Source organism: Arachis duranensis, chromosome 4 (genome assembly GCF_000817695.3).
Source record: "Arachis duranensis cultivar V14167 chromosome 4, aradu.V14167.gnm2.J7QH, whole genome shotgun sequence".
In the NCBI taxonomy this organism is placed as follows: Eukaryota; Viridiplantae; Streptophyta; class Magnoliopsida; order Fabales; family Fabaceae; genus Arachis; species Arachis duranensis.
In genome coordinates this window covers 112,053,374-112,107,503 of record NC_029775.3, presented here as the reverse complement: position 1 = coordinate 112,107,503, position 54,130 = coordinate 112,053,374, and the positions used below count along the sequence as shown (strand labels likewise).

The window sequence follows — 54,130 nt, the reverse complement described above, 5'->3', positions numbered from 1 at the left end:
CGGAGAAAAAATTCCCCCCAAACCTGCTCCCCGGCGGGTAAATCCCCGCGGATACCTGCCTCGCTGGGGATTTTTGCCATCCCTATTCATGAAGTTAGGCGCCAAACCCAGCCAATTAACAAGGGAAGAAATGGTTTTGCGTCCAAATTTATGATGGCAGCGAAGATATTATTTATTTTCTGATCAAAACTTTATTTTATAAATACAAAAAGATATTATTTAGTTTTAAAAAATATATTTTACATTAATTAAGATTAGATATAAAAGGGAAAAGAATCAGCCCTTCGGGCTAGACTCTCTCTCTCTTTTCTTATGCCATTCTGCACTTTACAGTTTTTACCTGAATCCTAATTTTCTCTCTGAACTATGAGCAACTAAACCTCTACTATTAAGGTTAGGAGCTCTGTCTATTGTATGGATTGATACTATTATTTTTCTATTTTAATTCATGTACTGATTTATAATTCAAGAATTGTTTTCATTCTTTATATTATGAATTTGGGTGGAATGGAAGTATGACCCGTGTTCTAATTGAGTTCTTGTATAACTTGGAAAAGCTCTTTACTTGAACAATAGCTTGAAAATAATTTCTCCTAAATTTCTAATTATCTGGACTTAACGGGATACGTGACATATAATCCTCTTATATTTGGGTAATTAGGATTTCTGTGGCATATAAACTAGAATTGAACTTCACCATCTAATTGGAATTAAGTGACCAAGGAATTGGCGGTTGATGAATTTTAGAGGAGACTAAAATGGTCTAAGGAATTAGGGTTTAGTCACATATAGTTTTCCATGAATTAAATCCTGCATGATTAAAATAGTTAGTAAGAAAAGTCAATCCAGAAGATAGATATCTCTGAAGTCTTAACTGTTTCTCCATATATCATTCACCACTTGTTTACTGTTTGCTTTCTAAATTACTGAATTTACTGATTAATGCAATTGAATTCTCAAACACCATTTTCTGTTTGCCTAACTAAGTAAATCACTTGACCATTGTTGCTTAGTCCATCAATCCTCGTGGGATCGACCCTCATTCACTTGAGGTACTACTTGGTACGACTCGGTGCACTTGTCGGTTAATTTGTGGTTGTAAATTCCGCACCACCTGGTCACCGAAAACAACGTTGACATCGCCAGAAGTCACTACGGGAGCCGCTGTTATTCTGTTCTTTGGAATCTTTTTGGTACAGTGAGTTTTCTTGCCCCAAAACTCTTACCGTTGATATTCTGTTATAAGTTACTGAGAATTTTGCGATGTTAATGTCTTAGGGTTGAGCTACGGTACTTGCATGTCGTGTTTAATGGCTTTTGCTGTTGCGGGGAATGGTTGGAACTGATGCTGCTGCTATGAACCAAAAGAAAATAGGGTTTGCTGCGTTTAGTCTTACAAGTTTCGACAATCGAGGTAGGGGTTTTTTCTTAAAACCACTTTATTATCAAGAGTTATTACAAGTCAATATTGATATGGAAAAATATATTTTTATGATTACGTGAGTCTTATGGAATGAACTGAGTTGTTTTGGATGAATGTAATTGTTTGCCTGATTGATTTATTAAAGGCTGGGAATTTTGGTTTGTTGGTTAACTTTGTTGAATTGGTTTTCTTTATTTATTGAAAATAATTTGATATCGAAATTGATTTGATATTGAAAATAATTTGATATTGAAAATGATTTGATATTGAAAATGGTTTGAGATTGGAAGTTATTTGATATTTGAAAATGGTTTGATATTAGAAATGGTTGAGAAAGTTTTGAGAGATGTTTGGAGGGAACCTTGAAGGGTGGTAAAGTCCTAGTTTTAGGGAAGGTCTTGCCAAAATTTTCATAAGTTTATACTAAATTGAATAGTAAGGAAAATGATATTGGTTGTCTCCCTCCTAAAGTCTAGAGACTTTGCCGTGTGGTTTAATTTAAAGAGAAATGGTTTGATTATGATTATGAGTATGATTGATTAAAGTAAATGATTATGTCTGATTGTGGCCTGAATGATCGATTTAGCAAGGACGGTGATTTTACCCCATTTGCGTGTTTGAAATCGATAATGATTATTGATTGGTAAGTTGAAGATGAAGGATTCCCTCTCTTATTGTGGTGTGGATGTGGGGAAGGTGGACAAATACTCTCCTTTGTATTGATTCCCCCACAGCTCTCTCTGGTTGCAAGGTGAAAAGACACACTCCTTCGTAATACCTCCAGGAGAAAGTAGAAAGGCACTATCCTTCTTTTATATTCCTCCTGGAGATGCGCAACCAAGACAATATCCGAATTAACTACCAGATGTGTCGGGTTGTAGCACTTTAATCAATAAGTGAGCTCACGGCCAGTAGGATAGGCATGCATCATATTACATTTGGTTGCTAGTGTTTGGGTGTGCTTAAGTGTTTTGGTTTGCCTATCTGATGAATTTTGTCTAATTGTTAATTATTGTGTTTGCTGTAACTACTCTCTAATTGTGTTTTCCTTGCATTGTTTGTTGCATGTGATTGATTCTGTTTTGAGATTGAGTTTTGGTGATGGATTGATGATTCTAAAACCAAGTGTTGATTGATTATATGTTGGGTCAGAGGCCGTAATTTGATTTTGTATTAGGCCAGAGGCAGTACTTGATTATGTTATGGGATATTAATTGAGCTTTGAAAGTGTTGCAATCAAAAAGGGAATTTGAATTTTGGATAATTAATTATTGTGGTTTAAAAAGATTCATAGGATCTGATTTACATTTGAAATCTCTTCATTTCTTTATATGTATCCTCTTATAACAATTTTAGAAATTCTCTGGTGAGACCGTGTGGTTAGGTTCTCACTCCCTACAGATTTCTCTTTTTAAGATGAACGAAGAGTTTAAGGAGTTTCTTCTGTGCATCTGATTGTGTTGTATATATCTTAGTTATAGTTTTTCCCTCGCGTTGTTATATATTTTTGTAAGAGATAGAGATCGTGATTTGTAATGATATGTATGTTTAGTATATTTGTATGTTACTTGTATAAGAAGTCTTGTGTGTGTGTGTGTGTGTGTGTGAAGATTGTGATTGAATTTGTTTATATATGCATATCTCTCTCTCTCTCTCTCTCTCTCTCTCTCTCTCTCTCTGTGTGTGTGTGTTTAGTATATTTGTATGTTACTTGTATAAGAAGTCTTGTGTGTGTGTTTAGTATATTTGTATGTTTAGTATATTTTTCAAAGAAAACAATGATACGGTTTCGAGTTAAAGGCTTCTATTTTTCTATATTATTATTAAGTATATAGAAGTCGTTGTAATATCTTTGCTATCAGAGTGATACAGCTGGAAGCGTGACATTCTGATAGAAAGGGTGTTACACTCATAAAGTCTAATTTTGACATCATCAAGATGTATATTGTATATTCTTCATTCAAACCCTCAATAATGGCTTCAAAGTGCTCATCAAGTGTTAAATAATGACCCATAGCAACCAAAGAATCATTTTTTTAATTTTCTTGAGATACTCACCAATTGAACTTCCTTCTTTCTTGATGCTTTCCAATTCTTTTCTCAATTGCTTGATTTGATCTTCGAAAATTTTGCAAAATGCTCTTGAATTCTTTCCCACATCTGATAAGCAAATTTATAATCAATCATTTTTGTTTTAAAAGATTCATCCATGAATTGAAGGAGCCATATAGTTAGGGGTGCCAACGGGTAGGGTAGGTTAGTGTTTGAACCCAACCCTAACCCTATCCGCACTCAACCCGCGGGTATCCGACGCTATCCGCGAGTTGATAAAAAGAATTATTATAATGACACAGGTATCTCATACATAACATAACCATCAAATAACACAAGTTATCCCATGAGCATTCAAATAACACAAGTATTCAAACAACACAAATTATTCCACAAATAACACAAGTATCTCATACACAACATAACCATCAAATATTAAATTACACATAGAAGTCTTTGTCTAAGTAAATAACATAAACATAAATAAAATTATTTAATTTCATGTCTCCATGAGCATTCCATTTGTTGCAACAACACCATCACTAGTTTATGACTTCAGATTCAGCATCATCATCATCATCATCATTTGCAGGTTGATAATCAGGTTTTTCACCTAAAAATCAAAGATGATAAATTTATTTATTAATCAATCTATATATAAATTTAACATTACCATAAACAAATTGAAAAGTTAAATCATAAATAACCTCTTTGACGATATGCTGCCCACAACCAGTTTTGATTACACATAAGAGCTTCCACAGTATCTTCATGAAGACTACCACGATGAGGAGCAATTTCTCGACCACTTGTACTAAAAGAAGACTCAGAAGCAACTGTAGATACAGGGATGGCAAATATATCTCTCGCAATTCTTTGAAGTGTTGGAAATCTAGCTCCATTCACTTTCCACCAAGATAAAATATCAAAGTCGGCACTCAAAGGATGAACATCTTCCTCTATGTAATGATCAAATTCAGTCTTCACAAATGAACCCTTTTTTCTCTTCTTTTGTCTAATATACAACTGGTAAGCAGCATTATCATCTTGCTCTGCATTCATCTGTAGCTCTTGTGTAGAATCCTCAAATGCGTTACTTGAATTAGACGGATTTTGTTGGTACTCATAAAGCAAGTCATAGCATATCTGTTTGATCCTCTCAATCTTACTTAAGCACTCATCTTGATTTTGACATAACATTGAGAATTTATACTCAAGCCTAGCAAGCTTATACCTAGGATCTAAAATGACAGCAACACCCATCATGCCATGAGTTTCTTCCAATACTTATCAAATTTTACCCTCATACTACATGCCATATTACTAATCAATGGATTTGGAGATGCAGACCATTTTTTGAAGGCAACATTTATATCATATACTTTGTTAAAATAAATGTTGGCTGTTGGAACTTGAGTACTAGAAAATAATTGTGTCACATCATAAAACAACTTTAATTTACCACAAATTTCTTTAGCAAGGTCCCACTCTTCATTGCTTGGCAAACTTTTGTAATTAGGATCCTTTTGTCTTAATCGAGGAAACACATTTCGATACAACCATGCAGTCTCTAACATCACATAAGTAGAGTTCCATCTAGTTGGACAATCAAGAGCTAATTTTTTTGTAAATTGAACATTTGACTTACTACACCAACTCACAAAGATTTTATGTCTTTTAGGGGTTGAAGTCCAATATACCACACTACCACGAATTTTTTCCACACTCTCCTTAACCAAATTTAGACCATCTTTCACAATTAGGTTCAAAATATGAGCACAACAATGCATATGCAACATGGAACCCCCCAACAACAAATATTTTGAGTCTAAGCGCCCCAACAACTCATCAACCATAGCATCATTAGTAGAGCAATTATCCAAGGTAATAGTTGACAATTTTCTATCTATGTTCCACTCTAACAAAACTTTCATTAATGCATTCGAGAGCACTTCACTTGTATGAGGAGCGGGAACGTAAGTAAAATTGAAAATTGTTCAAAAATATATTTCAATTATTATCTAAAAGATAAATTAATTTCAAGTAAAAAAAAATATTAAAAGTCATATCAATTACTAGAAGTATAATTTAGAAGATTACCTTAATACACGCATTTGCAAAATCCATGAACTATCAATGTAGTGTGCCGTGACAACCATGTATCCTTTTTCTTGGTTGGAAGTCCACATGTCGATTGTAACTGCTACTCGACTATCATTTCCATCCATTAGCTTAGTCATGTTAAGCTTCTCCAACTCATACATTTCAAAAATGTCCTTTTTGATTGTGTTTTGACTAAGCACCTTAAAAGTTGGTTGCATTGATGCATATACTTCCTTCATTCCAACATGTTCCACAAAAGATAAAGGGTACTCATGCATGCATATGGCCTTGGCAATACACCTTCTTGTATAACATGGATCAAATACAAAAGTATCTGCAACACTCCTTGCATGTTTAGACAATGAATCAGCAATTGTTGATTGCCTAGAGTTTGCTAATTTGATCCTTTTACAATAGTAGAGCACGTGATTCTTCAAATTTGCAGTTCTATTTCTTTGATTGGCTCCAAGAACAGATTTGCAATGATTGCAGTTTGCCTTCCAATCTTTTTTCTCTTGAAATCGAGTAAAGTATTGCCAATAAACACTCTTCACACTCGATTTGTTGCTATTTTCAATCGAAACGGACTCATCTGGAACAAAATTAGTAGTTGCTTCCACCGGAGGTTCTTGTTGTTGTTCTTCTGCAGCCACATCTTGTGCCACTACATCCATATTGGTACTTAACATTTCGAAGTGAATTCCCTACAAATATATATGTCTGACATGTTTAAATACACTTTGTACAGATAGTCAGATATACAATTTACACACACATACATATAAAATAAAATAAAAAAAGTTCCTTTCTATATCAACTTAACTTCCATGAGAAAAATAGTTAAGTCTACAACATAAAAATTACAACTACAAAGTATCCTAGTTTCCTTCATACTTTGGATCAAAATTAATCCTCCATAATTCAATTACAGTCAACATTTTCCCATTTAATCCACAAGAAAAATGTAAAAAATATTAAGTTTTATTTTTTTTTACGAAAAGAATTTGAATGGGATTGAATTATTTGATACACTTTTTCACTTATTTAGAAGTTAGTTATAATTTTATTAATACCCTTATAAACTTTTATGGGGCAGGTAGAAGATCGAATTAGATTTTTTCTCTTTAGTTAATAAATTTATCTATTAAAACTTAAAAGATAATAATAATAAAAAGGACTAGTACAACTCAGATCCACTGAAGAAGATGCAGATACATAAACAGCGATAACATACAGGGAAAAACAAGCACGATGCAGCACATAACAACATGGTAAGCTACACAAAGCAGCACATCACTACACAAAGCAGTTTAAGCATCTTTCACTAATTCAACCACTCAATTATGATGTAAGTCCATGCGCCTTGATTTTGAATTGTGAAAGGTCAATTCAATTGGTAAATGGTAGTAAATTATCCATAATTCAATGATTTAATTTGTGCATGATTTCTAGCTAGGGGCTAAGAAAAACAATTAGATAGTTCCAAATTGACAGAAATATCCAAAAGTTTATTTAAAAAATTAAGTGGCAGTTAAAAATTCAACATTTCTTTAATACCCATATTTAACATATATAATATATTTGGAAAACTAAAAAATTTGAAAGAAGGAAACGTGCATTCATGTCATATCGTTTCAAAATTTATTAATTATTTCTTAATGGAATAATCTCTTTAATTTTCAGATTTCTGCTGCCATTTTCAAACTAATAAGCCTACAAAAGTGTTTATTCAACGTCATTCTATTTTTTAATGCCACATTTAAATATATGACAGTATAAATTAAAGCTGGACCATCATTCATATTGCAACGTTTATATTAATCTCAGTAAAACTTTCAATCTGAATGAAGAACCCAAAATAATCACAACCCACCCACAAAACAGCAGCATAGCAGAATATTAAGCAAAGCATTAAGAAAATTAAAAAAATGAAGAACGAGTGAGCAAGCACTGACCTTCGATCTGAGGTGGCGAGCAGAATCACCAGATGAATCTGCACAAACACAAATACAAAATCACAACACAGTTCAATAACAAGTAGCACAAACACAACAAAATGAAGAACAGAGCAGTGAGCAGTTAAAAAAAGAGAGAATAGAGCAGTGAGCAGAAAGCCAGAAACAAAGCGCATGAAAAAATAAAAAAAATGAAGAATAGAGAGCAGTGAGCAGGCAATGCTGACCTTCGGCGACCAAACTAAGATGACGGCACGAGCAGAGGGCAGACAAGGACGACGGCGAGCAGAAAACTGGCGAAGACGACGAACACCCAGAGTGCAGACAAAGACGGTGAGTGAGACGAAGACGAAGCTGTTCGGCGAAGGGGCTAGAGCTTAGTGTGCGAAGGCTTCCATGGTTTGAAGAGGAGAAAGTGAAGGACTGAAGGCTGCTTTTTTCTTTATTTCAACCCTAAACATACAACGACACCATTTATTTGTTTGACTGAAGGTTTCTCTTGCTTTTGAATTGATCTCTCATTTTTTTTGTAAATTTTTTATAAATTTAATAAGTAAAGTTTACAAATTTATAAATTTGGTTTAGTGGCCAGGAGTTTTTTGCACATGCTTAAAGTCTTGGTTCAACTCCCATATGTAACATTTTTTAAACATATATAATACATATTATGGAGGGTGCGGGTAGGGCGGGTAGGGTTGAGGCTCAATCCACACCCTACCCGCTCCGCGCCTAACCCTACCCGCAGCGGATCGGGTTGGCAACCCTACCCGATCGGGTCGGGTTGGGTTGGGTACCCGCGGATAGGGTCCATGCTGCCAGGCCTACATATAGTGAGAAGATTATCACGTTATTTTCACTGTTTGTAGTTCTTTAAAGCTGTGTTGGATGCACGATTTGCTTTAGAATCATACATTGATGGGACCAACTCTTTCTTGAGGTGATCCTCAATATCATTGGTTAAGTTCCTATTGTGAATAAAGCAAGTTATTCTCAAGTGAAAAAGCTTGCTTCATCAAACTTGTCACCAATTGACATGAACTTCTAAGTATTATTTGTGAGAAGGGAAAGATTGTTGGTCATGGTGGAGGTTCTTAGAAGATGTGATTTTTGGTGAATCTGTTTCTGGATCGAAGCTTTACTCTGATACTATGTTAGGTATCAGATATCAAGGGTAATAATGAAAATAATGAAAAGAAGAAGAAGAAAAAGAAGAATGCAATAGAGATCACAAATGAGGATAAATTAGGATTATAAAAGGGTGGGACTAATTTGGGTCGTAGAACGAATCTAACTTAGAGATAGTCCAGCACTTCATTGGTCAATTCAGCGTAAAAAAAAGTCTAGATGCTCGAAGCTAGATCTAAGAGATAAGTATAATAAATTTTGAATTTGATGAACTAAAATAGTAAATGTCGTAAATCTGACAGAATAATTTTAGGAATTTAGTCAAATGATTGAAAGCTATAGATATAACACCCACATAAAGAGATCTTTTTTGAAGAAAAATTAATGATACTATATTAACTAAAACGACTATGTTACGTGTATACTAAAATTAGCCACTAATATAAAATACATATTAGAATATAAATACACGTTAAAAATAAATTAAATAATATATGTATTTATATACAAGTACATTAGTAGCTTATTTTAGTGTAAGAATAATATTTTTTAAAACTAAAAATATGATAAACAGAAAATAATTAGTGCTAGGTGTTGTAAAATAAATAAATAAGGATGAATATAAAATAAAGAAGTAGAAGTAAAAGACTCTAGTATTAATATTTACCATAATTGATATCTCAATATATATATATATATTACTAGTATATATAGTAGCGTATATAATAAGCATAGAGAATAGTGTTTTAGTATAAAAGAGAGAGAGAATTTTATTGATTGTGTGTAATTCATAGGCCACACCTTATCTATTTATACATGTAGAAATATTCTCTTTTCATAGCTTCGTAAATGTGCAGTCCAACCTTAGAATTTTTTGTACCGTCTACTATTAAGTTTTTGAACCGCCCAAAATGGTTTGAATGGAGGAATGGACATTCATATTTATCATTATCCACTCCCTCTTGAATGTCCATTTAGAATTATGCCTCGTTAAAACCTTCTAAAGAAAAACCAAATGGGAAAAAAAATTTTAGTGAAGGAAAAAGAGTACAATATCCTTTGTGATGGGAACTATCTCATTAAAAACCTTGTCAAGAAAAATCTATTAGGGACAAAAACCTGACCAAGGGAAAAAGAGTACAATATCCTTTGTGATGGGGAGTGCCTCATTAAAAACCTTGTCAAGAAAAATCCATTAGGGACAAAAACCTGACCAAGGAAAAAAGAGTACAGTCTCCCCCTCTTGTCGGCATTATTAAATTTCTCAGAATCGGCGCATCCCAATCTGATATACCAATCTTTCAAATGAGGATTTTGAGAGTGACTTTGTAAATAAATCTGTCAAATTATCACTTGAACGGATCTGTTAGACATCAAAGGTTTCTTGATTTTGAAGATCATAAGTGAAGAAGAATTTGGGAGAAATATGTTTCGTTCTATCTCCTTTGATGTATCTACCCTTAAATTAAGCAATGCATGATGTATTATCTTCAAACAGAACAGCTGGAGCTATCATATAATCAATCAGTCCACATGATGACAGAATATATTATATCAAATTCCTGAGCCAAAAATACTCGCGACTAGCTTCATGCATCGCTAGTATTTCAGCATGATTAGAGGATATTGCTGCTATCGCCTGTTTCGTGGACCTCCATGATATAGCTGTACCACCATATGTGAACAAGTATCCTATTTGAGATATCTCTTTAGATGGATCAGACAAGTATCATGCATCTGTATAGCCAACTAGTTGTGACTTGGATCCATATGGATAATATAATCCCATACCAACTGTTCCATGAAGATATAAAAAAATTTGTTTGATTCCATTCTAATGTCTTCTGGTTGGAAAGAAACTATACCTTGCTAGTAAATTTATCGCAAATGATATGTTAGGTCGTGTATTATTAGCAAGATACATTAGCGCTCCAATGGCACTAAGATATGGTATTTCAAGACCAAGAATATCTTTATTTTCTTCTTTAAGATGGAATTGATCATTTTTCACATCCAAAGATCTTACGATAATTGGGATACTTAATGGATACGACTTGTCCATATAAAATCTCTTCAACATCTTTCCCGTGTATGTTGTTTGATGAATAAAGATCTCATTTTTTGTATGCTCAATCTGCAGGTCGAGACAAAATTTAGTCTTTTCAAGATCTTTCATCTCAAACTCTTCTTTTAGAGTTTTTATAATTATTGGAATCTCTTCAGGAGTTCCAATGATATTTAAAACATCAACATACACAGCAATTATAATGAATCCAAATGCAAATTTCTTTATGAAAACACATGGGTAGATATCATCATTCTTAAATCCTTTTTTGGTCAGATACTTAGTAAGACGATTATACCACATTCGTTCATATTGCTTCAGACCATATAATGATCTTTGCAATTTGATTGAGTATAACCCTTGCGAATATTCATTAGATGGTTTAGATATCTTTAGTTCTTCAGAGACTTTCATATAGATATCACGATCTAATGATCCGTATAAATAGGTTGTTACTACATCCAATAAATGTATATGTAGTTTATGATATGCGGATAAACTAACCAAATAACACAATGTTATTGCATCCACTATAGGAGAATATATTTTTTCATAATCTATACTGGGCCTTTGTGAAAAACCTTGTGCCACAAGTCGAGCTTTGTCGCGTACAACTTCATTTTTTTCATTTCATTTTCTCACAAATACCCACCTGTATCCAATAGGTTTACATCTTCTGGTGTATGGACTACAGGTCCAGAGACTTCACGTTTTGCATGTGAATCTAGCTTAGCTTTCATAGCTTCTTTCCATTTTGGCTAATCATTCCTTTGTCAACATTCTTCAACTGTTATTGACTCAAGATCCTTACTATCATTCATGATATTTAATGCCACATTATATGCAAATATTTCATTGACAATTATCTTATTTTGGTCCCATTTTTCTCCTGTAAAGACATAATTTATCGACATCTCATCATTTTCAAAATTTTCAGGTACCTGAACGTCTTCTGGTATTAAAACTATATTAGAATTTTAGAAAACTGCAGGTGTCTTTACTATGTCTTTTTCAACAGGAATAGTATTTACCTCTTTTCTTTTTCAAAAATTTTTATCCTTGGAAGCGATAGGTCTACCACGCTTATGGCGTGAATTTGTTTCAGTGGCCACTTGTTTAACTGGGACATCTATTCGAATTTGAGAATTTTCAGCTGGTATATGGATTTGGTTATCCTCTTTGTATCAGAAAATGCATCAGGTAAGTCATTAGCTATTCTTTGCAAATGTATGATCTTTTGAACTTCTAGTTCACATTGCCCTTATCGAGGATCTAAATGCATCAAGGATGATGCATTCCAACTAAGTTCCTTCTTAGGAAGCTTATTCTCTCCCCCTAATGTTGGAAATTTTGATTCATCAAAATGACAATCTGGAAATCGGGCTTTAAATATATCTCCAGTTTGTATCTCAAGATACCTCACTATAGAGGGAGAATTATATCCAACATATATCCCCAATTTTCTTTGGAGTCCTATTTTGGTGCGAGAAGATGGTGCAATGGGAACATATGTCGCACACCCGAATATTCTTAAATGGGAAATATTTGGCTACTGGCCAAAAGCTAATTGCATAGGAGAGAACTGATGGTAACTTGTTGGCCTCAAGCGAATAAGTGTTGCGGCATGTAAAATAACATGTCCCCAAGACGAGGTTGGGATATTTGTTCTCATAAGTAAGGGTCTAGCAATTAATTGGAGGCATTTAATAAGTGATTCTGCTAACCCATTTTGTGTGTGAACATGAGCTACTGGATGTTCAACACTTATTTCACTAGCCATACAATAAGCATCAAAGGCTTGGAAAGTAAATTCACCAGCATTATCAAGACGAATTGCTTTGATAGAATTTTCTGGAAACTGTGCTTTTAATCGAATAATTTGAGCAAGTAATTTCGCAAACGCTAGGTTGCGAAAAGACAATAAGCACACATGTGACCATCTCGAATATGCGTCTATTAGGACCATAAAATATCTAAAAAATCCACATGGTGGATGAATAGGTCCACATATATCGCCTTGAATCCTTTCTAAGAATTAAGGGGACCCAAATCCAATCTTTACTTGTGATGGCCTTAAAATTAACTTTTTCCGAGAACATGCAACACAACAAAATTCACTAGATTTATAAATTTTATGATTCTTTAGTCAATGTCCATGAGAGTTTTTAATAACTCTCCGCATCATGGTTGTTCTCAGATGACCCAATCGATCATGCCAAGTTATCAATTCATTTGAGTTAGTAAACTTCTGGTTTACAATGGCATGTGATTGAATTGCACTAATTTTGGTATAATATAACCCAGATGAAAGTGGGGGTCACTTTTCAAATATAATATTTTTATTTAAATCATGAGTTGTGATATATAAGTACTCATGATTCTCTCATTCATTGTTTCAATATGACATCCATTTCGGCAAATATACTAAAACTCAATAAGTTTCTTAAAGACTTAGTAGACAATAATGCATTATTTATTATGAATTTTGTTCCTCTAGAAAATAAAATTATAGCTCTTCCGGAGCCTTTTATCACATTGCCTGAGCCAATTATAGTATTAACATATTATTCTTTTGGCACAAGATGGATAAAATATATATTACTTTTGAGAATAATATGCGAACTTGCATTATCCGCAGGGCAAACATCTTCACTATATATCCTTGCCATTTGTTTTCAAAGACAAATAATAATAATAATAATAAAATGAGTAAAAGTATATGTGCATAAAATTATTTTCCTAATTATTTTTCTAAAAAATACTATACATAGTATCATATATTAAAAATTTTATTATTATTTTAGAACTTGGCACATTTAGTAATTTTGAAATTCATAAACATAAATATTTTATCAAATATCTTTTATATACATAACACTTGAAATTCAAATGCATAGAAAATAAAACTTAACAATAAGTTTTTTGCATTATTTATTTATATGAATACTTAATATTCCCACATATCAAACTATTCCATCATTCCTCAAATGACCAATATTTCTTTCAAGATCTTCAAAGAAATCAGATACAGTGGTGGAATTTTCAGCCTTATTTGAAACAAAATTCGTCTCTTTTTTTTTGTCGTCCTTTTTCAAAGATGCTTGATAAAAATTGACTAGGTGCCTTGGGGTACGACAGGTACGCGACCAATGGCCCTTTCCACCATAACGGAAATATTTATCCTTTGTTGATTTATTTTGCCTAGTGTTTCTTTCTTTATCCCACTTCTGGTGAGATCTTTTCTTGTGAACATAATTCTTCTTCCTTCCATAATTTTTCTTGTTACTAAAACCTTGCCATTTACCTCTTCTGGCGTAATGATTTGCCGCATTCGTTTCAGGAAATGGGGCGGCGCTAGCTGGGCGTGCTTCATGATTTTTTAAAAGCAACTCATTGTTGCGTTCAGCAACAAGAAGGCAATAAATTAACTCAAAAAAAATTTTAAATCATTTTTCTCGATACTGCTGCTGCAGGAGCACATTCGATGCATGGAAGGTCGAGAAAGTTTTCTCTAACATGTCATTATCAGTTATCTTTTTCCCACATAATTTCATTCGTGAGGTGATTCAAAACATTGCTGAATTATATTCATTTATGGATTTAAAATCTTATAGATGCAAGTGCGTCCATTCATATCGGGTTTGAGGAAGTATCACTGTCTTTTGAAGATTGTACTTTTCTTCAAGGTCTTTCCATAGGTCTGCAGGATCTTTTAATGTAAGATATTCATTTTTCAATGCTTAGTCAAGATGACGACGAAGGAAGATCATTGCTTTGGCTTTATCCTTTTGAGATGCATTATTTTCAGTTTTAATGGCATCTCCAAGATCCATTGAATAAAGATCGATTTCAGCATCTAGTATCTATGATAAATAGTTATTTTCAGATATATCCCAAGATGAGAGTTTCGACATAATAAAAATTTGTTACGTGAGTCTTCCTAAAATTTTATCTGAGTATCGTACTGATAACGTGTTGTAAAATAAATAAATTTTAGTATAAAAGAGAAATAGAGAATTTTATTGATTATGTAATTCATATACTACACCTTCTCTATTTATACGTGTAAAAATATTTTCTTTTCATAACTTTATAAATGTGCAGTTTAATCTTAAAAACTTTTTATATCATCTATTATTAAATTTTTGAACCACCCAAAATAATTTGACGGAAAAAATCGACATTCATATTTATCATAACACTAGGTAAATTTTAAACAACTAACTATTTATTAACAAAAATTCGTTATCAGACTACCCTTACAATTTACATATTGCTATGGATTAAGGTCGTGCGAGAATCTATGTATCTAATACCCTGCGTTAATCATAAGGCATGTGAATGATATATGGCCTAAAGGCATTGGTAGAAGCAATCAGTTTATCCAATGAAAATTTAACACGTGTCAAGTGTCTTCTTTAAAAGAAAGAAACATAAATTTAAAAAAAAAAAAAACCCAGTGAAAACGAAATGGCTCACAGATAAGCCTCCATTCCTATCCGTTTTCCCTATTAATAACCCAACTCACTCATCCAAAACGCCCACGCACCCAAAATTAGGGTTTCTCATCCTTAGGGTTTACCTTCCCCTCCAAAAACGCCCCCAAAAATCTAACTCAAAATCGAAACTTTCGATTAATTTCTAACAAATCCGATCACCAATCAAGAACCCACAACGATAGAATTTTTTCTGCATAGAACGATTCCCCTAAAAAAAGAACAAAGGAACCCTAGTTTTACGCCATGACAGGGAAAGCGAAGCCAAAGAAGCACACGGCGAAAGAGATCGCCGCGAAGGTCGACGCCGCCACCACCAACCGCGGCGGAGGAAAGGCGGGTTTGGCGGACCGGTCGGGGATAGAAAAGGGAGGTCACGCGAAGTTTGAGTGCCCGCTCTGCAAAGCGACGGCACCGGACATGAAATCGATGCAGATCCACCACGATGCGAAGCACCCTAAGCTTCCGTTCGAGGAGGGGAAGATCGTTAATCTCCACGCCACCCACGTCGGCGATTCCTCTAAGCCTAAACCCGGCGTTCGCGGAAGCCTAAAGAAATAAAATAATATGAAATCTCTCCAATTTGGGAACCCCCTCGCTCTTTTGATCGAAACTTTTTTGTTTTTCCATTTTTTTTCTTTTAAAGTTGGTGTCTTTTGGGGGATATCGAGTGATTTGATATTATGGGTATGCTTAAGCTTAATTGTGTTTCCTGATCTTGGTCTTAGTTACTTTGATGATGATGATGATAATGGTCTATGTACTATGTGAAGAGAAGGGGTTCTTTTGATTTGAAGGGATTTAAACTTTGGTGGTGGTTGATTTTGAGGCCCTTCTTTTCTAAGCCTGGAATGTATATTAGTTAACTCATAATGGCTGTTAAGATGTTTTTGAGCTTAACTTCTTGTCCTCCTCATAATATATTTCTCTTAATTTTAGTGGATGATCTTAATAAATCCAATGATATGCTTAAAAAGTATCAACTTTTTTTTTTCTTTTGACATCTCCTTTTGAACATAAATTCTTCCATGAACGTTGAGCACATTGTGCTTAAATCTTCAGTGTGAAGTAAACAAGAGTTTTGGGAGAATTTGCTTGTACAATCTCCTTTCACTCTTGATATAACCTATTTATATTAGTAATGGAAATCAACTTCAAATTTAAATTGTTTTTCTCGGGTGTTGTTAATGTTAAGACTGTTTTTAGATGATATAGTGTGTGTTTGAAGGGGTCTCTGATTCATCTGTTTTATAATTAAATGCTAAATGGCTAATATTTTGCTTGTATGATAACTAACTCCTTTTTTTATTCTTATTATATCAAAATATCTCGAGTCAAAGAATGGAATCATGGTGGGTGCTTCCTCTCCTCCTCTAGTGCCATTGATAATTTGATATGTATATCTGTTTTTGACAAATATTTGGTTGGGAATTTATATTTGTGTAGGGTCTTGTGCTATTAAATGCTTGTATCACACCTGGTTTTTATCATTCCAATGATTTTAGCATAGACTTTCATTTCTTGGTGGGGACTTGTTTCCTACAATTTAGATTAGGGCAAGGTATTGGAATTTCCAGACCAAATACCTATCTCCTATGGCATGTATTAACCTAATCATGCCCTTCACCTGCAGTCTCACGCCTGGTATGTTAGGAATATTAGATTTTGTTTGACCTTTTATTCCCAATTAAGCAGTGTTCTTGCACATTTCATTAAGTCAACTTCCACTCTTTCATAATTGGATAGGCTCGCATTAAGTTCTTCTAAAGTAAGAAAGTTGGTAAAAAAAAAAACACTCAAATTAATATAATAGGGTTCACTCATGATAGAAGTTACAAATGAAATAATAATTAAGCTCTCATTTTATCATTTTACCAATCACCTCAATTTAAATTCTCTTTTTCTGTGCAACACATCTCAGAAATTTCACCCTGTAAAATCTAAATATCTATTCTTACAAATGAAGCAAAAATTAAAAAGAGAAAATTGTGTGGATTGCAATCAAAATTAAGAATTTAACCCCAATTCAAGTCAAGTTAGGAAGTAGATGAAACATGCTAAGTTGCTAGCAGTGTAGGCCGAAAGAAAAAGATCTCTTACATCATTTCTGCTCTAGCATTATGTATTCTTCCCAAATCAGAAAAGATTAAAAGAAAGAAGTGGTTTATGAAAATGTTAATAGTTTCTAAGGCCCCTGTACTAAATGTATGATCCCATTCATACATTGATTCTTATCATTCATGTACTCATGTGAATCTATATTTTTGTTTGTATACACTAAATAGCTCAAGCATTCAAAGCGAAAATCCAAATATAAAAATTAGAAAAAAGAAGCTAAAATTATACACCAACAGTTTGATACAAATATTGGTATGCAATTTTGTATTAAGAAGACTAAACTCTGTTCCATAAATATTCAGAGAAAAATGTAAACTATAATGATAGGACAACAAAACAATTAACCTACCAAGAACTAGTTACAAAATACAGGTGTTCGATTTGTGCAAAAGAGCACACCACAGTTTGTTTCCTCAAATATCAAGGGGAAAAAAACTAAATAATTTATGACCTTTCTTTTGAAAAAAACACTAAATAAAAAACCAATTGAATTTGCTGTTGCTAACAGAAGTTAAGACCAAAATTTATGAAGGGAAATTTTGCATGACTTGCTGGTAAATGGATGATGGTGCTGCTGATGAAGAATTTCCATGATCAACTGGAGGTAAGCATGTTCCATATATTGCATCATCCTTCTGTTCCTGTTTAGGCCTCAAGAACCCAGTATCAATATCCTTCACTTGTTGCCCTGAAAGGAAAGGCTGCACTGGATTCATTGGCTTTGCACAGTTGAAGTTTAGTCCAGCAAGAGAGAAGTTTCCGGATGAGGGAAGATTCAAGGGAAGCGGCATTGGAAAGTCGGGATACACTGAGGGAATAGATCCAGCTTGTGGGGCAGTGCAGCGATCGGGATTCAGTCCAAACGAACTGTAAGGCATGGTGCTACTCAAGGAAGGATACTTCATCTGGCACATGGGGGAAGAACCGAACTTCAAATTGTTGCTGAATGCTCCGACCAAACTCGGCCGAAGAAAGTCGCTGCCGAATTCAGGTTTTCGATCAAAATGAGACGTAAGAGTTTGATGATTTTCAGACTTCGGGATAACAGCACTGCCAGGTAATGCAAGAGCTGATTGGCCATTAGGACCACTGGGAGGTAAACCACCATCATTCGAGCTTACGTGATTGTTGGTTCTGGCCGTCGGAACTTCATGATTATGTTTGCCCTCATATGTAGTGATTACATATTTCGTATTGTGCGAAGCCCTTTCGACGTGTTTCCTCACGGGACATCCGGCACTTGTGCATTTATAGTAGCTCCTGGAGGAAATTCATGAGAAAATGCAAATCAGCAAATGCGCAATCGGTATACCATGACTGCTCAATTCGGCTACAAGTGTAGATCTAATGTGAAAAGCATGATGCGAGTGAAATGTATAGAGAATGAATTGATACCTGAAGAACAAACCATTGATCTACTTAGAACATGCACCAGTTCAGATAATGAAATGAAGACTTAACAGAACTACCAACATAAGTGAATATCTACAAACAATATCAAACAATAGCAACTCGCGTCAACAAAGAATGGAAACTTTCTACCTGTAAAGAGGAAAACACAATGGCAAAGAATGAAAAAATTACAGCTTTCAGAAATAACAATAACTCACTCCGCTCCCATTAATCTACCTGCCACTATCACTTTCGGTGCATCACCAGATCAAGCTATAAATTGCAAGCAAATTCATTGATCCAACAATGTTAGACTGTACGAAAAAGTGACGGTGACAAATAAAAAGGAACAAGTTGTAATAAATTAGAACTTTCAGGTTAAAAAGCCAACGAAATAACTGAAATTACCAACCATCCAATATTAAGACACATTACAAACAAAACCATATCCAATGTGTAAAAATAAACAAAGGAAGAATTGATACCTTGGGTTTGGGTTTCCTTTGACAACCTTTTGTCCATACTTGCGCCATCGATAACCATCATCGAGTATGTCAATCTCAGTCTCAATTTGGACCACCACTCTTGGCTCACGAACAGCCCTAGATGGCAAAGTTGATTCAACCAAGTAGTTCTCTTTTTTCCTGCAATAGAAAAATAATGCAGAATCATAAAGGTTGTGTTTCTAATTGTTATAGCTAACATGAAAAGTTGCAAACAATATCAGATTGAGTTTAAAACCTTCTTTTGGAATCTGATTCATCATCTTCAGCATCATCCTCAGCTGGTGCTAGTGCTTGAGTGGTTCCATCTTCATCACCATCATTACTGGCAAGTGTGGAAGAATGTTCGGGAGTGTCTTCCGCTTCAAAGGCACACAAAGGTTTACCTTTGTTAGTCGACATAGGATCCGAAAGTTCAGTCACGACAGAAGTTGAGGATGTTCTTTCCAGACCGTCAGCCTTCCAATCCAAACCGTGCTTTGTGTCTTTTGCTCCCGGTTGAACATTTTTCCAACCTGAACCTTCAAGTTTAGCATAGTTTTCACCAGCTTCACCCATGTCTGACATCTCATCAGTGGAAAGCCCTGACGCTCGACGACCAAGGTGTGGTTTCGAATGGTTATGAGTACCCTTATAAATAATTTCTGTTATTTGGCCATCATGGGATCTTTCCACCTTCTTCTTGACCTGACAATTAGGTTGAGTACATTTATAATAACTCCTAGGATACTCGCTACCTTTTACTTGTTTCTGACCATACTTTCTCCAATTATAACCATCCTCCGAGGTCCTTACCACTCCGGTTGCAAGCAAGGTCTCTTTCTGGTCTTTCTCCATAACAGGTTGCCGTCCGATATCCCCACCAAGAGTAACATTTTTCGGCAGAGTGCTTTCATCACCAGCTTCATCGGAACGTGATATTTGCATCATCTCAACTTTATTAACATTAACAAGTGAACAATTTACCATTTTCACATCATTGAATGAACGGGACTCAATAATTTTTGCGTTTTGTCCTTTTGAAAAGTCTTCCGGGAACGAAAAATCTATCGGCGGCAGAACTGGAACAATTGATTGACAGTCTGTATTTCCTCCCTTTACCATGTGCCAATTACTAGAAACCTAAAGAATTCAAGGTTACCATATGAATATATGATAAATGTATTGTTATTACAATTTAGAAAAATACCAGTTAGAAATCTTTCACATATCACAAATGAGAGAATGATGATCAATTGATCATATCCTGATTTAGCTAAAAGAACTGGACACATGCCCAACTGGATTTTTTTTATCAAAATTGTCAAAATTTTCAAGTTGTAAACTATAATGCTTTATCATTAAGGACGTAAACCAAACACAAACGCTGCTCTTCACATCAACCACATCCAACTGAAGAAAAGTGATTTTCATTCTTCTTATCAAATCAAACTATTAAAAAAAGAAAAAAGAAATGAACAGAAATAAATCATTAGCAACAAAAATGAAAATTCAACACAGAATTGAATCACATGATAAGAAATCAACACACCACCGTTTCTTTTCATAATATACTAGTGTTATTTTATTTTATTTTGTAAGAAAATTACCTGATTCAGAGACGCAGAGTAAGGAGGCAAAGGATTAGGATCGGCAAGGGTGGCATTGTTCTTAAACTTGAGGGAAGAATCAGGAGCATCATTGAGATTCCCTTGATCAAGTGGTAAAGAACTTAGCCAATGAAATGAGCCAGTAGTTGGAGAAGGCATAGCCTAAAAAAAAAAAGAAAAATAAATAAATAAATAAACACAACAGACCCAACAAGAAAGGATCTTTTGATCAAATTGAAACAGAATAATCAAAAGGATCACTGAAAAAATTAAATAAAAATATAAAAAGAAGGAGAAAACCGAATAACCTGAGAATTGGGGAGCATGATGGGAGAATCAAGCAATGCAGTGGGACTAATGCCAGGGGGTATAGTGATGCATGGTGATGCAGAACAAGAAGACGGAGATGGAGAAGCTAAAGGGCTTGTTGTGATTGTGTTTGTTCTGAACCTAGCTGTGTTGATCCTTGCTGCATTGGAATTGAAACCCCTTCTCTCCGCTATGCTTCTCTTAACTGGAAAAGCCGGAAAGATTCCACCTTTTGAATCAGAATCCATGTTTTTTGAATCACTACAATTGTTACTACTAACGTTGTTGTTGTTGTTGTTGTTGGTGGTGGTGCTGTTCATGTTCTTATTATCTATGTTGTTACGGTGGTTGTCATCTTCCATGTTTTTTTTTTTGTCTATTCACAGAAGAAAGTTAATCAAGATATGTTTTTGATGTTGTTTATGTGTCAGAAATGACTTAAAACTAGGTGGGTATGAATCAAAATTAAGAATTAGAAATGAAAATGAGAAAAGTATGAATCTTTTTTGAAAGGTGGTGGTGGGGTGGGTTCGGGTTCGGTTCAGCTCCAGAGAGAAGAGAAGAGAGTGGAGCTGAAACCAATGAAGGTGAAGAAGCGTGTTCTGCAATGCAATCTTTGTTTTCTTCCACACACACAAACATACACAAAACACACTTCACTTGTTTGTAATTGACAAATTTGGGTCCTCACCTTATGCCACTATATATATACTTATATATACACTTACTCACATAGGGACTTGTGCTTTTTCTATGGAATAAATGAATAATAAAAACGAATTAAAACTAAAAATGAAATTCATTTGTATTTGGACTTTATTTTTATTGGTGGAATCAAAGAATAAAATGAAGTTAAAAAAATAAATTCTCCATTTTGGTTTTAAGAAATTACTCATCTTTTTTCTAAATAAATTTTTCATTTTGGTTTTAATCATAAGATTAAAATAGACAACTTTTAAATTTCACGACCAAATTTATAAAATATCTATGACAAAAAAATATCTTATAAGAATAAAAAATTTATTTAAACCAATAAATTAGCACAATTTTTTTTCTTTCATTGATTATTGATATTGCAAATGTAAAAGGTAATTATTTTAGCATTTAAGTAATAATATATGATCGAATTCATATTTTTATTTTATAGTAAAAAATTTATGAAAATACCTACTTATACATTATCACATTAACAAATTTATCTTTTAAATTTTGTTTGTTATGTTAACTTCTTATTAATACACATATATATCTTATAGATAACAATAAAACATTAAAACTCTTGTACCATATAGGTTCCCATCATTTCTTAATTGATGGTTATTTTAGTCTTCTAGAACAGTAAAGAATCAATATCAATGTTATATATAATGATTGTTAGTTAGTGGTCCATGCACAAATCTAGTTTATTTGTTTGCTAATATAATTTGATGTGGGTTGGTGCATAATTTAAAGAAGGAAAGTGAAAGTAATAGTTGTATGAGAGGGAGAGAAAAGTGTTAGTAGTTAGCACACGTAATGGTTGTAACAAAAATAAGTGACATTAGTATCGGAAGGAATGACACATGTGAATAAACCCTACCCATTTTAGCATTTGCTTTGCGGGATTTAGTTGCTTTTCATCAAATCTATCAGCAGCCATTTCCGGATCTTCATTCCTTATATTAGATATCTCATAACGTTAATTAATATTATTTTATCTTAATCTTCTTTTTAAGAATAACCAATGAGATACTAGTAATTAATTTGTTAATTATCATCTTTGTCGTTGTTTATTGTATTTTATTGTGTATCTATCTATATTCACATCACTAGTGGCAAATCTTATCACCTTAGTCTCAATGGCTTTTAATTGCAAGTTTGTTTTGCATGAAATTAATTAGCATACAGAAATGGCAGGATTATTACGTAATTATTATTACTATTATTTAATTGATTGACTTTGACCGTTATATTATAATACAATGTACCAAAAACTTACCTGAATGAGAAAAGCCTATACTAATTTCATCAATAAAAAGAAGGGAATGACCTATGCTAAGCAATTTTAATTAGTGTAAATCCAATAGTAGATTCTTTACCATAATATCTCTCTAATAAATTATCATTGACTAGTAATTGATGATAAAAAAATATATACCATTAAATACTATGTATTATTTGCCCAAAAAAATATGAAGATATTATATATATTATATTGTATTAGGTATATGATTAATGAAAAATCTATAAATATTAGTAATATATAATAGAATGTTATTTATAGTTAATTATAATAAGAAATATTTCTTTTTTATGTCTAAGTATCAAATTGTGTGAGAGTTTGTGTGTGTGCTTTTCTTGTCTGCTATGCACGCTTATTAAAGATATAATCTTATATCAAAAATCAAAATGTTACAATATCCTTATTTTTTATAGGGTAAAAAAACCCAAATAAACCAGGCTGAGAAGTTTTTTACCAAAATTAGCCAAAATCAAAATTATTTCGTCAATCAACCAATGACCATTTTAATGTAATTTGAATCAACATGATTCGAACTAAAAATGCAAGTAATTCGAAACAACTTGCTTCGAACTACGTTTAAATGGAGTTGCATGTAATTCGAATCAAGTAGTATCGAATTAGAGAAGTGTAAATCGAATTGACTCAATTCGAATTACTAGGGTTGCGTGAGTTTAGGGAGTTCGAATCATCATGTTGATTCGAATTATTCATTTTTGGTGACATTATGTAATTCGAATTAAATTGATTCGAATTACTAGTGAGTTGCCTATATAAGGAGTTCGAACCAAACTCATTCAAATCAGTTTCTCTTCCTCATACACCACCAAATCCCAGAGAAAACGACCCAGAATCTGTTCGGCAAAGACTCGAGAGGCATATTGACGCGATGGGGGACGATCCGGGAAGGCTGTATCGTTTGGATGGAGTCGCTCATATCGCCGGGGTGATCAACGACGAGGTTAGTGGTTTTTGTAAGTGGTATATGTTTAGTGGTTTTTGTTGTTACTATATGTTAATGGTTTATTGAAGTGGTATTGCTGGTGGTTTATATAAGTGGTTTTGCATGCGGTTTTGTATAGTGGTTTTCTATGCGGTTTTGCTGATGGTTTTGTTTAGTGGTTTTTGTTGTTACTATATGTTAATGGTTTATTGAAGTGGTATTGCTAGTGGTTTATTAAAGTGGTATTGCTAGTGGTTTATATAAGAGGTTTTGCATGCGGTTTTGTGTAGTGGTTTTTTATGTGGTTTTATTGATGGTTTATGTTAGCGGTTTACGTAGGTGGTATTGGTAGTTGTTAATTTGAGCAGTTTTGGCCGATGGTTTTTGTAAGTGGAGTTGCCCCTGGTTTATGCTAGTTGTTTTTTGTATGCGGTTTTAGGCTGCTGTGTTTCTAGTGGTTATTTGGATGCGGTTTGACAACGGGTTTTTGCTAGTGGTTTGATACATCTCGTTTTGCAAGTGGTATTTATTAGATGTTTATGTCCTGATTTGTATTTGTAACCGGTTTTTGAATCTGTTCTAATCATGTGGTCCATGTGTTACGCAGCCTCGGCGTTGCATATCGAGTATGCAGCGCCAGCAGGGAATGCGGCTCGATGAGCGGTACGTTCTGTACTTACAGATGGCCGGATTATACCATCTTGCGAGACTGAATGACAGATGGTTCCGACTAGACAAGCCGCTTGTGAGTGCATTCGTCAAGAGGTGGCGTCCGGAGACGCACACTTTCCACATGCCTTTCGGGGAGTGCACCATCACACTTCAGAACGTGGCGTATCAGTTGGGTTTGCTAGTGGACGGACATTATGTCAGCGGTTGCCTTAAGGATTTCCACATATACATACAGGGTGGCTGGCCAGCTTGGCAGTGGTTCCAGGAGTTGCTCGGTGTGTTACCTCCCCCGAGCCAAATTCAAAAGTTCGCTGTGAACTGCAGCTGGTTCTAGGAGACCTTTGGAGAGTGCCCCGAGGGGGCCGATGAGGCGACAGTTAGGCGCTTTGCCCGTGCCTATATCATGATGTTGTTGGGCACCCAGCTGCTTGCAGACAAGTCCGGCAATCGTATTCACATCAGATGGTTACCGTACGTGGCTAGGCTTGAAGAGATGGGTGGCTACAGTTGGGGGTCGGCGGCGCTTGCATGGTTGTACCGGTGTATGTGCCGAGTGGCCAACAGACATGTCATGAAGTTAGCTGGGCCATTACAGTTACTTAAGTCTTAGATCTTTTGGCAGTTTCCTAGATTTCGGCCCGATGGGTATGATTCGTTTAGCTGGCCCCTGGCATCCAGGTACGAATATGTCATTATATTATGTTTACTTAATCTATGAATTTAAGTTCTCGCCTGTAATGTTATACTAGTTCGTCACATTAATGACTGACTTCGTATCTTAACGACCTTTGTAGGTGGTCAGGTTACAATCCTGGCGTTAGCGAGAAGGGACCTCAGGTGCAGATGACTCGGCTGAGGATCGACATGTTACAGCCTAGGGATGTGAGTATGCAAAAAACCTTTGCCTAGTCAATGTAAGTTTAGTTATAGCTAAATTTCTCTTCTAATGTATTCGTGATGCCTTTTTCAATTTATATGGATGCCATATAGCACACCCGACGTCATCCAGGTTGTCCATCCGGAGGTGTTGGAGCCTCGTCATATGGCCTTATGGCGTTCTGTGACGTTGCTGATATATTTTGCGGTGGTTGAGTGGCACCAGGTTGATAGGGTGTTACCTCAGTTTGGAGGCGTACAGGCTTGTCCCCGTCCCGCCCTGAACATCGACTTCTTGATGTCGAAGGATAGTAGAGGGGGTGATCGTTGGTTCCCGCACCATCTGCAGCACTGGCATCTTCATTGGGAGACACGTGTGGACCACGTGCTTCGGTTTGACGTTGTTGCCGACCCAGGTCCTTTACATGACTTCTTAGAGTGGTGGCGTCAGCACGGAAAGAGGTTCTTGTCACCAGAAATGTACTTGAGGGATCCTAGAGATATTCCTATTCCAGTGGAGGCAACACAGAGGGGTGTCGGTAGAGTTCTCGACAAGGACCGAGTCGATGACGTACCTGATAGGCCCCGGGTTGACAGGAGAGCTCGTGTTGGGACACGACGTAGCGACCGGGAGTGGAGGTGGCTGGACCAGGCTATGGAGGATGGTGACCAGGCAGGTAAGGTCGTGGTTGACGAAGAGGTCGTGGGGGTAGACGGAGATGGCCTGCAGACCACCACGTTGGAGGTGATCCTCGTGACAATGCCGTTCCAGGAGGGGCTGCTCAGGGGGTTGTTATACCCGATGCTGGCGGAGTTGGTGGAGAGTGGTATGGGTCTGGTTTGGGAGATCCTTCGGCACCTGTTGACGCTGGACTAGGAGCGGGGCCATTCGGAGATTACTTTGTCGTTGTCCCCGGTCACGACCAGATGCTTCAGAAGAGTATACCATGGATGAGTCCGAGTACCATGTTTTCAGACTTTCTTGCCGGTGATAGTCTTGATGCGGAGTACGGTGGGGAGCACTTCCTAGATGGGATCACTGCCATCATGCAGGAGGATGAGGCTGGTCGTCGAAGGGGTCAGACGATGGGGTCACAGGCACATTTAGATGTAGATCTGAATGAGCCTCCATCCGTACCTCCAGCTGACTATTTTGCCCTGGGCGGTACACCCCCTTCCGCAGCTACTGCTGGGTCACATTCAGTTGCAGGGCTTTCGTCATCCCGGCCTTTACATGTCCACCCTACGAGGCTTGCACAGCCACCCCAGATGATGAGGAGGATGAGATAGAGGATGAGGAGCCGCTGATCCGGAGAGGTCATAGGACACGGGTCCCACGATGTTGCTTCACGGGATCGCACCTGTTTAGATGATTTTTGTATTGTGATGTTTGTTACTTCATTGTATGCTACATACTTATGTTTATCTATTTCGGTTATCAGTGTTGTATCGTGGGGTCATTTAGTTTATCAGTTGATGTGTGTGTCTGTTTCTAAGAGATTAAATTGTATCAACCACTATGAAAACTAGTTTACTTTACTTATTTATATTAGTTCAGTTACGTACTTTTAATGTGTTTACTATGTACTTTTTCATTTAATATTATATTATGAAAATATTCATAGTCGTTAAAAATAACAGACATATAATGCATTTCTAACTAGAACATTTTTCCCTTAAAAACTAAAACTCCGAACAATGGACACTAGTAGATCAAACAACATAGAACCAATCCTACCCAGCTACGACTGTATCCCTTGGCTACCTCCAACCTGTGGGCAGCTCCGACGAGTGTGTCCGGGTTGTCGACATAAACCGCATCTCTTAGGCCGGTTTGGATCTGTCTCGTTCATATTTGTCCGTATCCGAGTAGACTTGGGACGACCCTCCCTTGCACGCCTCTTGTTCAGGTCCGGTATCACTGTCGGCCCATCATATGGTGGCCAAAAATCCTCTGGGATTGGAGGTCTGAATCCCATATGATAAACACTAAAAACGTTGCTGAGGCGATAGACATGGTGGACGTAGGAGTGCCAAGTAACTCGTGAGTACGCACAGCATGCCAGTGCGTGCGGACAAGGGAAATAAAGTGACTGGAAGTATCCGCAATCACATGTCTGAGATCCGAGTGAGACCCTGTAGCTGTCCAGGGAGAAAGAACCAGTAGGAATGGTCTCTACGACCGTGTACTCGGAGTTATCCCTGTCGTACAAAGTAACTGTGAAGCACCTTACCATCTTCAAATTGGCCTCGATACATTTAACTAGGTGTTGACTGAATTGTTGTTCAATACCCAGCTGGGCCTCGGCTTCTCTCCCCTTGCGTATAAAAAGTTCGGCCAACCGACCATACATTGCTTTCACCAACAAGCATATAGGAAGGTTCCTCACACCCTTGAGGATTGAATTCACACACTCAGAAATCGAAGAATATCAAACCAGTAATCGAACTCAACCTCGGTATTAGCATAGGCAGCGTTCACGAGAAGCCTCCTTGCGTCTTTACCCTTGAAGGTTAGGGCAAAATTTGTTGCTACGTGTCTAATGCAGAAAGCCCGGTACGCAGCCGGAGGTAGCCAGCCCCCGTCGGGAGCCTCAAGCTCGGCCTTGATGCCATTATGCCTGTTAGAAATAACGAGCAGACTCGGCTGTGGTGTAACGTGCTGGCGGAGGTGGGAGAGAAAGAATGACCACGACTCAGCATTCTCACCCTCGACTAGTGCGAATGCAACAGGGAGTATGTTGGAGTTCCCGTCCTGTGCAATCACAACAAGTAAAGTACCCCCATACTTGCCATATAGATGGATCCCATCAATACTCACCAACGGCTTGCAATGACGAAATACCTCGATACACGGTGGGAAAGTTCAAAATAGTCTGTGAAAATAAGCCTGAGATTCGTCCAGCTGTCCCCCAACTCGAACAGTGCTAGTCCGAAGAACTGCAATAGAACCAGACATGGTCACCTGCACTCCTAACACCCACCTTGGGAGCTCGTTGTAAGACTCATCCCAGTCACCATAAATGAGGGCAACAGCCTTCTGCTTCGCCATCCAGACCCTCCTGTAGGTAGGCCTAAACCCATAGTGTGAGGCAGTTGCATTTAGGAGCACCTTGATGCTGGCGGATGCATCGACTCTAACCATTGGCATAATGAATGTCGATATCATATGATAATCCAAACTCCTGTGATCGCTGGAGATAGAGCTGGCCAGACAAGTATGCGATCCATTGTACCGTTTGACCTCCCAAATGCCCTTACGCTGCCGGAGACTCAGCCGAATCAACCATGTGCACACATTCCCGAACTCAGAACACTTGCCAACATAACGGCGATAATCAGACTCCACTACCTTGTACTGTACACCTCGGCGGATGCTATAAGTCTTCACACTTAACAGGGCATCCTTCTTATCCTGAAATTGCTGACCAACCTAGAACTCTGTCATACCAGCTGACCCTTCTGCATCTCTAGCGCCAAATCCAACAGGCTCCCCAAGTACCTCCGCCTGCCTCATGGCATCCAGGTCCAAAGATGAAAAATGTGGAAGGTACTGTTGTGTGCCAGAGCTAGAACCACCACCCGCACCGGCAAGCTCACTCGCTCCAATGTCATCGCCACTGTCATCAGCAATCATATCCGGCTCGACATCATCATCCTCTAGATCATCAAACAATCCATCTACAGTCCCAGCCGGTGCAGCACATTGTACAAAGGTAGGTAGAAGTTTCGCTGTTCCAACCTCGTCGCCAACACTACCGTTGAGATCAACAGCGAACGAAGGGGAGGCGACATGCGGGGCGGGTGGCTCGTATGCAAGGACTGAGGAAGATGCAACGGTAGGTCTTGAGCTAGAACCAGCAGCCGTCGCTAAAGTGTTGGTATTCCGGTTCGAACCCCCCGAGCTGGACACCACATCAACCAGCTTTGCCAACAGCTCCGGTGTCCTCACTTCGGGAAACTGTCGGCGACAAAGAAACATGACCTGCAAGTCCTTGTCACTCCCAATCATGAAACAATCATACTTCACGCTATCTTGGAGTACCGTGATTGGAATGCGATATAAAAACTTCTTAACCCTTTTCACACTATTCAGACCAAGTTTCAGCAGTACAGACCTAGCAAGGTCATCATAGCTCGTCGTAGAACTCACGATAATATAGAGAGGATCCTTATCGGTGAACTTGACACCGAAACGAGTTTTCCTCTTAATCGATCCTCTGTGGTGAACCAACACTATAAAACTGTCCTCACCAGCCATATGACCCCTCAATAATGAGAGCAACTCACGTTCATCACATATATATACAGGTCTGGAACATAATAATTCGAAACAACCTAATTCACACTATATATACATAATTCGAATCAAGTAAACTCGAATTAACCTTTGCTTCTTGTTTCTTAGTAATTCGAATCGATCTAATTCGAATTCTGTTTAGGTCGTTCTTCCTAGTAGTTCGAATCGACTAGATTCGATTTAACAATGCATAATTTGAACCATGTTGATTCGAATTACATGAAATTCATTTTATATGTATTTCAAAGCAAGTTGTTTCGAATTACTTGCATTCTTGGATCGAATCATGTTGATTCGAATTACATTATTATGTTCATTGGTTGATTGCTGAAAAAATTTTGGTTTTGGCTGATTTGGGTAAAAAATTTCTCAGCCTGGTTTATTTAGGTTTTTTGCCCTATAAAATATATTTTATGAAATTGTGATAGTTTGAATTAATTTTTTTAACAATTAATTTTTTAATTTAATTTTGATATACTAATAGAATAAAATAATTTTACATGTGCATTTAATTATATAATGTCACATTAACAAAAATAATTATCTATAACATTGACTGCTTGAATAGTCATCCAATAAAATAAATACAAAATGTGTAAAATATTTTATAATGTCAATGTATTAAAATTGTCTTAAATTAGAAAAATTTTAAATATATAATAAATAAATTTAGAATTACTTTATGTAGGACAAATTAATTACATCTATTAAAAATATATACTACATTTTCGAAGGTTATTTAAAACTAGTGATTTGGCCCTAAACGTGAGGTCCATGTTCCTTTTTATGATGATGCTAACATCTCTTCTGAAGTGGTGAAACCGTCTGAGGTCTTTAAGTGAGAATTGGGGGTGGTACATGCAAGGGACTCCGACATTTAAGTTAGCAAATATTTTAGATAAATTTTTTTAATAGATTAGAGTTGAGAAATACTTGAACTTGATGGGGTATTTATATAGTAAAAAAGATAAGTTTGTTATCTTGTTATAACTTATCCACCTATAATAGTGGGTGGTTATTTCTTATTTTATCTAGAGATTGTTAAGATCTCATATTTGAATATATGAGCATGTTTGTAAGTGCAGTTAAGATTCTGCATGATAAGTCAAACAAATAAGATCAGACACGTAAGGAGAGTGACTTTGGACTCTGAAGTGAATTTTAGTCATTTTGAACCTGACTTTGAATTGTGGTCTAAGATATGAATGGTGCCCCTACTCGAGGCTGAGTTCTTGTAAGTTGGGTTCGATCATTCAATCAAGTCATTCTTTGGATCTTACTATTGTCGCTTGAGCAAGTCGATCATGTCGGATTTCCAATGCGATTTAAGAGAACAAGTTGGGAAACTCGACGTGATTTTGAAATTGATGTGGCGTTACGTTTTTGTATTCTGAAACTGTACGCACGTCTTTTCAATTACCTTGGTAACCACGCACGTTATTTAAAGTGAGATGATTTTACTTTTTTGGCCCATATTCACATTTATCTATTCTTGGCCCTTCTTCTTCTTCTTTTTGACATTCTTTACTCCCTCTTCTTCATTGTTATTGCTTATTCATGTTTCATCAAGCGTGTTTTCACTTCATCTACTATCTTCTAAGTTTTGATGTTAATATGATGCTAATACTTTAAAAATGAATGGATGTTGAAAAAAAATAATTCCTTATGAAAAAAATGATTTTTTCTATTTATTTGTCTTTTTTTTGGTTGTGGCTAGTTATGTTGTGGGATTTTTACTCTTGTCAGAAATGATGGTGTTGCTTTTGGTGCGGCGGCGCTGTCGCTGTCTTCACTATGAGTGTTGTTATGTTGAGTGTTTTGTATGGTGCCATTATTGAATGGGAGAAGATGATTAGTTTTTATCCTTTTATCTTGAATTATTTGGTGAGACCAACCTTTAATGCCATTGAACAAGGTGCCCCTGAGTTTGAAGATAAAACTCTCGAGGTCTCCTCTACCGACCTCCCATCTAAGGTCGTTCCCTTTGATGCTGTTGTTGTTTATCTTTTTCTTTGTTTTTTTTGTTTGTATATTGTTTGAGTTGTGGACTTTTTGAACAAATATTATAATATTTTGGATATTTGTCCCCTTTTGTTAGGAGATTTTGACTTCAATTGCACTAAGTAATGTTGCTTTGTTTGCATGCTTCTAATCTACATCTATTATTGAATAGCATTGTTAGCTTTAATTTCGCTAAGTGTTGTGCATGCTTTTAAAACTCGCATGCTTTCGATTTGTAATGTAGCTTGTGGATTACCTTGTAACTTGTATCTTTTTACCGTATGGTTTTCACCTCCACACTTTTAATTCGTCATCTCTAATTTTGTTATCTCGTTTAGTATGAGTTGTTTTAATTGGAGCATTGTTTTATGTTTTGATTTTGTTTGAAATATTTTCACAATCCTTTCTTTTCTTTCCAACTCATTTTTGTATGAGTTGTTTGGTTGGAAGATTATTTTCTTGTTGTTTTCGCTCCTACCCTTTTTGATTTGTCATTTTGACTTTCTCCTAACTCATTTTTTGTACGAGTTGTGGGATTTAGAATTATTTTTACGATTTTGAATTCACTTCAATTCGTTTATATAATATGTCATTGAACTCAGACCTCGTCGCTTCATAGCCTTGACTCTCAAAGTTAGTGAAGCTATTTTTGCACTTTTTCAAGCATGAGTTTAAGTCTTGTAGGTCGAATTCAATGAGGTCTCGTATAAATGTAGATAACTTGCTTTATCAATCTTTTGAAAGAAATTACAATAGATAGCCAGTTGTACTAAGAGCTTTTTACAAGTGAAACTCTTAATCCTTACTTTGATGCGCGTTAAAAATGCCTTCAATAAAATCTTGAAGTCAGAAAAAAATGTGCATTAGGGAGTAAGGTTCACTTTCTATCTGTAGTATTTCTTTAGTTGTATACATGGTATGATCTAGGTAGATCATTTTCAAGCAAGTCGAATATTTTGTAGTAGTTCTTTTCAAATTCTTGAATGACTTTGTTGAGATTTTTCTATTTTGTTTCTAGCTTTCTTTCACTCGATTTTGGCCCAATGTCATTTCGAATCAGAACAAAGTCGCCAGTTGATAAGCTTCTTCTTATGATATTCTCAATGCATTTCATACTTCATAGCCATTTTTTTGTTTGGAAGCTTCTTCTTGAGGTTGTACTTTGGGGAAGAGGTCAGATTTTTCTCTATATACTTGGAGGTTTTCAAGCTCATTATAGAGTCTAATTTTTAGGCTTTCTTCATTTGACCCCATTGGAATCATTGCTTTAATATCGTGGCAAGTAGAAAGATAAATCCCCATTTGTGGGATGGGGAGTTGTCTAATGTGCTTATGGCCTCTATTCGAGCTCTAAATTGTTGAATTTTTTGCTTGTGGGGCTAGTTCTTAGGTTAAAACTTTTGTTGTAGCATCTATGTCCCTCTTTTGACCCCCGTAAATATCAGTTATCCCCTCCTTTGTTGAAAATTTCATGCATCGATGAAGGGTGGTTACTACAGTAACTAGTCGATTTAGCATTATTCGACCTATTAATTCATTGTTGGTAAATGGGGTGTTTACCACGATGCTGTTAACACTGACGGTATAGGCTTTAGGACTTTTGCTGAAGGCAGTATAAAGGCTTATGTACCCAATAGGTCAATTTGGTGTTTCTCCTAATCCGAATAGAGTGTCTAGGTATGTCTTTAAGTCATTTTCTTCTAATTTAAACTCGTCAAAGGAAAATTTGAAAAGGATGTCTATAAATTTTTTTGGATCCACCAATGTTTTGTGGAGGCTGACATTGGATAGGACTATTGTTATCACTAAGGGATCATTATGACCGGGCTACCCACCTTTAATATGTTCTAGTGCAAAGGTTATAGTGGAGGTTGTGTTTTGTATAGTCTTTCTTAACTTGATAGGCTTTTTCGAGATATCTTTTTTGAAACAACTTAATTGTCTACCTATAGAAAATTCTCTCATGATGGGGTGGACACATCGATCTGGGGTGCTTATGGGATCTGACAATCTTTCTCAATCTTTGCACTCCTATTTTATTTTGTGGTCTTTTTCTATGTACCTGAGTTTATAGTTATTTTTCCAACTTTATTGAGGCTTCATGATCTGGGAGATTTCTTACAGATTTATGTAATTTTCATCTTTTTGTTGCACTTCAAACAATAAAGTCAATTATCTTTTTTATATGAACGGTGAGAATGGAGCTATGAGGCTATTAACGAGCCCCGTAATAACTGCTTCAGTAGGCAAGTTTTAAATCTTCAAATATGCTTTGTTGAATATTTTCATGTAGGATCTAGGGGATTCTCTGACCTCTTATTTGACATCCAAGAGGCTTGGAGCATATTCAGCTTTATCTTTCTGAATGGAGAATTGAGTGAGGAAGCTCTTGGCCAAATCATCAAAAAGAGTGACCAACCAAGGTTGTCAAATCATTTCTTCGCTACCTTGGTCAATATAGTCGGGAAGGCTTTGCACCGAGTTGCATCAAAGGCGTCAGCTAGATACTTGCGACTCTTGAAGTTGCTTAGGTAGTGTCTCAAGTCGTTTGTTCCATCATAGAGGTCTATATCTGGGTTTTTAAAATTTTTAAGGATCTTCACTCCCCAAAGACGTGGATTCTCGATCAACTTGGGATCTCCTACCCCTAAGGTTGGATTCTAATCTCTTTAATTTTTCTTCCAACTCCCTTCATTGTCGTATTTTCTGTCGTAGGGCTCTTTCGGACCCACGTTATCATTCTAGTTCGATCTCGAGTTGTTCTAACTGATCTTGATATCCATGAACAAACCCATAAGTTCTGTGGTGTTTCGATCTCCAAATCCGCTAAATCTATAAATTTTAGAGCCTATTCCTTTTTTTTCTATGTTTCTTTGATCTATCTTTTCGTCAGTGCCTTTCCTTCTCTCTGGGTATGCGTTGGGTTGGTCTTCTTTATGGGGTTCCGAATCAAACGTAATGTGTCCTATCTTTTGGGTGGTTGTTTGCGATGGTTGCGTCTAATGTTTCGAGACTTACCTTAAACTAGTATGATTTGGGACTGAATGTGAGGTCCAAGTCCTTTTCGGTGGAATGCTCCGACGTCTCCTCCGACGATATGATACCATCCGAGTTTTTCAGAGAGGTTGGGAATGGTACCTATAAAAAAACTCCAATGCTTAAGTTAGCAAAGATTTTAAGTAGGTTTTTTTAGTAGATTAGAGTTGAGAAATACATTACTTTGATAGAGTATTTATATAGTAAAAAAAATAAGTTTGTTATCTTTTTTGTAATTTATCCACCTATAATAGTAGGTGGTTATTTTCCTCTTATTTAAGAATTGTTGAGATTTTATATTTAAACATATTAACATATTTGTAGGTGCAGTTAAAATCTTTCATGTTAAATTAAACAAATAAGATCGAGCACATAAGAAAAATGACTTTAAACTTTGACGTGGACTTTAGTTATTTTAGACATGCCTTTGAATTGTGAACCATGATATGAACCATAATATCTAATTTGATAAAATAAATGTATGTGCTAAATCACATATTATAAATCAAATCAAAGTACTACCATGAGGCCATAACAAATCCTATAATATTTTCTAAAGTATTTAGAGTGGACAAGTTTATTTTTCAAATGATATATAATAAATGTATTTAAATTTAATAAGTAATTCAATAATCTCATCACGGAGCCTGCGAAAAATATAACGAGCATGAAAGCTTATGTTCATATCTTTACCCTTTATTTTTAGTTTTTTATTTTTTATTTTTATTTTTTTGAAAGAGGAACTCAACACAAGCAGTGGAGCAAGAAACAATAAACAAAGAAACAAATAACAAAAAATTAAAATATCCGAAGCACCCGTTATGGCCATAACACCTCTATGTCATCTCCGACATTGCCATTAACAACAAAAATGGTTTGCACCTAACCACTCAATGTAGCTCTGAAAGGATATGTTAATAATCTCCTCTACTCCTTTTTCTTTATTCTGAAAGATCCTACAGTTTCACTCCAACCATATGTTCCACACAATGGCACAAAAGCACACCATTCATCTCTTGCACTCCTCCTTCCTATTTGATAACTCAGTCCAACTCTGAAAATGCTTCTTGACCGTACTTGGATATGTCCATAGAATACCAACATATGATATCCAAGCACACCATACCTGCCAAGAAAAATTTCATCCAAGAAACAAGTGGTGACTATTTTCATCATATATGTTACATAAAAGACATAAAGTATCTTCTTGGTTGATAACCCCGAACCGACTTAGTCTCTCCTTTGTATTGACCCTACCAGTCAAAACAAACCAAACAAACAACTCCACTCTAGGTGGGACAAGCCCTTTCTAAATAGTCCTAGTAAAGCTGTAATTTGATATATCCTCCGGCGCCATTTCCACTTACAACACCTGCACAAATGAGTTAGTAGAAAAAATACATAGTTTATCATATTTCCACATGACTCTATCCTCTCTGCCATATGCAAGTTTGACTAGCCTTAAAGTATGGTGAAGCTGGTTCACTAGTTCCAATTCCCATTGGAATAGTTTTCGCCTCCATTGAAAGTTTCATATCCAGACTAACCCATCCCAAAACCCACAATCCCCTATCATGGAATCTTTTTTGTTTGAAACAGAGTAGAGCCTTGGAAAATGATATTTGAAGAACCTTCCAAGAATCTAAACATCCTCCCAGAACGGAGTTTGTCTCTCATCACCCACCTCCATAGACAACCCAATAATCATCTTCTGCCTAACGTCTTGATTCTTGAACTATAACTGGCAAATATCCTTCCACGTACCCCCGTCCCCGATCAGGCAATTTCTGAGAGGATAGAAACTTGTTTGGATTCAAGTTTTTACAAGAGTAAACTACTTTCTTCCACAATGGACACTTCTCCTTTGAGAACCGCCACCACCACTTAAATAGAAAGGATGTGTTGCAAACCATAGCATCCCCAATTCTTAGCCTACCTAGTCTCTTAGGAGCATAGACCACTTTCCACTTAACCAATGCCGTACCATTCCTCCCGTCCTCCTTAATCCATAGAAATCTTCTTTACAAGGAAATAAGTTTCTCTGCAATAGCTTTTGGCATCTTGTATAGGCTCAAATAATACACCGGAAGGCTATTTAGCATAGATTTGATAAGCTCCAACTTACCGAATTTATTTAGCGCATTCGCTTTCCAGAGGCTCAACTTTTCCTCCACTTTGTCTATTATTGGCTTTCACGTCTTAACCAACCGTGGGTTCGCACCTAATGAGATGCCCAAATATTTAACTAGAAGAGTGTCTTGCTTGCAGCCTAACACACTACACATATGTTGTACCCACTGCTCATCACAGTTAATGGGAATCAAACTCGATTTATCAAAATTAATGCTTAAGCCTGACATCAACTCAAAGCAACGAAGCAGCCTCTTATAATTCTTGATGGTCTCTTCCTCAGGAGGGCAGAATAAAATAGTATCATCAGCAAACTAGAGGTGCAACAACTCAATATGATCATTCCCAACCAACAACGGTGATATGCGACCGTTCCTAACAGCCTCCCCAAGCATTCTATGTAGGACATCAACAATGAGAACAAACAAGAACGGAGACAGAGGATCACCTTGTTGCAGGCCCTTTTTCATCTTGAACAGCTTAGAAGGCGAGCCGTTTATCAAAACTGACATGGAGCACGAACTCACATATTCCATAATCCATCCCCTCCATCTTCGTTTAAACCCCATCTTCTGCAATACTAGGTCTACAAAGCTCCACTTTACTCCGTCATAAGCCTTCTGGAAGTCTAACTTTATTATTGCTGCTTCCTTCTTCCTCAATTTAATCCACTGAACCGTTTCGCACGCGATAAGGGCTCCATCATGAATCTTTCGACCCTTGACAAATGCACTCTGCGTCTCGCCTACTAGTCCTGGCATAAATGCTCTCATCCTCCTAACTAACATCTTCACGATTACCTTATACACACACCCCAACATGCTAATTGGGCGCAAATCTTTGATTTTCTTAGCATCTGTCGACAACCTTGAAGACTAGAAGAAACCCAATACTGCTTCCATGAACTCAGAGCCAATATCATCCCAACAATTCTTTTTTAAATTCATATTGTAACCGTCACTTCCTGGAGCCTTAGACGATTCACAATCCCACACTACCTCCTTAACCTCCTCAGGAGTTGGTAGCCTCTCTAGAGCCATAGCATCCTCATCATCGATCCTTTCCACCAGCCCGTCTCTGAACCCCACCGTAGGAGACTTCTCTTGATGATATAACTCCATGTAAAACTCTCTGATAGAAATTTTGATCCTCGCTTGATTCCTTATCAATCTTCCATTAATAACCAGAGTATCAATCCCATTATTCCTCCTTCTCGCAGAAGCTAAGTTATGAAAATATCTTGTGTTTTTATCCATGTGCCTCACATGGCTAGACATCGACATCTGCTTCAAATGTAATTCTTTCCTCACATACCACTTCTTGCAGCACGTAATTAACGTCCTCCTTCTTGCTTCCACTGTTCCATCATATGTCCTATTACCCACCATGTCATCAATCTTCTTGATCTCTTCCTTAAACTTCATGATTTTCTTGTCCATGTGACCAAAGTTGTTTCTGTGCCATCTCCCCATACTTAGAAACCCTTCATGTGTAAACTATGAATCTAGGCTTCGAAACAGTCGCGGTCCATCCCTTATCCTTTTGTCTTCCACTATAATAGGGCAATGATCTGACAAGCCCCGTAGACCCCCTTAAGCGAGTATCCAGGAACGCCTCAAGCCATTCCAAGCTAACCAGAGCTCTGTCAATACGGCTACAAGACCGTCCTCTGAACCATGTAAACTTACAGTTAGTAATTGACAAGTTCACCAAATCCATGTCATTTGTGCAATTCTTGAAATCTTGTATTGACAAAAATAAACTATCAGTACCTCTCCTTTCTTCCACCTGTGCAATCTCATTAAATTTCCCCAAAAAATAATAGGGTCCCTAACACAAGCTAGCCACATATAGTTCAACTCCTCCCATACAACAAGTTTCTCATCTCTAGCATGCGCACCATAAACCAAGAAGAAAGCACAATTAATAGAATTCTCCGACAACATACCTTCAACACATAACCATCTCTCACCTTTATAACAATTATTCATTTAAAAAAAATCCTCATCCCACATTAACAACAATCCTTCAGAAGCATCGTCAGACTCCACATACTCCCACCCCACACAAGCATTCCCCGAAATTTTCAAAGCATAAAACTTTGTTACTACCTATCTTTTGGTCTCTATCAGGCCTAGCATATTCAACCTTTGTTTTTTCTTAAGGTCTTTAACCATTCTCAACTTTCCATCACCCTTTAACCTCCTAACATTCCAGGAACTAATAATCATTTTAAAATATTATTATACACCTGATTGTGACTTTTAGGCCTGTTCCAACTTGCTTTAGCCTTCTGCTTTGCCAATCTTCTTTTCTGAGCAATTTCTTCATTCTGTTCTTGAAGGATAGCCATTATGTCGTCTTCTTCATTGCATAGTGTTGCTCCTAATTCCTTTGCTAAATCCCAAGTCCAACTGTTGCTCTTCCAAGCTTACACGCTCGTCACCCCTGTCATCATCATCATTGCCCTGCCTTTCTTCCTCCATATGATTTTTTGTGTCTCCATAGCCCTCTTTTGCATTTTGCCCCCAACAGGGTTCTGCCATCATACGAATTGAACCCCAAGCTTTCGTTAACTTCACCTACATCAGTAACACCTTTGATTTGATAATAATCCCCAAAACCGTATTCGTCGTCAACTCTTCCGTTCGTGTCTTCCTCTCATTGAATCCCCTCAGGTAACAACATTGCCTCAGCAACCTTCTTATCCTTGTTAACACAAATATCCTCTTCACATGTTTGCTTCGTTCCAGTAACAAGAACGCCTTCAATTCCTTCAGAAAGTTCATTATGTTCCATCACCCATTTCATATATCCTCCTGCCTCTGTTCTAGATTCCTGTGCAGGCTCAAATTTTGTTCGATTGCCCCCTGTCACCACCGGTTTGGCCTTTCCTCCCGTCCTCTTCACCGCACCAGCATTGTCCAGCTCCAGCTCCCCACCGACAGGCCTTGGACGACTTCAACTTGGGATAACCTCCTCATTGACTTGCCTCTACCTCCTAGCACACCACGGTCGCTTCCCTTGTAGCTGGCACAGTCGCCCGCTATCGAGACCAACGCCACCACCCAGTCTACCCGACGTCGTGCCACACTGTCTGCAGTGTGAGAGGCTCGGCTACGTTCATGCTCCTTAACATACCCTCCAGGTCTAGGAGTCCTCCCTACCAGCACTGGAGAAGTGCTAGACCCAGTCCTTGCCACCGGATCCTTACCAACCTGACCCAGCTGGCCTTGAACCAGCCTAGAACAGCTAAGCACACCTCCCTCCTGGCCATGTGGTACAGGACTTGTCCCCCCTTGGCCCAAATCGCAATTGTTTTGAAAATCAACATTATTGGCCCAATTGTTATCCCTCACCCCTTTATTATTTTTTATCCCTCTTACCAGCCCATTAAACTTACACTTATAATTTCACGGGATGGTAAGTTCAGAATCTGCTTCATAACTCTCTTTATATCCCCCAAAATCTGCTAAGCCTTCAGTACCAACATTAATTGGCTGATGCGTTACCAAATTTGTTTGATTGAGCCTTAAATTATTAAAACTCCATTCATTTAAAATTGATTCAGATTTTACCATTCTATCCTCATCTTCAACCTCCTTTCGTTGCCCCTCCGTAACCATTACCACTGTCTAATCTCCGTAATCTATCAATTTTTTTAATATTGGCGACGTTATAGCTACATCATCAAAGACCCTTGTTCTTCCGTTATTCCGGTGAACGCCACCTTCGACTTCCTGCGCCACATTTTCCGAGCTACATTGCAAGCTATATACTTCCTGTTCCACCTCTTTTACCAATACGTCAAATCCACTGGTACCTAATGTGATATGGATATATTCATTGATCACATCCGTAACACAAGTATCAATTAGAACACGTCCAATACTAAATGAGGTACACGATTCCATGACTTTATCACACGCAACCACCTCCCTCCGTTGTCTTCCTATCATCTTGAACGTATCCATTGACCAAATATGTAACGGAACCCCAAAACACTCTAGCCATACTCTTCGCGATTCACTTCTCCCCAAATCGTCTCACCTCCATACACTATGAAATATTTGAAGTAGGCTATTCATTTTGAACGTGTAAGTCTCTTCAGCATTCAACAGACTGTCAAAAATTAATAGCGCTTTATATGCTCCCATTTTACATACTGAGACAATGAAAATGTCTCATCGTTTTTTAATTTATGTAAATCTTGGAAAGGTGGAGTATTGAATATTCGTATCCACAAAAATTAATTTTGTGAATATTTATTTGTGATTATTGAGAGTTTTAAACTTTCATAAATTTTTATCCATATTTTTTATTTTTTTTATTTAACCGTTTTAAAAGTTATTTTTTGAACTTTTAAATTATAAAAAGTAGTAGTATAAATATCTAGTGCAATTTTCAAAACTTAAAAAACTATTTAAGTGATTAAAGACCTATTTGAGAAACTTTAAAAGTTACTTTTTTAAATTTCTGACTTATAAAAAATAGTAGTATTAATATCTAGTGCAATTTTCAAAACCAAATTATAATTTTTTAAAAAATTATTTAAGTACTCATAAAAAAATTAAAAAAATAATTCCTCTAAAAATAAAAAAAACTTTTTATTATTTTTTTTAAATAAACACTTAAAATTAAAAAATTAAATATAAAATAATTTATTTATAAATTATTTTTAATATAAATTTTATTATTTAAACTATTTTTTTTTTAAAATTAATTAAATTATTTATCTAAATTGAACCTTAGTCGGTCACACTGGGACCTAAACTTATAAAATACGTAATTATAATTTTATTATACTGAAAAATATAATGTTAAAGACTTCAAATCGTATTTACACTTTTTAATTATTTAAAGACTATTATTTTTATTTTTAATATTCAGTAAATAACTTATAACAGACGTTAAATGAGACTAATAAACCGTATTACATGTCTAACTTGTTAGAAATAAAGTCTATCTTGGCCTATTTCCACCCTTCCCTTCAATATCACATTATTTTCATTTGACTTGTGTAACGCCTACAAATAATATATTACTTTTTGAATATACTAATTTTTTTTAGATAAATTTAGCGTAAATTTTCAATCTAGTTTTTATAATTAACACAAAAATAGCTTCACCCAAAAATAATGACCAAAATATTAACACATATATTAAACAATTTAATTAAACATATTAACCCTTTAAGCCTTTAGTAACCACCGAATAACTTTTATCTATTTATAAGTTTATAAACACAGTTATTCTCACTTCTATCAACCGACTATAACTCAAATGACATAATCTCTTTATACTCATCCAAAAGTCGCGAATTAAGAACGACTTTATTTTTGTTACAAACACTAACTCTGTCGCAATATTGAAAAATGCTAGAGAGCTAACATAATTTATTTTTTTGGCTAACAATTAACTGTCAATGTTTAAAAATATAAACTAAAAATATGTTTTCCACTTACTGTACTAAAGAAATTGGGTTGACGGCCAAAATAATCGCCAAAAATAATAAATTTTGATAACTTTTTAACATTTTTCGTAGTATTTTTTACTCTAAAAATTAAGCCTTTAAAAACACACCGATCCAGAGTCCTCATCAACTTGTTCTACGGGAACACTACCTGTAACATCTTCTGTATTAATGGTTTCACCTGAAGATCCAACAATGGTTTCTTCAACACCATCACCATCATCATCATGATCCGATATAGCTTTCCTCTTGTTCCTCCTCCTCCTCCTCAATTTCCTCAACAACTCAGAAATCTCACTTTCATCATGCTCTCTAGGAGGCTCTTCCCTTGGGAGCTCGCCGCCGCGGCCGAACAAATCCGGTGTGACTAGAAACAATAGTCTCCTATAGCAACATAGTAGGAACATGAGAAGAACAATGTAGACATAAATTGACACCCAAACATAAAAGGTCCATTTCCAATTCCGGACCACTTCTTTGGACCAAGGTAACCGTGACTTGATCATGATTTGGGCCTCATACAATTGTGGAAGTGATGAGGTTCCTGATCTTGGATGCATGGTTACTCTAATGGCCTTGGTTCTTCTATACTCTTCCTTGTGCCTCAAGATATCAACAATGATGCTCTGGGTTTCGTCGGACACTCCGAGTACTAGAGGTAAACCCATCATCAATGTCCGGGCTAGTCGAATCGGTGAGCTTCTGAACCGTAACATCGATGGCCGGCTCGATTTTGCTATCACGTTTCCGTTCATCGTAAGGAGTTCGGCTGTCAACTGCACAACAAACAACAACAACTAGTGTAGCTAACTCTTCAGCAAATATACATTAGACTATAAATTTGTTAGGGTGACATATAATGTAAAGTAGCATGGGTCTAGTTTTAGAAAACACTAATAAGCTAAAAACAACTTTTAGGTATAAAAATTATGATATTATACTTCTCTTATTCAAAATGTTTAAACGGATAAATTACATCACATCACATGGTATGAATTATGGAATACTTGAACAGAGGGCCATTGTTTTTGAAATGCCATTACTAGCTTAAAAAAAATGAGTTGATAACTAAAAATAATAATTAAAAAAATAAATTTTAATCGTCCTTTAATATTTTTCATACTTCTTGAAAATGAATAAATGATAGCTGCGAACTTCACCCAATTTTTGTTGGTGTCTACTACACAAACACATATTTGTTATCTAACCAATCATTTATTTAATTTTTTTTTGGATTTATCATTTATTTATTCTACGTCAACATATATTATGAACAATCCATTGATAGGTGATAGGTGGCAGCTATGGTACTTTTGCCTAATTTACCAAAAAAATAAAACAATTTAAACACCAAAATAAAAAAACATCATAGAATTGGGCCATTGATATTGGACCTGCACTTGTGATAGTAAACGGTGGTATGTTGACTCTGAGTCAACATTTATTTTTAATAGAAAAATAAAAAATTCTATACTATTAGTTTAAATGCAAAACAAATAAAAAAATTTAAAACATTTTTCAAATAAATAAGAATGAATGTTATATGATAAAAGTGAAAAAGCTATATTCAAGAAAGATTTCTCTTAAGATAATCCAAAAGCTAAAGTACATTTGATGAAAATGAAAAATTCTGGTGCAATTATCTATAAATATCTTTATGTAAAGTTAATAATCTAGATTATAATCTATGCCAAATTATCTATCAATTCTTAACTGACAAGAAACAAATGAGGTTTAATTTTAGATGGAGATTCATATGCATATGTCTTCTCACGTAAAATTGTTAAAATTGTTAGTTAATAACGGTCGGCTCATTTGATATATTTAACTAAGGAAAAAATTCATGCGTAATTGACTTCATGTAAAGTTCATAACCGAGGCCGTTAGATAATTTGACTGATTTGACTACATTTTTATTTGATTAAATTTTTATTTAACGGCTCTCAATTATTAACTTTACGTAAAATCGATTGCATCTGAATTTTTCCCAAACTAAATTATTATCTAACAGCTTTTAACTAATAATTTTGCATAAAAATAACTGTTCAAGTCTTCACCTTAATTTCATCCTCCTCCCTTATTGACATGTGAACACAATGTTGAAACAAAATGGAATGCATACACTGGGATCCTAATTAAGTTATTACTATGCTAATATATGTTGAGAATGTGAATGAAAATTGAGAGAAAGTGCAGGAACCTGAAAGACACCAAGTTGTGTATTGAAGTCAGATTCGGGCATGACAAGAAGCAAAGAAACATGAAACATATGACCAACAGGCACACTTATCTGCTTATTCCTCTTTGTTCTTCCAACAAAACCACTCATTCCCCCATTAAACGAGAACACAGCAGAAGGGTTTTCTTCAGTGTAATCAAAATGCACATTCTCTCTAACCACCACCGGCTCCTCCACCCACAGCTTCACCAAACAAACCCCCAAAACCGTTGCCACGATCAGAACCAAGAACAGAACTATGCACAAGTATGCAGCACTCAGAAGCCCAAGCCCAAGTTTCTTGAAGAAGAGCCCCGTGATGGTGGTGGTGGTGGTAGTGGTTGTGGTGGTTCCTCCTCCATGATGAGCTTGTTGATGAAGTTCTGATGATTCTACGGCGGTGTATTTGGTTTCCTGATGAAAGAACTCTGAGGCAAAGGACAAGAGTGAGTAGAATGGAGAGAAGATACAGACTATGCAGTTATAGATTAAGTCTGCGTGGAAGTTTACTAGTTTTGATACAAAGTTGTATGGTTTTGGAAGAAGAAGAAAGGGTTTTTGGTTTTCCTCCATTGTTGAAGCGTTTTAATTGTTTGAATAGAAAGAAAGAGAGAGTTGTGTGATTTGTTTTGTGAAATGAAAGGGAGAAGAGAAAGATATGATCATATGACAGATGCTGCACTCTTGCATGGTGTGGAAGCACACGTGTCTTCCAAGGTGATGTCGTGGCAATCTGCATGAGAAACAGAAACAAGCCACGTAACCTTAATATTTTCCCTTTCCAGAGACCACCTTGTTTGAGTCGAGAATGTTTACGTTGTTGTGATTGGTTAATTCATTCAATGAGTAAACTTTTCTCTCTCTTTCTTTCACTGTTAAAAGATTCAAATTTGAGACTTTATTGAATGAGAATCAAGCATGTATTACTAAACTAATTGTATGACTAAACAAGTAGCTATATCAAAACTTCTTTCAAACTAGCGATTGTTTCATGTGAAACATAATGTCCAAGCTTTGGCGTTTTCCCTGGGTTATGGCTTGATTCAGAGTCTCAAGCTTTGGCTTTTATGGTAAAGCCATTGGTTTAGAAGCATATTAAGACATGATATTTTTCAAGCCTCTAAATAATAACAATAAAGAGAACCCCGCTAAAATGAGGGGGCAAAATTATCTGCTACATATCATCATCATCTTAGGACAAAATACTGATTCCAATCCAAGTCAATCTTTCCAGAATGCTGAGAGTACTTCTATATTTGGTCAAAGTGGCCAAACACTTCAACCAACTTTCATTATCATGGGTGATTAATAACGTTACAATTTAGTGGAAACTAGGAAACTGTTGGGTCAAGAACCCAAGCACAGAAAGCACTACATCAGGCCAAGGAGATGCCTATTAAATATAGTCCTTACATTTGTTGAAAATATCTGTCAATTTAGACAAAGTGGTTAGATAGAAAAACTCAATGTATCTACATTACTACATTCAATTTTCCAATGTACCACTTTATCCAGATTGATGGATATTTTAAAATGGAGGCAGTGATCATGAACTTTGGGAATCAGACAGCCAGCTCCGTTCGAGAGATCAGAATCCCATCCGTGTCCGCGTAAAGCCATTCCCCATCACTGATTCTTGTCCCGGCAATATTTATAGGAACATGCTTTTCTCCCATGCCTTTCTTGTTAGCTTTCATTGGATGGGAAGCTAGTGCTCTCACCCCGATATCGCAGCCATTGATCTCATCCACATCTCTTATACATCCGTTCACAATGATACCTGCCCATCCGTTGTTTTGCGCTTGTACTACAGGGTTGCCACCCAATATTGCGCAGCGCAAGCTCCCGCCACCATCGACAACAAGCACTCTTCCATTGCCTTTCTCTTCAAGAAACTCCCGAACCAAAACATTGTCTTCAAACACCTTCAGGGTAACTATCGGTCCGGAAAAGACCTGTCGACGACCGTAAATTTGGAAAACTGGCTGAAGGGCACGAAGCTCGCCACTCAAAATTAATTGTGGGTTTGCATCACACACTTCGGCTGTGGTGACCAAGGCCATTTACCCGAAGCACCTAGGCATAACAAACATTCGCACGGAAGATTTAGATTTTAGACAATGATAAGTTGATAACAGATGACCATAGACCAATGGTTTATAAAATGCCATTTTTAGCATGTTTAGAGGAGAAAGGAGGAGAGGAAAGGGGTTTTGAAAGGATTTCCTTCCCTCCCTCCTCCTCTTTCCTTCTTTCCTTTAAAAATAGAACTCACAAACACACCCTTAATAGTGAAGACTATGACTTTAGCATCCCTCTCTCTTTAAGCATGTAGGACAAGTTGCATACAGAAACCTCAAAATCAAAAGTCTGTGGCATCTTATAATTAATATCATGAAATTCATTATAAAGTTCATGCAAAGATTACTATCAGGTAAAACAAAATAACAGAAATAAATCAACTAATAGCGGAAACATCACATTAAGACAACACTTGATGGCATAAGCTCTATAATGAAACTGAGAGTGTGTTGTGAAATAAAGCAACTTTAAATTACCTAATTCCTTAGCAAGAGTAAAATAGAACACAAAATCCATATTGCTTTATTTCCAAAAAGTATAGCTAGCTCTGCTGACTAAGGACTGCACTCCCCCTTCCCTAGGAACGCCTATTACAAGTCCAAGAATATGGTCTTTGCTATGGTATCAGAACCTATCCGATCCAATGTAGTTGGGTGTGTTAAGCCCACACATTCGCCTATGGCTAATGAAATTCTCAAAGTACATACAAGCACTGCAATTAACATAGGAACGAGTAACTCACTCTAAAGAGGGAGAAAAAAAGGTGTATATCAAAAGCTAGATTGGTATTAAGTATTAACCATGATAAGGATAAATTACAGTTATCTCCCTCGGATTAGACAATATTATACATGAAACCTTTTGATTTGTGATATTTACATTGATCACCCCTCTTTTACAAAGTCAATGTCACATTCTAGAAATGTCACATTCTAGTTGCGTGCCTGAGAGTTTCTTTTCTCCATGTATCTCCCTAAACGAGTAAAACACATAAACTACCACCAAAGAGCTTAAATTCATTTCCATTAAGGTTCTGAGTTGGAGGAAATTAGCGTAATTAGAGGGATTGGGAATTTAGCATTGGGATGAATGCGATCAGTTGAGAATAAATAAATCAAGATTGAGAAAAATGAAAATCAAAATCAAAATCAAATTACAAGCACAGAGAGAGAGATAAATCAATCAACAAAAGATTGAAATATCTGTGAAGAGGAGGGATCCAGAGAGAGATAGAGACTCACCGATTAGGGAATAGATCTGCGGCGGTTTGAGGAAGAGAGAAGAGTGAGAGTGTACGGAAATGAGGATGGGATTGTTGGTGATAGAGAAATAGAGTTCTCTCTCGGATTCTTCAACACCGCCCACCTTTACCTTCTCTGCTAAATCACTGTCTAATATTTAAGAACACATTATTGAGTAGTCTCATGCTGTATTAATGTTAGGCGAAGATTAGCGTGCAGTTAGTTAACCATTACTAGACCATGATTTAGTTAAATTTATTAAACTATTTAATAATTTTAAATATTAACTTAATAACCGTACTATTATGCTTTTTCAAAGGACAAGGAAGTATTTTTTTATAATAGATTTAATTAAAAAAAGAAAAGCATTATATACAATGTGTATTTTTTGTAACGAAAAAGTCTTAGGGTCAGTAATTTTTGTGTTTTGTTACTAGCACTTAATTATAAAAAAAAGTGAATGATCTCTTACTATTGAATATAATCTCACATTATTAAAAATATTATTGATAGCCAATTAATGGTTACAAAACATAAAAATTGTTGTCCCTTAACATTCTTCTTTTATAAATTTGACCAAAAAAAATTATTTTTTTCCATTTTTTCAAATTCTTTAATATTATTATTTATATGCTAAAAACATACATATATTTGTATAAAAGTACAGTTGTTATTGAATTATGTATTTATGGATTGAAAAAACCAATTTTTATTTATTTATACTCTTAATGTTTTTATGCCAGATTCTTAGATTATATATTATATTTTTCAAGTATTTATTGATCAGTGGAGATCATCATAATCATAGAAAAAAATATTTATATTAAGAAAGGATATTTTTTCTAATATATTATTCCTTCAAGCACCCAAATTAAAGTTAAATATGATCTCAAACATATCAAATTTACATGACAATGAATAGTTATTAGTAACAGTAAAATATCACTGTCACAAGTCACCACAAGATATTATAAAACATTAAAACAAATGAAGAGTGGACAATAGCGTGAGTTGTTGATTGATTTGGGATATATCTAACACAAACCTGTACAGGTGTGAACAAACTCCAAGTCATTGATACTTTAATTGTGTGAACAAAGACATTTCATATGTTTAAGATTGCTAATCACCACCGGCAAAGGAAAAAGCTCGCTGACTAATTAAATAATTAGAATTTGTTTAAAGTGGGGCTTATCTGAATTAATTTAGTGGCTTAGGCGTCTGCTATTTGATTAAAATAATAATAATAGAAAAGGGTCACTAGACAAGTGCTTTTCTTAATTTCAGCAGACTACTAGGGTGGGTGTCACTGCAACACAACTACTACTCATAACAAAAACATATGCTAAGCTGTAAAAGAAGATTATAATCTGCATCTGCACACGTGATCACGGGGCTCCTTGATTCACTGTCCCACAAAGAAAGAATCTCTCTAATCATGCTTTATTCAAATAACTATCTTTTAACATCAAAAGATATAGATCTCTAATCATGCTTTCCGGGAAAAAGTAAAAATAAAAAATTCTCTAGTCGGCTACAATGATAGCCTTAAAGGTAAGAATTGCTCAATCTTATAAAAACCTTTATCTCTAAGCAATATGAAATTCTATTGCTAGAACTCTTCGGAGTTATTTATTTTATAATTCGATTCTTATCTTTCATTTAATTCCTATTCTTCAAAACTCTCAAGTTTAGTTGAAAACAGATACCTTTTCTTTGTTTATTATTTTACATAGTATAGCCTTTTTTTTTAATCAAAGGTATTAGATACTTTATTGCTCAAAAGACCATTACATCAGAAAAGGCATTCCCAAAAGAAAAAAATAGAACTCATAAGAAGCTAAAAGAAGAAGAAATATAGTATAGTTCTTACCTTAGTATAGTTAAAAAACTCATGAATCATGTACAACAATATTTGCAAATCACCCAAAACCAAAAACGAGAAAAGATCAAATCCACGTTAATACAGTATATTATAGTGAATATTTTTTTTAAAAAAAAGTTGTTTTGATTAGAGAGAGCAGTTTTTAACCAAAAAGATTCATAAAATATCAAGAGAACAACTACCATAGCTTCTTACAGAGCACACTTGGCAAACGTAAAAATCCTAATTTCTTTTTTATTTTTATTTCACATATAATAGAATTGTTCTGCAAGTTATAAGATACACGGCGGTAATAAAGTTCTGGTTATTATCAATAACAGACACGATCAACAATTCAACATTATTGGCCACAACTACGAAAATCATTTTCAATCAGTTCAAATATTTTTGGTACAAATACAATAAGGACCAAATTTTATTTGCTTAAAATTATAGCTACCCCTCATACCATATCTTAAACATCTGTGATATATTTCTTTTCTTTTAACTCAACTTATGAATGGTTTTCATGTCAGCAACCTGTCCCAAAGTTCCTTGCTCAAGATGGTCCCACCATTTGAACAAGAAATTGTCCACAACGAGTCTGAACCATGGCGACAGCTTCAAGCCTCCCTCGCCGGCATCGGCTTTCCTCAGTAGCTCCTTCAACTGGTCACGATTCACATACCTGATATCAGCAACTTCATCTGGATTAGGGTTCACCTTAACATCCCTGACGATGAACAACAGATAATCCACTGCAATCGTAGGAGAGGGCACAGAAAATATCAGTTAGTGATGTCACAAAAGAACATCTATCCTGTAAGGAATTGAAGCAAAAAGTTAAGGAAAACGTGTGGTAAATCTGGAATATAAACAACCATAGTGCGTGCCTGATTTAGGATCAAATTAACAAAATTAGATTGACTAAGGGTGCATTTGTTTAAGCTTTGGGGGAAAAAAAGATTTTACAACTCAATTCTTCTACGTCATGGGAAAAGCAAAAAAGATCTAAATATGAATAAACAGATTTGTTCAGTTTTAAAAAGTGATTTTCAGGTATAATAAGGTAAAACAGACACAACCTAAAGCTTGAAACTAATTAAGCTCAGCTTACATTCATGTTCTCCCCATTTGCCATCAGAAGGTGCCTTGTAAAGTATGCGGCCCAAAGGCAAGAACTGATCAACTGGCACATCTTCAGCAACAATACCAAGCTCGTCCAAAAGCTTCCTCTGGGCAGCGTTTCTCACTCCTGGAAATGCAAGAAGCAGCATTACTTAGCAGTGATAACAAAGAAGATCATAGTCTTTCAAACAAAACAAAAGCTAAACACAACATACCGAGCGCATCCTCCTCAATAAGCTCAGATTCGCGGTACAGTGGATGGCTGCAGCAGGTGTTTGTCCACACAAGAGGGAACGTTACCTTTGTGCCAGATCGTTGCTTCATAAAAAATAGAGAATCTTAGCCAAGACATCGAATTACGGAGCCTAATATTCGAAAACAGACATGCAAACATACAGATGTTCTAACCCGTAGGCATGCGGAAAAATACAGATAAGAAGCAATGGCTGAATTCAGATATAGCACAAGAATAAACTCACAAACTACATACATTTAAATGTCAACACTATTCATAGTTCAATAATTCAAAATTTATCTGATGGTATATTACCAGAAATTTCAGAATGGAACAACTAAAGTAACATCATAAATGTTGTTACAGTTATGACCTTGTTACTCAACCATTTGTTTGGAGGAACTTTTAGCAAGTGACCATGAAGACTGTGTGTCCTTTGTTTTCATAGTGAACAATGATCAGACTCAAGTTGTCATACTTAGAAAAGGCTACACAACATCACTTGTAAAAGTGCACCATTGAATTAATTGATACTTGATATTAAAAAATTATCCCCCTGTACATATACCCAAGACTGGTCCCTAGCTCACCTAATCATTTTCATGCAGATTTAAAACCTTTTATTCATGAGCATACACAAAATTATAAACGGAAATACATACCTGAAGAAGCAACTCATACTTTGAGTTGAACAGGAATACACTGAAAGCTCTGTGCAGCAAATTTTCAGCTTCAATCTTTTCCATCAAGTGACCTAAATTGAAGATGCTCAAACTAATTAATTACCCATGGCTGTGGGCCCAGAAGGAACAGCATAACTTAACAACAGAAATAACTTTTGAGTTATAAAAACACCAAAACATTTCCTGGAAACCAGTGTTACTTTTCAACATGGCACTGCCAGATATTGCATTAATTTCTGGTATCCAGTCATCACATTTGCTCAAAATGATTGTCACTAATATACAGCAAATATGAAATTTTAATTCATATGTTAGGCTTGTATCCTATGTACTTAGCAGTTTGTTTTTATTACTTAAAATAAGTTTATAATGAACAATACAATGAACAACTTTGCAAACATCTTCTAAATGCAAGATTGGTGAACCATGTTGCTATCTTGCATAGGTGCAGGATTAAGTATCATAAAATGCACCAATACAGAGAGTAAAAGAGAATATTTATATTTAAATAAGGCGCATTGTTGGTAAATCATTCTAACAATCTACTAATTAATACAATTACTGTAACCAATTCTATGCTGACTATGCATAATAACAATTATACACACCAAAAGCTTCACAGAAATGGATATCACGGTATTACATGACAGCCAACAACTTTAATTGAAAATATTTAACCATTTTTTCTCAAATCATATCAAAGAGTCAACATGGAATATTTAACGATGCAACATTCAAGCAATAAGATAACATCATATTTTAGAAACATTATAAATCATCATAAAACTATGTATTCTTCAGAAAACAAGAATTAGGAGATAAAATTGAAGCACATTTTTGCGGAAGCTTCACTTACAGTTGTATTTGGAATCATGACCAACCACGCGGTCGTTCTCATCCACCAAAATGCATCTGGAAAAGTTGCAACAGACAACAATTACAAATTCCAGCAAGATGAAGAACAAATGATGCATAAGTAAAAGTGAAGTATATAATATTTAAAATGTCAAAAGAGAAGCAAAGTGAAAAGGCATTAGTGATATCGATCTGGAAAACTGTGCATTAACCTCAAGAATGTAAAAACGCTACCCACAACACAAACAATAGACATTCAGAAATCCCACGGTGAAAACCGTTCTTTAAACTCCAAAAGTAACACAAAAGTTTAGAAACAAGCAATCAGTTCATCCTGACACAATTCGTGATTATGAATAAAACAATTACAAAGCGCGCGAAAAGTGGTAATAGGCCAGGGACCAGAATGGTAGAACTTCTCACTAAGATGGCAGCTCTACCTTCATGGTCTTATTGACAACTGTAAAAACACCGCAATCAGTGCAGCCATTAAATTTGTTCACTTCAATGTAAAGCAGCTAATTAGAGTCTATATTTATAATTTTAAAAATAGTCAGCAACAAACAGCTTAAGTTCTCAAGTTATGAATTTTAAATTTTTACAATATAAGATTGAGTACTTAATTTATTTGAAAATTTAATGATAAGCAGACAAATAGTTCACTTTCATTCCTCGGATCCCTGGGGGTTTCAAATTATTACTCTCGCGACACGCCACACGTGTAAATTTTGGCGCCTTAACGGCACAATTTTCCCTTTAGTGTGGATTTCGGCGCCTTAACGACACAATTTGCCTTTTAAGACAGGAGCATGCTCTTTTTGGCGCATTAACAGCTCAAACTTCCTTCAACTACCATGGTTAAAAGAAAACAGACACCTGTGCGCGCCTTTTGGCACGCAACGGCGGAAATCTGCTGTTAACTACTTTGGTTAAATTGGAAAATTGACACCAGTGTGCATATTTTGGCGCCATGACAGCACAAATTGCCTTTAACTACCTCACTCAATTAACATAGACAACGGACACCAGCAGCATAGCAGAATATATGAAAACTCTGAGGAAAACATTTTAATCAGCTCTTGTTATGAAGAGTCACAACAGTAAACACACACACAGCATAAGCATAAGTAAATTCCCCGTTTCAATTTCAACACCAAACAGCATAAGCAAACAATCCAATTTTAATCAAACCAAAACAATCACCATGCATCCAATTCCAAATTTCCAATCCAATGGCGCTACATCAATTTTTCATACGACAAAA

The 54,130-nt window shown here is 35.8% G+C and overlaps 7 protein-coding genes across 8 annotated transcripts in view; 1 reads left to right on the top strand and 6 right to left on the bottom strand.

Moving 5' to 3' along the window:
- The first annotated feature begins 15,215 nt into the window (after positions 1-15,215).
- Positions 15,216-16,119, top strand: LOC107485970 (protein METHYLENE BLUE SENSITIVITY 1). Its single transcript, XM_016106515.3, has one exon. It carries the CDS (start codon positions 15,466-15,468, stop codon positions 15,778-15,780), a length of 315 nt encoding a protein of 104 aa, XP_015962001.1. The 5' UTR covers positions 15,216-15,465; the 3' UTR covers positions 15,781-16,119.
- A 1,521-nt stretch (positions 16,120-17,640) lies between these two features.
- Positions 17,641-21,785, bottom strand: LOC107485969 (WRKY transcription factor SUSIBA2-like). The gene is made up of 5 exons (XM_016106514.3): positions 21,130-21,785; positions 20,822-20,983; positions 19,471-20,354; positions 19,215-19,373; positions 17,641-18,597 (listed from the first exon to the last, which is right to left on the bottom strand). The coding sequence occupies exons 1-5, from the start codon at positions 21,490-21,492 to the stop codon at positions 17,862-17,864; spliced, it is 2,304 nt and encodes a 767-aa protein (XP_015962000.1). The 5' UTR covers positions 21,493-21,785; the 3' UTR covers positions 17,641-17,861.
- Positions 21,786-28,027: 6,242 nt separating this feature from the next.
- LOC107485918 (uncharacterized) lies at positions 28,028-29,881 on the bottom strand. The gene is made up of 3 exons (XM_016106452.1): positions 29,123-29,881; positions 28,511-29,035; positions 28,028-28,375 (listed from the first exon to the last, which is right to left on the bottom strand). The coding sequence occupies exons 1-3, from the start codon at positions 29,879-29,881 to the stop codon at positions 28,028-28,030; spliced, it is 1,632 nt and encodes a 543-aa protein (XP_015961938.1).
- An 8,081-nt stretch (positions 29,882-37,962) lies between these two features.
- LOC107485917 (uncharacterized) lies at positions 37,963-38,559 on the bottom strand. The gene has a single exon (XM_016106451.1). The coding sequence runs from the start codon at positions 38,557-38,559 to the stop codon at positions 37,963-37,965; it is 597 nt and encodes a 198-aa protein (XP_015961937.1).
- Positions 38,560-42,585: 4,026 nt separating this feature from the next.
- Positions 42,586-45,394, bottom strand: LOC107485968 (seipin-1). Of its 2 annotated transcripts, none has more exons than XM_016106512.3 (2): positions 44,761-45,394; positions 42,586-43,357 (listed from the first exon to the last, which is right to left on the bottom strand). In XM_016106512.3, exons 1-2 carry the CDS (start codon positions 45,349-45,351, stop codon positions 42,659-42,661), a joined length of 1,290 nt encoding a protein of 429 aa, XP_015961998.1. In that variant the 5' UTR covers positions 45,352-45,394; the 3' UTR covers positions 42,586-42,658. The 2 variants fall into 2 exon arrangements, with proteins under 2 accessions (XP_015961998.1, XP_015961999.1); XM_016106513.3 differs by having other exon boundaries at positions 42,586-43,336.
- A 576-nt stretch (positions 45,395-45,970) lies between these two features.
- On the bottom strand, positions 45,971-48,343 carry LOC107485967 (putative 4-hydroxy-4-methyl-2-oxoglutarate aldolase 2). The gene is made up of 2 exons (XM_016106510.3): positions 48,102-48,343; positions 45,971-46,854 (listed from the first exon to the last, which is right to left on the bottom strand). The coding sequence occupies exon 2, from the start codon at positions 46,839-46,841 to the stop codon at positions 46,341-46,343; it is 501 nt and encodes a 166-aa protein (XP_015961996.1). The 5' UTR covers positions 46,842-46,854; positions 48,102-48,343; the 3' UTR covers positions 45,971-46,340.
- Positions 48,344-50,200: 1,857 nt separating this feature from the next.
- Positions 50,201-54,130, bottom strand: part of LOC107485966 (isopentenyl-diphosphate Delta-isomerase I) — a 4,808-nt gene continuing 878 nt past the window's right edge. The window contains exons 2-6 of the mRNA XM_016106509.3: positions 52,868-52,923; positions 51,991-52,082; positions 51,309-51,411; positions 51,083-51,220; positions 50,201-50,723 (exon numbers count right to left, since the gene is read on the bottom strand). Coding sequence (XP_015961995.1) covers positions 50,470-50,723; positions 51,083-51,220; positions 51,309-51,411; positions 51,991-52,082; positions 52,868-52,923 — 643 coding nt within the window. The 3' untranslated portion in view covers positions 50,201-50,469. The remainder of the gene's footprint in view (positions 50,724-51,082; positions 51,221-51,308; positions 51,412-51,990; positions 52,083-52,867; positions 52,924-54,130) is intronic.

What these genes read in the sequence shown, in the direction of transcription:
- LOC107485968 (XM_016106512.3), bottom strand. Translation starts at nt 45,351, where the DNA reads ATGGAGGAAAACCAAAAACCCTTTCTTCTTCTTCCAAAACCATACAAC. An exon ending in CACAACTTGGTGTCTTTCAG is followed by an intron (nt 43,358 to 44,760) that starts GTTCCTGCACTT and finishes TAGCTACACTAG; the next exon opens with TTGTTGTTGTTTGTTGTGCA.
- LOC107485918 (XM_016106452.1), bottom strand. Translation starts at nt 29,881, where the DNA reads ATGGCTGGTGAGGACAGTTTTATAGTGTTGGTTCACCACAGAGGATCG. An exon ending in ATGCCATGAGGCAGGCGGAG is followed by an intron (nt 29,036 to 29,122) that starts GTACTTGGGGAG and finishes CAGCAATTTCAG; the next exon opens with GATAAGAAGGATGCCCTGTT. An exon ending in GACAGCTGGACGAATCTCAG is followed by an intron (nt 28,376 to 28,510) that starts GCTTATTTTCAC and finishes GTGATTGCACAG; the next exon opens with GACGGGAACTCCAACATACT.
- LOC107485917 (XM_016106451.1), bottom strand. Translation starts at nt 38,559, where the DNA reads ATGGGGAGATGGCACAGAAACAACTTTGGTCACATGGACAAGAAAATC.
- LOC107485967 (XM_016106510.3), bottom strand. Translation starts at nt 46,841, where the DNA reads ATGGCCTTGGTCACCACAGCCGAAGTGTGTGATGCAAACCCACAATTA.
- LOC107485970 (XM_016106515.3), top strand. Translation starts at nt 15,466, where the DNA reads ATGACAGGGAAAGCGAAGCCAAAGAAGCACACGGCGAAAGAGATCGCC.
- LOC107485969 (XM_016106514.3), bottom strand. Translation starts at nt 21,492, where the DNA reads ATGGAAGATGACAACCACCGTAACAACATAGATAATAAGAACATGAAC. An exon ending in TCATGCTCCCCAATTCTCAG is followed by an intron (nt 20,984 to 21,129) that starts GTTATTCGGTTT and finishes TTTTTTTTTTAG; the next exon opens with GCTATGCCTTCTCCAACTAC. An exon ending in ACTCTGCGTCTCTGAATCAG is followed by an intron (nt 20,355 to 20,821) that starts GTAATTTTCTTA and finishes TGAATTCTTTAG; the next exon opens with GTTTCTAGTAATTGGCACAT.